We start from the raw sequence: 60,948 nt of genomic DNA on the forward strand, positions 1-60,948 counted from the left end.
AAAGCTAAAGATTTTTTTTTTCAAGGAGGAACATGTAGTTTGAGTCTATGTTAGGAACCTTTAAGAACTTGTAAAGTGCTTTAAGTTTCATTCTTTCTTTTCCTACCATCAGTCACAGGTTTCTGTCCCTTGCCTCTTCACCTCTTCATAGAAGTTGGAAATACTATTACTTGTGCCTCTAAACTGGTAATTTACTTTCCTTTATACGGGATCTGTAAAATGACATTATTAGGAAAAAATATATTTTTTTGGTGTTAGAAGACTCACTGAAGTCAGCTGGGGTCATTGCTTAGAGGCTTAGCTGTAACATGACATAGGGAATGTCTTTTAAGCTGAATATAAAACTTTGTGGTGCTTGCAGCTCACATCAAGAAGAAAACACGTTGAGACTCCATGCCTCCACAAAATAAAAACGATTTCATACAGAATATAGGAAACAAATAAAAGCCTAAAAGAACAAAGGAGAAAATAGAATGTAGTGAAGACAGCTGAGCTACATCTTTCAAACTGCAGTGAAGCCATAAAATGTTTATCTAAAAGCCATAAAACCCAAATCAAACAGAAAAGAAGTAGAACTAGTCCTACATCAGGAATGAGGAAGATAATCTACTAAGATGCTCAAACAAAGGAATATTTTCTTGGCTTTCAGCAATCTGGGTTTTTTAAGTATTGGTCTGTTACTGGGAATAAGGCTACAGAAATAGAAATATTGAATTTGAGGAACAAACTCCAGAGTGCTGCATTCTGTAATCTCTCAACCCTGAAAAAAAGTAACAAGTGAAATTAGTACTTTCATAGTTATGATTTAATAAATCACTCATTCTGGGATTTCTGCTGCATAACCACAGTAAAAGGCACATTCATTTAATGTCAAATTTTTAGATCAAGATTTAAAGGAAAGACAGGCTTCAGTGCATATGGTTAGAGTTAAGCAAGTCCCGAAGCCACAAACTCTAAAATTTGCCTACTCAAGATCCTGACCAGAATTCTATGTCACGAGCCCATCTTTAATTGAAATTGATCTCAACAAGGGTTTGGAAGGCCAGTGTGGCTAATTAAGGAATAGGAAGCAATAAATCAATAAGCACAAAATGCTCACAAACCAAAAACTGCTCAGTAGAGAAAGGAGGAGGTGTGACCACATAGAAGATATAAGCAATCTTAGGAACAGACAAGTAAAAAGAAATCTTTTAAAAAGGGTAAGTTAACAATATTTCAAAGCTTTAAAACATTGGCTATGATTAGTGTGCTCTGGGACAATGGTTTAGAGCCCTGTATTCATTCGAAGTTACAAAACACTTTCTAAAATATTCTGAGGGTTTTTTTATTCCTGTTGGTTAGTTTTTCAATATTTTAGATTTTATGTCAGGTTTCTGGATCTATTAAGCCCTTTTCTGATCACTTTTCAACTAGGTCACACAAGAGGTTAAAGATGAGATGAATAACTAGCTCTTCATCCCACCATACTTCTAAGCATGTGCCGGTGCATGATTTTGATCCTGTAGGAAACCAACTGACTAGGAATGTGCCAAGTGAAGCTGGGAAGCTCTGAACTGCAAGATTTCTAGATGGTTTTTGGGTACAAATATCTACATTCTACATTAAAGTTACACATCAAGGGTATGAAATGCAATTTGTAGTGTTACCTAGTTTGGTTTTAAAATACCAAGCACCAAATTCTCACCATGAGCTGATCAGGGATATATAGCAAAAAAAGTCAGAACTATCAAATATATTGAGATAAGAAAATACTAAGTAACATTAATGTTTTCAGACTTGGAATACATTTCTGCCTCATTGTACAGAGTCTAAATTCCCCAGAAACTCCTACAATCCCTCAGATCATTCATTTCAGTCTAGTTTGGCAGCTCTTAGATATATGAAAAGGACTTTGAAGCAGTTACTATATCAAGTTCTTTTTATCTGATGATAGATGACCATATTATGTGTTTCCAGGTATAATTCAAAGCAGTTCTCTAGCAATAATGATGGATTAGAGGATGTGCTAAACTGTAATGATATGTGTCTTATATTGTGCCAGCATTAAACAGTCAAGGTTCAATGGACCCCCAACTGCTCTTCCTCTCTAGCCATGCTTTCTTGTTAACATATGGGAAAAGCCTGCTACAAAGTGGTCTAGTTTAATCAAAGTCAAGAGTTTTCTCTGAAATTTTCTGTAAGTCAAATTTCCACTTTTTATCTCATGCATATGCCAGTTATGATGGTCTTCCATTCCTTTATTTTCTAGAATAAGAAAATATTTTTAAAACTAAAGGCTAGTATAACAAACACCACAAATGGCAGTTTTTTCATTTCTTCAGAAAACATTATTTAAAAACATTGTGTTTTCATATATTACAGATCACTGTTTAAAGTATGTGGTATATCTTTGCTGTTTCTCATTCTTATGATGTTAACTGCAGTAACTTATTCCATTAAGGATATATGAGACAAGTATTAAAGGAATTAGTTGAAAATATCCATATCATACTTTTCCGAATATTCTCAAGGTTTATCCAGTGTCATCCTTTAGTAGTAACTGTTACTGGCAGATTGTAATATCTTTGGCAACCACACTGTTTCTTCTGTAAGGAAGTACTGACAGCCTTTCTGTAACAAAATACTGACAGGAACTTTCATAGACAGCTACAACTCTATACACACATGTGGACATCTGATAGACCTAAACAGGACATAAATAAAGCATTTACACAAAACCATTCTCAGAGTACCTTTTTATAGTATAACTATAAAGTAGGGAAATTCTTCTCAGAGGAGGCAGTGCATCTTAAAAATATAATAGGATTAAATGACAAAGTCATGGAAAAAACACAAAGTGCTATTGAATACAAATAATCTAGCTCAAGAATCACTAGAAGGTGGGAGATTATCTGTGAGAAGTATCTTTACATGCTGGTTGTATTCTAATACTCTTCCTGGGCATCTGCTGTTAGCACCTGAGGAAGAAAATCATAGTTGAGGAACATTTAGGTTGCCTCAGCACTGTTGTTTTGCTTCCACTGTACTATGCAGACCATAGGTGTGGCATTTAGCCACATGTACGTAATGTCATGTATATATAATGTAAGGTCACTTTATTACAGGCAACCAGTAGTGTGCTAGCTACAGGGATCAGCTGTGGAACTTAACAAAATACATTAGCCTCTGTCAACCAAATTAGGTGATCCATCAGTGTTAGCTGTATCCAAGGAGGGACCAGCTGTAATCCAGTGAGGTCAGAATGCCACCCTAAAACAATTTGCTACTGATAAAATTTTCTTTTACTCACATAATTCATTCTATTGGCTTTCTTGGGGTGTCTGGATGTAAAAGAAAACAGAATTTGATTCTTGCTTTTATTTTTGAGTTGGGTTCCACATCTGTGCTCTTTGAGGTATTAGGCCATAAAACACAACCACAAAGTCCAAGTTGTACACAGCAGGGAATTATTACAACCACAAAACCAGATTTTACCCTAAGGAGGGATGATGTATTACTAATATGGACAAGACTTGCCAAGCTACGGATAAATAAAATAGAAATGTTTGCATAAAAATACATTTTAAATATGAAAAAAAGCCAGGAAAATTAAAATGGAAAGAAAGATAATGATAACTTTTCTCTTTTGGTTTCATTAAACATACATGTATATTAAGGATATTGGGGTTTTGGGTGTTTTGTTGTTGTGGTGGTGGTTTGGTTTCGTTTTGCTGGTTTTTTACATTGTATGGGCCTAATTCCCTGCCACCTGTCTCTCAGGGTTTCCTTTAACTACTGTGCTAATGACACACTTTTGCGAAGTATACTCTGAAACAAATATTGCAGTTGGCACAGAACCAATTACTTCTCCTCCAGTATGAACAGCAGCTGTTTCTCAATATGAAAATTGAAGTGGCTAAATACTGTTGCATTTGCTGATAAGCCAAGTAGATCTCTAAAGAATAAAAATAACCAAAGGTTTGCAGGCATGTAATGTTTCAAATATTTACCCAAGTGTTCATTGTATACCTATTTTATTTTCTGTTCCTTGCATGTTTGTTTGTTTTTTTTTTAAGAAGTATTTTTTCGTTGTAGATCATACTTAACTTTCAGGGAACTGTCAGATCAAAGATCCATTCAAATGCATCATCAGTCATGAAAATGTTTCAATTTGTACAACACATTCAAATTATTAACCATTTTCTTCACCTGCTTATGCTAAAGGTGATCTCATGATTCAGGAGTAGTACAAGTTAACTCTAGGCAACAAAAAAAAAGATGAAAACCTCAGATGTGTATACTCACTTCTCAGTAATTCTGTACTTGGTTTTGCTCAGTTGACATTTCTTTTCTCACAATTAAATTTGTTGTTGAAATATTTGCTAAATAAAACCTAGACAAAATACTGAGAAGAAAAGACTGAAAATTCTTATGTCAATAATAAAAATACCAGTACACTAATTAGGAAGAAAGACCATGCAACACCTTATAATCTATCAAAACAATTTTTAGTCCCATGTTTTAACAACATAAAGTCAAGGGACAAGTTACCATCTAGGAGTGTGCTGTACACATTATTTTGCTTTTTAAAGAATTAACAGATGTAAAATCACCAGTCTATTAAGTTTGTTTGTTAATGATAAGACATACAATTATCTTGTATAGTATTTTGTCTTGTATGTTAATTAAAATTTTCTGAAATAGCAGACTTCACCCACATTTAAAAAACAGAATAGTATTGCAATAAACAAGTATGTCTAATGCTATATTGTCAGCTGTAACTGGCCAAATTCAAAATATGAGTAGTAGTAGAATGAAAACAGAGGAAAAAATATTTGCCTGTAGTAGTTTAGAGTCTTAGTTTAACAATATAAAAGTAAAATTAGGTCTGATTTCAAAGATTAAATTTGCGTTCAATTACATTTAATGTGCAGCTTGTAGCTCTTTAATTCAAAGATCCAAATCTCACAGACTTTCCCAAAAGATAAATCTTTAAAAAATATATATAAAGAGTTGACTGAAGAAATACTAGATTGGTATCTGTGGATTAAACTGAAGAGAATACACCTGTCCTCACAGGATGGAAAACCAGATATTTGTAAAGTGGATTCAGAGGTATATTCTCTTCTGTACTTTAATATGTTATTAAACTTTCCCTAACTGAGAATTGGCTAGAAAGTCTAGAAAGTTCCGGCTATATTTTTGAGAAAGATCTGAGTTATATGTGTCAGGTTCAGGTTGGGGTCCAATGACTACAGTTCACAAAGTTCAAGATACACAGCACACAACTAGCCTTTATTTTTACTGGCCACCTATTCAAGCCTTACACTAGGGTAAAAAACCTTCTTTCTACCTATCTTTAAGCAATTAGGAAAGACACTAAAACTTGAAAACACAGGTTTTTCAAGTTCATTTTCTGGTCAGGGAAGGCTTCCAGACAAACTTGTCTCTAGAGTCTTTTCTGCCTTGCTATCTCTCTCCACTCTGACCCTAGGAGGACAATGATCCTGACTTGGATGTCTCAGCATCTAAATTATTTTGGATAAATGTGATGGCCATGCCATAGCTAAAGCATGCGTCAAGAGAAGACCATCTATTAAGCTGTATTTAGCATCTGTGTTCTATCTTTAGAGACATTATGGGTTAACTAATTCTGCTGCACTTCCAACACCTTTCTGCAGGTATCTCACATTCAGGGTGGAGCCAAAGGAATTGCTGACCTACGTGCCCAGAGAATTTCTTGTTAATCCTTACAAAGTTGGGACTGTGTAAGCAATGAGCCATTCAATTTCCAGTACTAGGAATCCTAGTAATATTAACTTTTAAGACAGACAGAAATCAGGAGAGTTTTGTGATAATGAACTCTTCATAGCCCCCATGTATTCTCCAGGCTTTGTTCTTATTCTTACTCCCCCAATGGCAGATACCTAAGTGGTCTTCAGGGTCAGACAGGTTTCCCAGTGTCTGTCTGCTGAGAGCTTGTGAAGCTGGTTCATAGCTAATAATTTGTGGGCATAGCAACCACAAAATGATGGAATTTTCATGTTTGGGTCGAGTTAGGAAGGGTGCTATATTTCTCCTTCTCCCTCTCTTTCTTTACTTCTTCTCTTAATCACCTTTCTTAATATTTTGGGTAGCTTGGGACTGAATGGGTTGGATTTTGCTAAGTTGTATGGGTTAGCATGTGCTAAGTCATGGCTCTGTGGAATGCTTTATTTTAATTGAATGTTACCCTTTAAACTTTTCATGTTCTCTTATTTTTTAGAGCTTGCCAGTAAAAGTAGCCTCTGAGGAAATAGGTGCAGCTTTTCTTCTATGCGCTGTCTCTCAAGGTGATAGAAGAACCGAGGGCTCTTCTAAAAAATTTGACAGGTGAATTTTTTGGAGCCTTGTATATTTTTAAAGTAAAACTCCTTTTGTGAGCTTATAGCTCAAGACTTTGGGTCTTACATTTTATTACATGATGACTAATCACAGGAAAATATGAGAGACATATAGATATTTCTTGCACTAAAAGGTGAATGGGTCTTTGATCAACAGACAATCATAAACTCATTTTAAACAAAACATGTCTAGTTCAGCCTCCTTCTGTTTTAAATACATGCACCAAGAAAAACATTCTCACAGATTGACATCTATAAAAATTCACAAGAAAACTTCTAAAAAATTTAGTCAAATATGAGAGCCAGGACAGAGATGAACTACACGTTGTGATTGGTTGCAACTGAAGAGACATTATGACTCTTTGGAAGAATGCACACCCATGAGGAGAAAAAGACAGGATGAAAACCAGTCATGCACGTGGTTCAAAGAAAAGCGCTCTGTCAGTGCAAAACTGACTGAGAAGATGACCAGAGAAACTAAAAGCAAGGTCCTTTTCCTCTTGTGCTCAGGGAAAATGGGCTTTTTATGTAGGACAAAGAAAAATTCCATTTTTATCATTCATTTATTCTCAAAAGGAAGACAACTATGGGAGTTCCTATCTACTGGCTAGCTTAAAAAAGTAATGAATAATGGAAATCACAGAACTCTTACTAGACTGTTTAGGAAATAATTCAGTAAAAATATGTGATTGTCAGTCAGTAGAGAAAGCAAATTATTTAGCACATACTAGCAGATGTGCTATTGCTTGAATCTTCATTTTGGAACACAATTCTGCTGCAGATGGCAGAAATACAAGAGTTATTTTTTATCATACTTAAATGACATTAGTTTAATTTTAAAGTTAGATCCTTGAGATCAGGAGATCTTTTTCCTCCAACAGAAGCACCTTAACTATCAATCACTTTAACTACTATTTTCGGATGCTACTTACATATTCACAGAGGATCTGAAAAGTAATTTTTCTGTATGTCAGTACAAATGGAAGATAAAGCCAGTTCCTAGACAGAAAAGTTTAAAAATAAATCTACATTGGAGATATGCTAAAAATTTTGTCAGGTTACATCTATGTTGGCAAAGTAACAATGTCCAGATTCATTTCCCAGTCCCAAGGAGAACTGGCATGATTTGGCTACATCTGTATTGTTAAGCTGACTCCAAGACAGGATGATTCTTTATTCTTAGACTCTACTGGAAATATTCCTTTGTCTGTGCTACCTACTGAACTATTGCCCAGTATTGTTTAGCAGAGGAATTATGTAGTAAAACCATGGGCTCAGGCATTGGCACTGATGACAGTGTGAATAGTTTTTGTCACAGAGAGTTTAGGTGGGATGATCTTTTTTTAGTTTTTTTAACCAATAGTTTGTTGTTCTAAGTCTGTATCCTAATGTATAGAAGAGCTTTTATTTTCAAGTGAAATGGAGTAATGTTGGGTCTGAAATGTGCCTGCCATCAGCACGCTGGAAATGTTTCAGGTTCTTCTCAAATAGAAGAACCTGAAGTTTGTAAGCTTCCCAGGAGTTGATGGTACTTCCTTAAATCTTCATCTGTACTCTATCCAAGTAGCTATAATCCAGGGAGACATATTACTGCCTAACACAGAAGCTCTGTGGGTTGTACATTTTTGCTGTCAGGCTAATATATAATCACTTTGGATTCCTTGCCCTTTTTTTTTTTAACCTTTCTTGCTTCTTTTATAAATAATCACTCATAAAATAAAAAGAAAAATAGAGGGTTCGTTTTCTTAATCACTCCGGATAACATAAGCTTGCCACTTGTACCCATGCAAGTATGCTTATTTTTCAGGCTCTGTAGGCTTGTCTTTAAGGGAAGGTGAGGTGAGAGGGAGTAAATCTAAGTGTGCTAAATGTAGTATCTACCTACTTCTAGTGACTAGATCTATCTGCTTTATGTTGAAGATGTGACTGTTAACACTGATGCCTTTCTAAAAGTGAAGAAATATTGGGGAAAATAAATCTTTTAATGGTTTAAATAAATCTAAAATTGAGCAATTTTTTCTTTGTTGATGCTTTTGTTTGTTTGGTTGGTTGGTTTGGTTTTTTTTTTGCTTTGCCCCTTAAGGCATTTTCCATTAACTTTATCACCTAAAGTTTTATATCCCAGAAAGAAGTACATTACTGGAATCAGCATCTGTGCCGGTGCTTGATAAGGCGAGACCTCCTATGGCTGATTTATTTAGCTCACATCTTTGTAAGAAGTAAACTAGAATCCTTCAACTAATTTGATAAGAGGTCCCTTGTTTCCTGTGAGCAATATAAATAAAAAAAAATGTGGGTTATCCCACAGATTAGAGTACTCCTTCCTTATAACTGAAAATACTGACAAAATAGCATTTTTCAAGTTGCTCCCTAGAAACTTTGTGCTATCTCTTGTGTCGCTGAAGAAAAATTTCTGGAATGCTTGGGTAGGAATCAAACCCAATTGTCTTTAAGTCAAAACATTTAGAAGGTTTCCTGATTTTTAAGAAATATTTTAAGGAAAGGTAATTCTTTGTGCTTAACTAGACTCACCGACACATTCCTGCAATTCTAGTTTCTGGCTTTGAACAAGACTTGAGGCTATGAGCGAGTGGAAGAATTCAGAATGGCCTTAAGCTATCTCTTGCTTTAAGAACATTCCTAGACTACTCTATAAGAAACCCTTGAGTTATAGTGTGTATATATATATATATATATATATATATATATATATATATATACACTGTCTAGTCATGCTCATGTATCCATGGAAATATTCGTGTGATGTTGCACCCCATGCCTTTGTTCAAACACAAATAATTCTTTGTGTTTCAGTCAGAATGACATCAAACTTCCAGAAACCTCCAACTGACAGGAGCTGTACACATTCATACTATACCTGAGGTTATGTTAGTGAATTGAAATTCAGTTTGGACATGGGTGTCCTGACTAAAGAGTAAAATAGTTAAGTAGTATCTATGCAATTGCTGGAGAATTGTGTCTGGAATACTAATACATTAGTATAGACATAGCCTCACTTTCATGATAAATACCACTTGTTTACTCAGATGGAAGCTCCCACGAAGGGCTGTGAGCTGTTGGCAACGGTACTTGGCTGCCTGCCTTGAAGCACAGTGGTTTTCTGTACTAGCACTTATGATGTGTTACATTTAAACATCACCCCTGCGAGCACCTTACCTAGACATAGCTAAGTGACTCCTCCGTGTTCCAAGGAGCCAAACTGAGCTTGGGAGAAAACTTAATAGGTGCTGATTAAGAGCAGCATCTGCTCAAGCCTCTCCAGCAGCCTCTCCTGTGTGTTACCCTCAACAGGTATCCAGTACAGGAAAAGGAGGTTTTGATTAACAGCTGAAATAACATGGCACAGTCATAACTCTGCTGTGATCCACCGCTTCAAGGAAAGAATATACTTTCAAATGTAAGAAATATCAGATGTAAAAAATATATTCAATTGCTCAGGCTTGCTGATGCCTTTTTTTTTAATGGCCCACATTGCCACACTGGTCACAGTCCTGTAGTTCTGAGGTGCAAAGGTTTGGTGTATAAGGTTTGGAATCAGGAGATATAAGTTTGATTTCCAGCAGTGTGAATGATTTTCTTTGGGTCATTAGAAAGGTCTACATGTCTCTATTTTCCTGTTTGCCCTCCCACATTTTTCTTTCGTGTCTGTTCCCACAGTAACTTTTTCAGAGATGACCAGGTTTTTTTTAATTCTGTTTCTTTATGTCTTCTAGGCTACTGTGGTTTTCTTTTAAGTGCTGCATTTTGGACTAAGAACAAGGCAGTTTATTCTAATTTTCAAGGGCTATGATTTATTACCTGCACTGCCTAATTTCTTTTAACGGAAAACTCAGTCCAAACATAATGCCTATAGTACTTGTCATATAAAACATCAAAGGCACTTCTCTTCCTAGTCAAATCCATTCTAAGTAAGTAAACAGTGTGTGTTCCAGAAGGAAATAAATATTGACACAGCGATCTGTGATATGGATGATGGGACCTACAGCTGGAATCCACAGGAGGGGTAACCAACAGCTCCCTGCTTCCTTCTCAGCAATGGCTTTAACAATTATCAACACAAGATCTTAGTGCTGCTGGGTCACCTGGCAGTATTAGCTGCACCCAGACGAGAAATAAGGATATGAATACATGAATGTAGTTCTGATGATCCTGTGATTCTATGTAGTGGGTTATTTATTAAAGTTTTATGCTAGCTCTGAAAAACTGGTGATTCCTGATCTAGTTCAAAAATTCTTCAAACAATTATGAGCACATTTGAACTAGCAGTGTTTGAAGAGTTTGAGCCTTTCACAGCATGTGACTATGACCATTTTTGTCTCGTCCAGTCCTGAAAGCAGATTTGCCATCATATTGAGCCAAACAAAAAGGAAACATATAGAAGGATGGGCTACCTGGGGGACTATAGAGATATTGTCTACGCATGTAGGGGTGGAGTGGAGTTAGCAAAGCCAAAGATTACCTGGAGCTGAAACTGGTAAGGTCCATTAATGATAATAACAGTTTCTTAATGTACAGCAGCAGCAGAAGAAAAATGTAGAAAAATGTGGATTTGCTGCTCAATATGCTCATCCAATGGCAAAGGACACAGAAAAGGCAAAAGTATTCAATGACATTTTTTTTTAGTTTTTTTCTGGCAAGGTCTGCTCTAAGGTCTCTTGCATCTAGTACCAGAGGCTGTGAGAATGACAGTACTTACAGCAGAAGAAGATACAGCTAAGGAATTCTCAAACAAATTCAATTATTTGGGATGGGATGAATCCAGTGATGTAAAAGGAATCAGCTAATTTCATTGACATTGACTGACTAATTTCATTTCTCTGTTATCTTTAAAAAGTCATGACAATCAGGGAAGATTTCTGCTGACTGCAAAAATGAAAAATGTCACATCCATCTTCAAGAAGTGCAACAAGGAGGATCCAGGGACAAATGCATAAGCCAGGAACCTTCCTCTGATGACACCAGTTGACGTGGCATGGCTCGTGTCAGCAGAGACAAACTCTTTTCTTGGAAAATGAGTCGTCTTGAAAAATGTATCTTGGAAATGGTTTCTGCACTAGTGTAGGTTTTGCTTAGTTACTGTATAGATATAACCAGGACCAGCAGAGATGTAGTCAAGGAGACACAAAGCTGAGAGCAAAGTAGTGTTGATGTAGTTAGCCTATGACTCACTAACTCAGGACCAGAGAATGGACCTTGGTATTGTTTAAGTAAAATTACAGATGTATTAACTACTTCACTTATTACTTAAACACATGCATAGGCACTATGGGGGCAAGCACATAGACAAACAGGTTGTAAATACTTTGCTCATCTGAAGTCAACTTCTACTCTAAGCAGCAGAACTTTTCTGAAGCTAGTCAACAACTATTTAGCAGAATAGATGGAGCAGAGGTAAACAACTGAAATGTGATACCATTGCTCTGTGCTACATCCCTATATGTGTACTGTATTTTCCAGAAGCCTATTCAGACAACAGTTCATCCTAAAATGAAAATTGTATTATTTGAGTACTGCAATTTTGAGTATTTTGTTAATCTTTAGATTAACAAAACTAGTTTGATTTATTACTGCTTGTCAGGGTTTGAGATAGCCCCAAAAATCTAAATTCCCTAGTCCTAGCCCCCTGTCACATCTTAATCCAATGTGAGATGGGTTTTCCAGACAAACACACAAGACTCAAAAAAGGGGGAAAGGAAATATATTACAATGACTGTACAAATAAATAAATACTACAATATATAATACACACGCTCTCAACTATCTCTACCATGACATAAGTATTTACAAAGGATCAGATCCCTTCTCCCCTCCAAATAAAAGTCCAGGAGGGAAGAAGGACAGATCCCTTCTAGTCTCTGAGAAGCAGTATCTTCTAAGGGAGCAATCTGTCTTCTTCTCATGCAGCAGCTGATAGCTGGATCTCTGCCAGCACTCACGAGGGGGTTATCCAAGCCCCCTCGGCCCCCGTCGTTTCCAAGCGAGGGGGTCTTCCGTGGGCTATGTTCACCCCAGACAAAGGTCGTTCCACCACGGTCATATCACGAAATGCGGGGGCATCTTCGTGACAGTCTGGTATCTTCAGGGAATTCAAATTCCCCTTTGCAGAGCTCCTGTGCCCTGCCTCAAGATGGCTGCGAGCTTCTTCGTAGCTTGCAGCAAGGGAGGGCTCGAAGGTCAACCTCCCACCCACTGTCCTGGCTGAGCTCTCAGGACAACCAAGCTTCTTAGCTCCTCTCTCTCTCCGGTGCTGCATGTCCAAAACTCCTTTGAGACCTCCGAGAAAGGAGGGAGATGGACTCCTATTAAGGAGAGGAGTCTTGGACATGCAGCACTAGAGAGAGAGAGGAGCTGAGAAGCTCAAAAGCATCCTGGGAAGCTGGACCGGGATGGAGAGGAATGCAGAGGGGGGTGACCTTGGCCTTCCCCCCCCCACCTCGCCACTGCTGCCAAGGTGGCAGCCTGAGACAGAGCACAGGAGTTCTGGTAGAACTCTTGAGGCAAAGGCTTTCAACTGAAAGCTGCCCAAGATGTTCTGACTCAGGGGTGAATCCCCTGAGAAAGGGACTTTCACGAAGATGCCCCTGCATTTCGTGATATGCCTGAGGTGAAGCGAGTTTTGTCCCGGCTGGCAGTCCACAGGTGAGACCTTCACTTGGAGTCGAAGGAGAGCCAAGAGGGGTGAAAGAAGACCCCCTTGTGTCTTGAAGACCCTTCATTTGGAGACGACAGGCCAAGGGGCTTGGAGATCCCCTTGTGTGTATTGAAAAGAAATCCAGCTATCAGCTGCTGCATTGTGAAGAGGACAGATGACTGCTGCCTTAGAGACATTGCTGCTCTGAAGAAGGGATCTGTCCTTCTTCCCTCCTGGACTTTTATTTGGAGGGGAGAAGAGATCTGATCCATTGTAAATACATATGTCATGGTAGAGATAGTTGTGATCGTGTGTATAATGTATTATAATATTTATTTGTACAGTCATTGTAATATATTCCCTTTCCCCCATTCTGAGTCTTGTGTTTTGTCTGGAAAAAAACCACATCTTATACTAGGTTGTGATGGGGGAGGGGGCTTAGACTAGGGAATTAGATTTTGGGGATCTCAAACCATGACACTGCTTAATAAATGTTTGTCTTATGATAAAAATACAAATAGAAGACAGCAGAGATAATGCTATGTTTTTCAAAATTTATATAAATTCTAATACAAAGTGAAACTTCCTCAGCATTCAAGTTTGGTAATGCTGCTTAAATGCAATTTTTTTAAAAATTTTATTTTTAACTGGTTATGAATGACTGTTCAGCAAAACATTATTTGCAGAGCAAATCTGAAATTTAAATTCAAAACTGGTCACTAGGAGAATTTCAGAATATTCATTTAGTGTATTATAATAGAATATGCTGCAGCTTATAGACCAGCAAAGAAGCTGTTTCTTAGGGCATGGGGAATGGCAATATTTGAAGAAAACAAATAATCAGCAAACCATTTATGTAGGAAATGCACATCTTCAACTGCAGGTTGAAAGAATAGGTATTGAAAGTTACAAAATAATACAGTACAACCCAACCCTGCAATGCTGCTTGCAATGTCACTGACAGTAAAAGGAGGCATTTTGCTGCTAGGTAAGGCATATTCCCTTTTAACTGTATTCCTTCTCACAGAGTAGAAAAATATGATCTGACTAACCTGTCTCTAGCACAGTGAGGGAAAAGTTTCTGGATAATGAATGAAATACTTACTAGTTTCCTAGGAGATGGATTGATGTACAGGAGGCAGTGTGAGCATTTCTCTGAGCATTTCTTGCTATCCAGTGGGCTCTCAACCAACAATTCACTTGGTTAATGGATCTGGAAGTAGGAAACTTGTTTCTATGCAAATGTCTTGAATTACTGAAAGGCGATTTAGGACAGTTTCCAGTTTACTTTGCTAGCCTCTCATATCCTCTGTAAAAGGAGAGCTGAGTGAGACCCAAGTATAGACTTTAGGAATGTGTGTGTTACTAGAAGTCTGTGAGGTTATTTTGCCTGCATACACCACACAGGCACAATTTTGGGGGGTTTAATCTGCATATTTGAGTTGAAATTTTTATGTTCTGAGGTGTACATTTATTCAGCTTTTGCACTGATGCTTCAGCAGAAGGTGAAATCTGTTCTCCTAATTATCCCAGAAGTTAAAATGTTATATTCAAGAAGGAATATACGTTACTTAAATTGTTTTGAAGATGATAACGTAACTTGCAAAACACTCAGTTCAGCTCTAATCATCCATCTTTGCTGTTATTTTGTGACAATAGGAGATGTATAGTTTATCTGGGGACAATTGTTAACTTACAGTAAGCTGGATTTGTGGAGAAATTTATCTCATTTTAAGGTTCATCTTATTATGTTATTAATGGATTTCATAGTGTGTTAACTTATGGGCAATAGGATTTCCATGGGAAACTTCATAAATCTCACCTAATTTCTAACACAAGAAATCTAAGCCAAATTTTTAATTCCAATTAGCAGTCACAAGCCTGGATATTCTTGTAGTCTTTGTTGATTATGAGACCCTCTAAAAGCTAGTTGGATTTTTTGCCTTAATTAGCTCCACAGTCCATTTTTACCCTGTTGGAAGAAAAGATGTTGAATCTATTCTTTATTTCCCACTACTAATTTCATTCAGTAATTCCCTCTTGTTTCATAAGTTAGAGCTGAAGCATCTAGTTTGCCTTCCTCTTGCTGTTCATTTTTGACACATTTTTACTGATGCTCTTTTTGATTTGTTTTCTGTGGTAAAATATTCTAATTTTTCAAAGACATTCTCATTGTGTTTATCATTCTCACCCTCTTTTTATGAAGATCTTCAAAACCTGCAGTGTGTTCATTGAGTGATAAATTCACTAGCACTTCCAACAGGGTTATTGATGAAACACCACCACTGATCTGTACGGTATTATTGCATTATTCTCCAAATTGTCCTTTCTCCTTGCACATACATATTAATCAGAGACCTTTGATGAAATTTAACAACAAAGTAACTAATAATTTGGGAACACTTAAAACAGTTTGTTTTTCAATGTAGATTCTCCATCTCATGGTCCAGCTCAATTTTTTCCCTGTCAAGAACAACGGAAAATGAAGGAATAGTTTATAAGTCCTGTAGCAAAATGCATACACCTTTCACAGGTTATAAACCAACTCTGTTTAGGTATTGTAGATGTGAGTATATATGCTGGAGTCAGAATAATTTGTGGTTATTTTTACACAAAATGAATAAGCAAATTTACAGAAAGGAACAGCCAAAAAAAGGAAGGGACAGATTTTTCAAGTTCTGACATTTAGTTTGGACTTAGTGGACATAGTCAGTGCACCAGTGCCAGGATTTATGTAACTCATATAAATGTAGGTGCTCAATTTGCCATCCTTCACCTCCTTCACTTATAGCACCCTAAATTTATGTTTTTAAAGACATTCATAGGAAGGATGTTCTGCGAACTCAATTTGCAGATGAGTACCTAGAAGTTGGGTTTAAGTGATGACTGAGTTTTCTATAAGTGGTTGCAACCAACTGACTATGAAATGTATAAACATACAGAATCCTCATAAAGTTCATTAAATATAATCCTGTTTGTAGTGAAAATGCTAAGAGATCAGCTGTGCTTCACAAAAGTGGCCTTTAGACCTAGAGTTTTGAAATCCAGAAGAAAAAGTCACTAAAGAAACAATTAAGAACATCCAAGGAAGTTCAAGCATTTAAAGGGGCAGGAAACTTGGAAGGAAAAAAGTGAATTCTGCTTTTTCAAATAATACTTTCCCAAGCTCTGTTCATGCTTTGCCATGACATATTTAGATCTTTAGTTGAAGATCTTGGTTAATCATGATCCAGCTGAACTTATATTGAGACAAGGCTGCCTCGTTTGCAAGCTGTTCTATAATATCAAATGAAAAATGTGCAGCCAATATGATTATATTTTAGAAGAGGAAATAATTAACTGTATCACAGACTGAAAGTCTTTTTTATAGCTTGAAATCCTGCAAAAGTGGATTATTTATCTTCCACATTCACTGGAAGAATTGTACAGACTGGGATATCCCCACCTAAGCCTTACTGAAAAAATCTAAGGTTGCAGGTCTGCTGCGGTCTCCAGGTCCATACTCATCACTCAATGCATATTTAAGCACTACCTCACACTTTCAGCTTCACAGAAAAATAAGTGTCCCTTTCCATTCTGGCCCTCAAAATGTAACTGTAATGTGAGAGATTACAATAATTTGTTTACACACGACTCTGAGAGCTTGTGCTTTGCTTATAAACACAAGAAAAAGCAATGAAAGTTCCTGTGTTGGTGGGTTTCTAGTCTGATGGTCCCAATCAGCAGTGATGTCTGCATTGTCATGCATCTGAGCCCATTCAGGGCCCTGCCAACCCCAATGAGGTGCTGCACAATAGGTGGGTAAGTCTACATGTGCTTGGTCACAGGTCTGATCCTTCCACAAGTGCCTTTACCATTAACAAAGATGATCCTTAAATTACTTCTTCCTTTACCCTCCCATAGATAATAGACATCCTGCAAAGTGCACATACATCTTTACTTTAAGTAATAGATACAAAAAGATTTTAATAGTTGACAGAAATATAATTATCTGAGGCTCTAAAGTTGTCAAGTGGCAAAAGAAAGAGAAAAATCTGCCCATAATAATAGGGACTGGTATTCTCAGACATGAGAACTGAAGCTAGATGTGACTCCTAAATGCAAGGTGACTTGCATGGGTTTAATTCACTAAAAGGCTCATTTTATATTCAGGCTAGGTTAATTTCTGCAGTATAATGTTGATCTGTGTATAGACTTTTTAACATTTCCTTTGCTTTTGGGCATTTTTGAGCATTTTATTTTATTATATTTTCTTCTTTTTGCAAGATGAATTATTGGTTTATGATGTTTAACAGAGTAAATATTTGAGCCAGCCACCATCTAATAGGAGAACGGATAATAGATAATGAATTAATAAAGGCTATTGATAATAGCCTTTAATGCACAACCAGTCAAGGTAAGACTTACTGAAACAGGCAACTGACAATAAGAGATGAATACAGAAAGCAATATCCAATTTTTAAGGAGCTGTAGAAGACCACTGAGGGTTCTAGTTCTAGTAATTCTGCATCAGAGACAAATTCTGTTATTTATTTATTACTGGCCCAGCATCATCTTACAGCCTGAACAGTCAAGTTCTTCACTCTGACTTGGTGTTCAGTTTCACACTTCTCTCTAACAATACCCCTAGTAAATGTACATTTTATAGATGCAGTGGCAAACTGCAGAATAAAAACAAATCAGTGAGGTCTATGCTGGTTAAACGGTGCACTTTCACCCATAGACTGAAGGACTTTGGAGCACGAGTCTAATGAGGAGCAGCTGAGGGAGCTGGGGTTGTTTAATCTGGAAAAAAGGAAGTTCAGGGTGGATGCTACTACTCTAAAACTACCTGAAAAGACATTGTAGACAGGTGGGGATCAGGCTCTTCTCCCAGGCAATAGGACAAGAGGAAGCGGTCTCAAGTTGCACTAAGGGAGGTTTAGATTGGATATTAGGGGAAAATTCTTTACTGAAAGGGTGAGAAAGCATTGGAACAAGCTGCTTAGGAAAGCGGTAGAATCACCATTCCTGGAAGTGCTAAAAAAATGTGATGTTTAGGGACATGGTTTAACTGGTGCGCTTGACAGTGCTGGGTTAATGGTTTGACTTGAAGATCTTGGAGGTCTTTTCAAACCTTAACAATTCTATAATTCTATGACAAAATGTGTAAGAAATTCTTTATTTTCTTCAGAAATTGAATGCCATCATATCTTCAATTTCTGATGCAGAATACATGTTTTTCTATCACAAGAAGTCTTATAACAATCAGGAAAATTACTGCAAAGTTCTGCATGTTACAGTGCAAAATAGTGTATAGCCACTTAAAAGCTCTTGATAGCATTTCACTGAATGAGTGAGAAAAATATTCATGCAGCGGTTCATTAAAAACAGAAGGAAAGTAAGCTCTTCTCCATTACCTAAATGAAGCATTTTATTAAGAAAAAAAAACCCCACATGAAAGTATGCATACCTAAACAGAATATGAAATCACATCTTAAGAAACAAAAGAGCAAAGTGTGGACAATGGCATGGAAACAAATTATTTTGATGGTTTGTGAGCTATCCTCATGAATTAATACTTCTCTTTTGTTCTCTGAAAACTTAATATTAAAATGGAAATCTCAAGGTGTCATAAAAGAGAATAGTAGCAACAGTATTATAAAAAATCTTTGAGAAATGTTTCCAGTACCATACACAGGCCTAAAGAGACTGCAGTGTCAGTTTGTGTCTGAGAAATGGCATAAAGAGCAGAGTCAGTAAATTAGGAACAGGGGAAACTTTAAGAAAAAAATCAAACTAACATGAAGGACGTAGTCTATCCAAAGAAAAAGAAATCTATTGATGAAACTTAAAATAAAAATGGGTATGTTTTTAAACCAATTATCTGAAAGCCAATGTGCTGAAAAGCACCCCATTTGAAATGATTCATCTGGTAGTGAAGTTACAGAATGTTGTACTCAAAAAAAGTAGAGAGTATAGGGCAAACCAAACCAAATTCATACAGGTGACAGAAAAGAAAAGAAAGACTGAATTAATAGGACCTCATTTAAAAAGATCACAGATGATTTAGGGCATGAATATAAAATGTAAAAAAGTTTTCTGTTGATGCTAAGTTGAGTAACAAAAACAAAATGGTTGCTGAAATGGAGATAGTTTCAAGAAGGACTTGACTGAAGAAAAGAACATCAGAGAAGTGGAATGGGAAATACTCTAATTTTTACAATTATGAGCAACAAACCAAATAAAATTATCCAGGAACACTTTTAAAGGTAGCAAAGGAGGAATGCTGTAACAAACTGTGGATATCACTGCTTCTAGTTACAGCGGAAGCCAGAGGTTCATGTGGGCTCAGAAAAAAATTGTGCAAAATTGTTGGGGAAAGCACTTATTCATTAGCCAGACACAATGACTTGCCTCTGGAAGCTTCTAACTTGCAGCTAGCTCAAAGATGAGAAGTTGTAATGATGGAAAGTGTCACTGCAAACTTGCCCTACCCTTATGTTCTCCTGTACTCATCTATTCCTGGCCACTGTCAGAGATCTAACACTGATAAGCGGGATTGTTGACCTTATGTCACATGAAGGGTTAGAGAAGAATTCAAGAACCAGTTTGATGAAAGCAATACCACAATACAGTACTTTTATTCTGGCTTTCTCTTTGGGGTTATATTTTCTCTGGTTTCAGAGCTCTTGTCTTGAGTGCAACATTGCATTCAAACTGCTTCATTTAACAGCTTTGATAGACTTGTAACTAATTTGCCTTGGCTTCTACAAGTTCCAGTTCTCACATACATAAGAAGTTTAGAAAAGCTTGCTTTCCCTTTTTCACTAATTGAAGCTTGCTGACTGAAATTATCATTGGGCATGCCTTGTCTTATAAAAAAAGAGTAAACAGACATCCCTCTCTCAGCTTCTGTATACAGTTCAGAGACCTTTTCATGAAAGGTGTCTTGTAATTTGTTCTATCCAGGTTGGATTTGTGCCCTGATCATTAAATGTGTTTGCTTTTAAATATTTGTAGACTTGGTGGAGGAGAGATTGCTGCAGACGGAACACATTCATTTTCATATATCAACAACTTGTTTTCTAAAAAATTAAAAGGAGTTTTAAAACTCCTTTTAGTACTTTGCTGTAAGTAAGCAAATGGCCCAAGAAAAGTGTGGAGGAGCAGTGTACTTTTACATATATATCTATTGTACCACCTTGAAAATTATATCTGTAATATACAGGAATGATGTTAGGTAACTGTTTCCAGTTGCACAACAGTTTTCACTGAGACTCAAATTCTCATATTGCTTTCAGTTCATCTGAATTTGCACAACTATTTAGTCTATTATTTTAATTTGTATTACAGCAGCATAACTCTACTGACATGAATTAAGTTACTTCTAATTCACAGTAGAGTAAATGAGACTGGAATCAGAATTTTTCACTTCAAATATTTTCTGTATTGGTAGTTATTAATAATGAAGATGGCATGGAAAATAACCAACAGCTAATCTTTCTTATTTGATCACTGCTAGAAACAGAGCAAGTGATCTTAGCTTTGTCTCATTTTAATGGTGCTGGTGAGCTAATAAATCAGTAGAGTGTTGCTGATATTATTGCTATATTTGGATAATGGTACCTCAGCAAGATTTTGCATTGTTTAAAACAGGATCCTGCTTAACAGGATCCTGCTTTCTACATGCAAAGAGAAAAATACCTGAGGTTGCCTAAACAAGAGTAATTGTATGCTTCTCATATGCAGTTCAAAAAAATCAGCAGCAGGTTTGAATAATATCTCTCATGTTAAAAGTAGTTTTGAATATTTAACCTACAATTCATTACTGAATTGATGCTAAGACAAGAACAGACCTAAAGGGAATGGTATTGTGTGATGGCCCATCTGAAAATGCATTGTGTGATGGCCCATCATTATGTTACTTTATAAGGTTTGCTGATTAATTCATTCTTTTCACAAAAGAATACAGTATTCATTTTTCTTTTGTGGCCCTTTGCACACTACTGCCTGGTAGGTATTACCCTTATCACCCCAATGAAATTCATGGCTGTATAGATTTCCAAAGCTGGCTTTTTCTTTCAGTCTTCCTCTCTTTTAACTTGTCTCTGCTTGCTCATTTATCAGCTTCACTAGTTGATAACAGCCCATCTGCTTCTCTGGAACTACTTAGTGCTGCTACCAGGGAGCAGTACTTCCACCTTGAAGTATCTTTATAGGAGGAAACATATCAGAGGGGCTTCACAGGCAAAATTGGGAACTTGGCTGACCAGGATGACTCAAGTAAATAAACAGTAAGGCTGGTGGTTTTCTCTTGAACTGCCATGTGGCATATTCCAGAGAGACAAAGGGACAGAGAAAAGCTGTTCAGTGAGAACAGTGAAAGGAAGACAGGAGGAAGGATGTGTTCACATAGTCCATTTCTTCTGCCAGCACAGCAGTCTGTTTCTCTTCAGTGGTTGTGCTCATGTGGTTTGCTTCCCCAAAAAAATCACCTGCTAAAACATTCAGCAAAGGCAGAAAAAAAGCTCCCCAACTCAGCTGACTCTTAACCCAAGTTTGCAAAAAATTTAAAATTAATTCTACTTTGATTAAAGGCTCCTAATTTAATATGCTATTTGACTAGCATGGAACTAGTCCTCAGAATCATATAGACTTTAATTTTAAAGGGCTAGTCTCTAAGAGAAGAAAAAAAATGCCACCTATTTTTGTAATTAATAAAAATATAAGTCTGCAGTAGAATTATTGTTATGGAGGGAGAAATGCATTTGACAAAGCAATAAACTCCGATGCTGAAGTAAGATTGGTATGTTCTCTATGAATGTCAGTTCCTGTGAGCTATCAGATGCAATAAAGCATAAAATTCTGTTTGATCTATATTCACACTGTCTAATATCATATGACAAGTGGCATTGAAAGCCACAGGACGTATCTTCTAGGCCTAGTAATTTAATTTCAGTATTTTTGGATTAGTGATGGAAAGTTATGGATTAGAAGAGATATCAATGTATGTGAACATTTTAGCTAAATAAAGTACCAGACAGTATCCTCCTGAGATAAGAAGGCTGATAGAAGTTGAATTTAAGTTTCTTTTAAGTGCTGTGTAGCTAATATATTCTTTGTTTGTAGAAGTTTGTAAAACCACATTAAGCAGGCTTTGAACGGGAAAAAAAAGTTGACAAAATAAGAACTACGTACTTTGAAACATTTGCTGTATACTTGCATGTGAAAGGAACAGATTTAAACTAGGCTTGATGCAAATAGTATTATTTTTAAAAAGATAAATCAAGACTAAAATTCATCAGGTGAATCCATTCTGCTAACATACTTTCACAAATTAGGAAGCTGGAGGGGACTACTATAAGCATCTAGTCTGACCTCTTGCATACCATGTCATGTGACTTTTCTAAATTAATTCTCATTTGAGCTAGCACTTATCTTTTAGAAAGGCATTTTAACTTGATTTTAAAAGGTACAGCTAAAATGGCTCCATTTAAAAAGCATTTCCTTAGTAGCAGAGGTTTGTATATGGTGAATATTTTCACTAAGTCAAGGTTCACTCATACTTTGAAACTTAATCTGTTTTCACAGGTATACTTATTTATACAATCAAGGATCACATGAAAATTTCTGGCTACAGATTCGTGATGAGCATGTGCGTTTAGTTGATTACACCTGATCTTTGGATCACTTGTCAACTTCTTCAAGGTCATTGAATGATGAGTGTAACAGAACCAAGAACTTGACAGTAGGAATGCACAGGCTCAGGGATGATTCTTCATCTACCATTTCATTCTGAGATTCATTAGCTAGCCCATTTTTAATTTCCATGATGTGTGCTAGATTGATTTTTTTAGTAGCTTGCTCCCTAATCAGAATATGCTATATGAATCAAAGTGAATGTCTTACAGTACTCTAGGAATACCAAATTTATGCATCTTATTAATCTGCATAATCAATTATTTGTGTCTTTATCAATCAAATTTGTAATCTTGTTGAAAAAAAAGAGCCTTAAGACATAATTTTCATAAATTCATGTTGTTTCTGAACATTTATACTCTCTTAATTCAATTCCCTAACATTTGTAGAATTGTAGAATGGTTGGAAGGGACTTTAAAGAACATCTAGTTCCTACACCCCTGCTATAGGCAAGGAACCTGCCATCAGACCAGGTTGCTCAAAGCCCCATTCAGCCTGGCCTTGAAGACTTCCAGGGATGGGGCACCCTCAGTTCTCTGGGTAACCTGTTCCAGTGTGTCATCACCCTAACAGTAAAGACTTCCTTCCTAATATCTAAACTGAACCTACTCTCTTTCAGTTTAAATCCATCCTTCCCCTCCCCCCATCCTATCACTACATACTCTTGTAAGAAGTCCATCTCCATCCTTTCTGGAGGCTTCCTTCAGGTTCTGGAAGGCCACAATTAGGTCACCCATAAGCCATCTCTTTTCCAGGCTGAGCAATCCCAATTCTCTCAGCCTTTCCTCATAGGAGAGGTGCTCCATCCCTCTAATCATCTTGGTGGCCTTCCTCTGGACTTGCTCCAGCAAGTCAATGTCCTTCCTGTGCTGGGGACTCCAGTGCTGGATGCAGCACTCCAGGTGGGGTTACTATTGGTGAAGGAGGAAGAAAAAAGTACTCTATGTCGAAAAAGACATTACCTGTTTCAGACATTATGGCAACTTGGAAGCAAATACTGGAATGACAAACATTTTAGCATATGAAACAAGCTGTAGTATGAGTGGGGTGTCTGTTACTGATTACCAAATGGTCATTCTCTAAGTCTCTTCATCACTAGCAAAGACCATGGCAAGATCTTTAAATAGGTATCTTTTTATGTACCAGGTAGACCTGCATTCCCACATTGTCAGGAGAGTTCAAACCACCTCTCAAAATTCATACCTCAACTAATATAACCTTAAATGTTTTCACTAGTTGCAGATCTTTGTTTCTTTAATCTTTGTTTATGATGTTTTCAACCTCCACCTTTCTAATTTATGTAAGACAGATGCTGATCTTACTTGTATATCCAAGTATATCTCACTCTTTAACATATTTAGACTAAAAGGTTTACTCAAATTCCCTGTGGAATAGGAAAGAAATTTTTTCTTTGTTTTACAGTGAAAAGAAAAAGCAGCAGGTATTCCAGGTGTAGGTATGCTGCATTGAACTTTGAAGGCAATAGAGAAGGCTGCACACTGATAAAGAACAATTGAGGAGCCTAAAGTACTGTCTAGAGCTAAGCACTCTTAGCACGGTGTTAATGGATACCTGCCTCTCTACTATGCTTATGTGTTGGAAGCAGAATTCCATCATATTAGTCCCACCATTCCTATGGAGGTGCAGACTCTGCACTGAAATGCTTAACTGAGTGAGGTGTACCATTTCACAATAGAAATGGTGCTTATATCAGACTCATTAAATTATTCAGATAGCAAGTGAACAGATTACCTGAATAAGAAGGGATTTTATCAGTCACGGAGGGACAAGTCCAAACCTATCCCTTCTCTATCAGGAACTGTACACTGGGCAAAGTATGAAAATAATTCAAGAAGCAATGACCAGAACCCAGAAATCCTATCACACTGTTTAACTAGCACTTCTGGGTTCTCTTGAACTGCTTTCTGCCAGCTCAGCCCACTTCAGAGATCCAAAGCTGGACGTTAGAAACAACCTCAGTGCACTTAGCCTGCATGCTAAAATCAAACCTAAAGTGAGATCTCACAATCTTCAAATCCAATGAAACCCTGCACTTGTTTGTTCAGCACCCTTAGGGATTTTCTCACCAGGGTTAATTCCTGTTTTAGCCCCATACCAAGCCCAGCTTTCAAAGTGGCACAGAGAGAGCCTCATTAGCCACTTTTTTAAAAAGGCTCCTTTAACCCTGTGTTTCCTTTCACGACTGCCTTCCACAGCCTTTAATTTACAAATACCTTGAATATATCTGGAATCTAATGTAGAAAGGTCTAAAGTGAAGTGCTTGTGCAAGAGAGGGTGAGAAACCGAGGAGAAGGAGTCAGAAGAGGATGGAAAACCTGGAAGTAGGATTGAGGGGGAGAGATGTGGGACTGGGGATAGGTTGAGGGGGAGGGTGTGCAGAGATTCGGGCGTGTGGGGGAATGCATGTGCATGGTTTGGGGAACAAAAATCGGCGGCGTCTGAAACGGACGTGACTTTTCCAGCCGGGTCAGGTGAGGCACCTGACGCATGCAAACTACCCTGACCAGCTTTTTACCTGACCGGGCGGGGGTGTAACCCCCTCCGCGGAGGCTGCACTCCCTGGCCGGTGGGGAAAAAGGCTGGTCAGGGAGGGTTGCGGACCGACGCGGATCCCCAGCCTGTTCCCGCATTGGTTCCCGTAAGTTCCCGCGTCATTTTTCTCCCCACACCCCGCTTTTCGCACTGGCAACCACAAGCCTCGATGGACGGGCGGGAGAAAGCTCAGATGCTCTGAGAGGGTCTGGGTTTGTGTTTGTCGTTTTTTTCTCCCTAGCTCCTGGAGTAACCACCAGGGATGTCCGGAATTCAACCCGAGGATGGTTCCCCTCCGTGCAGGAACTGGACGAGCGGGTCGGAACTAAACGAAACGCGGGAGGCTCTTTTAACTCCTTCCTCCGACTACGATGATGAGGAGTTCCTGCGATACCTCTGGAAGGAGTACTTGCACCCCAAGGAATACGAATGGGCGCTGATCGCTGGCTACATCGTCGTCTTCATAGTGGCTCTCGTCGGGAACGTCCTGGGTGAGTCGAGCTCCCTCAAACTTCGCTTTCCCCCTTCCCGAGATGGGTTTTCCACGGACGGTGGCTGGAAACAGGGGTGGGTTTCGCATTCCCCGCTGAAAATGCCAGGGAAAGTTCAGGCTCCGCAGAAGGGGCCCTAAAACCCGCTACCCCCTGGGCTGGCGAGGGGCTGCGGCGGCTACCGCTCGGGGCTGGGGCCGGGCAGGGGGAGCAGGGCCGGCGGAGCGCACCGGGGCGGCCCGGCGGGACAGAGCCGGCGGCTCCCGCCCCTGTCCGCCGGGCCGAGGTGCTGAACCCCGCCGGGCCGAGGTGCTGAACCCCGCCGCCCCGGCCGGCGGCTCCGCCTCTCAGCCCGCCCGGGAGGATGCTGCTCGGGGATCGCAGGGAACATGGAGCGCGTGGTGTTCCTACAGAACAGAGACGGGCTCGGGATGCGGGGCTCGGGATGCGGGGCCCGGGACAGCGCCCGCCTCATGAGGGGAACCGGCGGTTCCCCCTCCGCTGCCGGCGGGCGGAGGACGCGCATCCCGTGCCTCTGCTCCAGCGGGGAAATAGGGCAGGGGCGAGGCGGCCCCTCCCGGGCGCTCCTTGAGGGAGCGAGGCGGGGCGGTGCATCCCTCGGAGCCAGCCTCCTCCCGCTTCCATTCATCCTTGAAGGAGGCGGCGTGGGCGCGGGGGGTGTTCGGTGGCAGTCTCGCAGGGAGCAAGGGTGCTGCTGGAGAGTGGCGGAAAGCCGGGGGCGAGGCAGGGAGGTCGCGAGTGACTGGGGCGGCGGACAGAGGGAGGTTTACGGGAGCGGGCGGGGGCGGTGTGTGGGAGCGGCAAGAGGGGTCTGGCCGTCGGCAGCCCGCTCGCCTCTCCTCTCCTCCGCTCCCCTGAGCCCGCTGCCGGAGTCGTTCTCTGGGCTGTCAAAAAAGGCGCTTGTGCTGGCACAGGGGAGCGTGTCCTCTCTCTCCGCAGCCTGGGAGGGTGGCCGGGGCAGCGGGGCAGGCGCTGCTCGTCACCCGCTCCACGTTCATGAATGGACGCGGTGTGGCTGCCGGGAGCAGGTTCCGCCGGCAGCCCCTGCTGGGCTGCGTTCACGGCCATTGGCATTCCCTGTGTCCATCCGTGATACTGCCATGAACGGAGGGCGCTGAGCCCCGCCCCGCCCCGCCTCATCATACGGGTCTTTCATTCATGTTTTTCAGAAGGGTTTGTGCGTGTCAGGGCTGTCACTGCAAGCTTCCCGAGGCGGGATGCAAATAAGACAGCAGCCAAAGGCAACATTTTGAAAGGCTTTTTTTCTTGCAATGGATTGATGCTGCCTTTTTTTTTTTTTTTTTTTTTTTTTTTTTTTTTGTGGAGCGGTGCGCTTAATTCTTGTAAACATCCGCGTTTGCTCGGTCTATTGCTTGGCAGCCAGCTTGACAGGCACCGTAAAGATAAGAGCCCTGGCAAATATGCTGTATTTCAAACTAGGAGGAAAACTGCCCTTTTCATTTTGAGCAAAGACTGTTTTAGAACTACCTATGCTTACCGGTTTGCTGCCACCCGTTCTGTAAACAAGCTGCCCTCTTGCCTGTAATGGTTCAAGGTCAAATCTTCAGCTGTAGGAGGTTTCACCCTATTTACACTTTTTCCCTTTGATACCACGAGAAGAAAAGCTTTCCTCTCTGTGCAGTGCCAAATAGAGATGATATCGGTGTTGATGTGCAGCTGTTCTTCCCTAGCATTGGTGTACATTACCTTTTTGCTTGGAACAGAAACTGGCATCTGGCAGTCCACCCACCGTTCCTTTTACTGAAATGTCCACTTTTTGTTCTCTGAAATCTCTCTTTCCGAGTTATGGTACATGATAGCAACTCTGATAGTGTTTTTAAAATAAACAGAGCAGTACCTGAACACCTTTCTATCCACTCCTCTAAATCACAGTAAATCATAAATAGATAATTCAGTTTTACAGTTGGACTTAATGATCTTAAAGGTCTTTTCCAACCTAAATGATTTTATGATTCTTCTCAAGCTGTTTGCTCTTTAAACTGCCTTTATGCATGACATAGGCCTTACCCACATAAAACTGCTGGGTTTTTTTATGGGCAAGTTGTTTGTGGGATCTGCAGGTGCAAGTGCTTGTTAGCTGAACAGTTCATCTTTATTCAAGAAAGCTCACACGGTACTGATTGCAGGCTCAGGTGATGCTGAGGAGAGAAATGGATGTGGTCTAATGCTCTTTCCAAAGAGATTTTTGTGAAACTCTTTTACTACCAGTGAAATCTGATGTAGAACAGCACACATGTTGGTGTCTCTGAGAAGCTGATTTCTCTTGCATGTTCAAAATTAATCTGGGATTTAGTCATGGACCTTCTTGAAGAAGAGCAAAAGTGTTTCTAAAGAGAGTTTTAGTGGCTAATAGTCCTTTATAGTATCATCCTTAATGATGCATTGTGTTCCTTTGCTTATGTTTGACCAGTGTTGCAGGACTCATGTGGCATGTGAAGTCAATGCTTTGATTCTGTTTTGTCCATGTCCTATTCAAATAGCACTTAAGCAATCAGGAAAGACCCTCCCCTTCCCTGTGTGGTACCGAAAATTATATTTCTACCTCTTATTTTGGTTTGTGCACTCACATGGGATTAAAAGTGTCCCAAAAATAATATCTGTGCAAGTGGAAGGCACGGCAAATCCCTCAGATATTACTAATAAACTGGATTGAAGCATTCTGACAGTTAATTAACAACCGAGGGTAGAATCATAAGGTTGAACTATGATTGACATCTACTGGGCTCTTGAGTGAGATGCACAGTAGGAATTCTACTTATAGTGGCATATAACAAGGTCTGCATTGCTATTTAGCTTTCAATTTAATTAGAAGAGTTGACACACACTGGCTGAGCTGCTGCACAAACCAGCTAAAGTAAAAACCATTAGCAAGTCTCTGCATTTGAATTCAAGTTTCAGTATTGCATTCAAATGCTTCACAGTAATGATTCTCGTGTGCCTGTGTTGGCTGCTCACCAGGGATTTCAGCATAAGCCACTGAGAAGAAAGAGATTTTAAGATGGTTTTAAGACGTATTTACATGAACCTTCAGAGAATATGAAATCTAGATGATAACATCAGTATGATTGCCTTATTTTCTTCTTCACTGGGTCAGTGTTTATCTTTAGAAGCAGAATAGGTGTTGAGGGTAAGGACTTTCTCTTTTGTAAATAGGACCAGAAAATTTCTTTACAACTGCAGAGCAAATAAAATCTTGCAACTTCTTTGCACAGCTAATGGAAAACATATGACTTCTTAATGGAGAATGTATGTTGACTATAAAGTCCTGTTTCTTCTTTATTTAAAAACATTTTATTAAAAACTCTGCTTGAAAATAGGAAAATAGATCATTAAGGAAGGAATGCTATTTTTATGGTGTACAGAGGTCTCTGGTTACTGATATCATTCCACACTGACCAGTTGCAGCAGTTAATAACTGGAGTAAGACCACAAAGGATTAATAAGTAATGTATGACTACATATATTTAACTCCATTTATACATATGAAAGAAGAATGGGAATGGTCCTCGTTGAAGCTATGAATTTACATGGGTCAGAATTTTTCTAATGAAATAGTTTCTCTTACAGAACATGCATTCATCAAAATAAAAATATACAGCAGAGATCACTTGGTTTGATCACAGACTGAAGGCAGAAAAAGCAATTTTGTGGCATCCCACCAGCTGGGCTGCTGGGCCTCTTGGCAGCCCTCCCCAGAGCTGGCAGAAGCTAAAATCTTTAGCACATACAGCCTGTCAGTGCCCAGCTTGAAAGCACTGCTGGCTTCCAAGGCTAAGAGACCAAGCAGAACATCAGTGAGAAATTTCAGAAACTTTCTGTACTCACACAATTTGATGATACTTGTTTTCTTTCCAACTCAGAATGAAACCACATTTAATTGACAGAGAATTACTCTTTTCTGGATAGCTGTATCATTTATTATCTGTTTTACAGTAACTGCTAGTTGTGCTGAGATCCATAGAGAACCAAACTATGGTTCTTTCTTCAAAGAGTTCATAGTCTGACACATAGAGTGCAACAGCATCCATTTTATTTTTATTCATTGTAGTTTGAGTTTTTTTAGGGCTGGAGAAGAAAAGGTTTGTGTACAGCTCTAACACCAGAGTCCTAGTCAATGCCTATCAATCAGCAACTGTCTCGAATGCTGCTCTGTTATCATTTTAAAGGTATCTAGTGAATACTGAGGTCTAGGTATACAAGCACGTGTTGGTAGCATTGGATGAGTCATGTAATCTCTTAAATAATCTTTATGAATCCTGTTTCATTGTTGTAAAAGAGGCATAGTTTATTTAATCGCATTTGAAATTATTACATTTCATTTTATCAAGATTACTTGGAGAACCTGTCACTGAAAGGACTTTATGTTTCTAGTATCATCATGAGAGTCAACTTTATCTGTTGAATGAATAATAACTAGAGTGCCTTTAGCATTGTTAAAAAGATACCACATAGGAAATAATACAACATGTATACATTTTATCTACCTAAGAGATAGAAACTATGAACTTAATTTGTGTAAGTTCGAGTATCAGCTGAAATACATTGCTGTTTGCATAATATAGGGATTGCTCACCATTTTCAAAAATGAAAAAAAAAAGTGAAGTGTTTAGAATATTTCTTTGGTTTTAAAGCATTGTTTATTTTCTGTGTTGCATGTCAAGTGAAACCTTCTTTGTTTTTTTTGGACATTAGCAGCTGAGTTACTGTCTGTTGCACAAGTGGAATTTGTCAGAGAAGAACTACGATGGACTGTTCCCCAGGGTAAGGAGAACTAGGAGCTGAGGGCAGCAGCAAGACTGACAGGGCACTGTGCTCACCAATACAGTCTCACTGTGCCCAAGAGCCTGGTAGGTCTGGTAATGTTTACCAGGTTTCAGTCACCTCCCAACAATCACCAGACAAATCCATAGTGACGAAGCAGGTCTAAGGTTAAGCCAGAAAGTCAAGTCACAGATAAGGATTACAATCAAATTCAGCAAGGCACAAGTGTACTTGCAACATGGTCTTTGCCTGAGCTAAATGTGAGAGCCTGAGCTTAAATGCAGCTCCAAGGCAAAGAAGTGACCCACACAGCAGTACTCCAAAGGCTGTGTTCCCAGCAGCCAGATGGTGCCCTGTACCAGAGCTGGCCTACAGCATGGGCACTAACCCCTGGGGCTGCAGAGCCTGGGGGTGCACTCAGCCCTGACAGAACTGTACTCTGTCTACTGGTCCTTAGCACAGTAAGACTGCAAGGATTTTAGCCCAGTTTGTGGAATATAATACTGACAATGAAGAATTCACGATAGAGATTCAGAAATTGTATAACATACAAGATATTTGCTGGAGCGTGCCACTAGCATAGTGAATTGTATTTTCTTTGTATATCCTAAAGAAAAGTCACTTTTACATCTACATTAGAAACAGACATGGACATGAAAAGGTTTTTCCTAGTGCAACTCCATTTTGCAGTGACTGACAGATGCTTTTTTAAGCATACTGTTTCGAAATTGCACAGCATTTCAGCTGTGAAGCACACCTTGATTTTAACGATTCACGCACATTTAAATTGAATCAATGAAGTGTGAAATCTTTTTATCATAGCATCATGTACAGTATGACAGCTATATTATGGCTCTTCCATCTGTAACAGGAAGTGTGCATAAGCATTTTGTAGGCTTTTTATTGTTACTATGGATAGAAAAATAGTTCTATCAATTATTATTATGAAACATCTGGTCAATCAGTATAGCCAGCTCTGCAGAGATTACCAGGTTTGCCAATTAATACTGGTAATGATTTGTGTATGTGTGTTTGTGTGTGTGGTGGGACACTGTAAAACCAATCTGTCTGTGTTAATCAATACAGTTAGATTAGGAAAACTCTGTGATGGTACCTTTTTCTTCCACCAGAGCTGACCAAATCTGGCATTTTGGGCAGTCTTTTTTTATAGCATAGCTGATCTTCTTGTAATAACTCCCATTTCCATTAGATTGTTAATTGCCTAAGATTATGTGATGTGACTGAGTTAGAAAATGAATCCTGTGCTAATTAGATGGTTGTGCTATTACTCCCAATTGTGATCTGTTGAAATAAGCTTCCAGCACAGAACTCAGTTCTTGTTTTCTTACACCTATTATTATTAATTATTATTAATAAGGCAGCACCTAAAATGTAGAATTAGGCTGGAGAACATGAGTTGTCCACAGCCCTCAACTCTGAAGATGTCTTAAAAGCTTCAGGACAATAGAACACTTGGTAGCTAGAAAACATCTCAGAAAATACATTGCTTCAAGCAAACTAGCTGCAGTATATCTGTTTTATTTATGTAGGCCCTCATTGTCTTTTGTGGTAGAGAGTTCCCCATTATTACATTTCAGTGAAGGTGATATTCAACAAAATACTTTGAGATTTCATATGTTCTGTGTTATTCAACTATATTTTGTACAGTTTTGGTATTTTACCGGTGTGATGGAACCTACGTAATGGTTTATGTGTGATACATAGGGAGAATGACCTAACCACCTACTCCTTCTGTCATGTTTCTAAGAATTTGTTGACACACCTGGTGTTTCCTGTTGATAAGGAGCTATCACCTCACTGGTAGGCTGTGTAATTCCTTTGCCCAGAGTATTGTCTGTCTTTTCAGCTATCGCATCACATATTCAAGGACAGTTCTTATCTGCGGGGCATTGTTACCAGATGTAGGATTTTTTAAAAATATTCCCTTTATAATAAATATTGTATTAAAAAGCGTCTTTTCTTTGTGTCATTCTTTCTATTACTTGTCAACATAAACCAGGTTTCATGTTGGTCTCCTTTTTTCAGATAAGATTAGTTATGTAAAAATGAAGTAATGTTTGAATTTAGACCTTAATAGTGGGTAAGAGATGGACAGTCTAGGAAGTAGTAGATATCATCTCCCTATTCAAAGAAGAGATCGCTTTGTGTTAGATCTTTTGTTCTCATTGCTAGTTTCAAAAACTGCTAATTAAATATCCACTGCAATATAGTTAATGTGCTTCTCTCCCCTTAACCAAGATCATCAATGAAGTTATTTGAAGACTCATGGGAAGCCTTCCTCACACAAATAAAATAACCTTAGTCTTAGCCACCTAATTTTTAGACTCTTAAGTCAAAGTAGGAGAATCCTTATTCAGGAATTGGTCATAATGAAGGTAGTTTTAAGGACAGCCTTTCTTCTTCCAGCAGTATGCATTGATTCAGCATTTCCACAGGGGCTCTAGCTCTCTAGAATTCCAGTTGGCAGACTATCAACAGCCTTCCTTTAAAGATGACTGTGTTGCTCAACACCCCACCACTCAGATCTTGATTTGCAGCAGGTAGTATCACTAAAAAAGAACAAAAGGGAGAATTCCATATGCAGAACCAATTAATTGTCAGGGAAAAAACAATTTCTTGGGGGGACAGGAGGTAGAGAATAAATAATGTGTAACTCAAATTTATTTATCACACTTTTTACCACTGTTTGACTGAAAAAATACTGTGAAGGAGTAAAGCTTTTTAGAAGCTTTCTGCCTCATGCATTTGGAGATGTTGAGGACCAGTGCTTACAATCACAATATCAGTTCCAAATAGCTGCTGGATGACCATGTTGTGATACTTTAGTCAAACAATTGTGATACTGAATTATAAAGTAAAATAAAATCATTGAGGTTTAGTATGAAAAATTATTCTTCTTTGTTTATATCCATCTGGGATTAATTACTTATCAAAAGTAAAATAAGAAGTAGTGTCATTCCTTTATATATATATGGAAATGTCAGTTGTTGCTGGTTATGGAAATTACATTTCTGTTTTGCCCAGAAAGTCACACTGAAAGATGACCCAATGAATAAGAGGTTGACAAGACTTCTGGAGTGTAAGGAAAATGATTTAGGGTTGACATGTAGAAAACAAATTGACAGCTGACCCAGCAGTCCACCAGCAGAAGAACTGCAGCAGAAGAACTGCAGCACAGTGTTTAATATGCTCAAGATAGCATAAATCTTCCAGGAGGCAAGCAGCTGCACTTTATTCCAGATGGAGCCTTTGTATTGTTTTCATATTCAGCTTGATACACAATGAGCTGTACTAATTGATTAAATGGCATTACAGCTTCTAATTAAAATGCCTCAGGACACTAAACCAACAGGGACTAGACTAAATTTATATTTGAAAATACCAATCTCACCATATTGTCATACAGTAATACAATGAGGAGAAGCTTTCTTGATGGATTTCTAATAGTATTTGTCTTTAATTTTAACTTTGATTTTAACTTTTTATGCTTCGTCCTTGCTGAGACTTTCCTGCGAGGCTTTTGGGGGAGCGGGATGAGTCCCGAAACAAGCTTCGTTTTGGCAGAACTGTCCTCGCTTGGGGAATGCCTCCACAAGTTTTTCCAAACACTGTCAGCCTGGCGACTCCGTCTGGTTTCCGAGCCTTCACCGACACTGTGTGGCAGAGGAAGGAACAGCAAGGGCTTTGCTTAAAGCTGCTGGAGTCTAGCGAAAGTAAAGCGCCAGAGGTGAGATGACAAAGGGAGAGTCCAACAGCCGCTAGAAAAACAGCTGCTCCTTGTGAAATCTGGCCTGCATGTTTGCACGTGCAGGAATAACTCTGAGTGGTTTTGTAAAATAAAACCAAAAATGCAGAAAATAACAAAGTACGGTAGGCAGGTAATTAGGTTCCATAGGAGCACTGGCAGTCAGGAAAAGCATGCACAGCAAGAGTCTGTTTCTGAATTACTTCTAAAATTTCTGTCCTGCCTTCTTTTTTTTTTTTAAAAATTCTAATCCTCTTTTCTCCAGTGCCTGTGTTAACACCACTTTCCCTATTTTCTTTCTCAGTCCCATTTATAGCCAGGAACATCAAAGGCTGTATAAAAGCTTTACATATAATGTTAAATTGAAGTTTTATTCAATTATTTTTACTATTTCATAGATTTTTTTTAACAGAGGTCTAAAGAGCTCAATTTGGGCCACTACACTGTGCCTCAGCTATACAGGCATCCTGTTAATGCTGTAGTGTCTCCTGGGTTTTTTAGGAAGGCTGTTGCTGGCCTCATCTCCTATTTTATGATTTTGAAGTACTTTTTGGTAAAATATACTCCGAATTGATAATTTTTGCTGCCTTTCTCATCCTTGCTCCTCTTCTCCAGGCTGATTGAAAAGCTACAGCTCTTCGCTATTTCCTTCTGAGTAGGCAGATGGCATTTCTACTCCACAGAGCTTCCTTTCTCTAGCAGGTTTCTTGAGGGTTTATGTGTGAGCTGAGTGCCTCCACTTCTCTACAGAACTGCCTGAGATGACAATGCATAATTAAAGGAGCGCGAGAAGAGAGTACATAAAATTTTTTTGTTCTGATACTTAACAAGCTATCCTGTACTCAGTGGCATAGTCAAAGTATTTTGTATGCCTATAAAACAACAGTTTTTGAACATAGGCTAGAGAATCTTTCTTGATGAGCTGCTAGAGCACTGGTATATCAATAAAGCTATTGTCCAAGACTACTGAATAACCTTGTACTGTAATAAAGTCAGAAAGACATGGGATCTGGAGGGAATATATTGAAGCAACTTTATGTCATTTAGGACCTGTTTATATCTTTATATCATTCTTTCCTATTCAAATGAATCATAGCAAATCCTTTTAGCTGTTTAACCTTGCTCTGAAATAAAATATCACCCATGCTTGCAGTTGAAAAAAATACTGCAACCAGCAGAGGGCGACGAGGGGGGCAGAAAGCTGACTCGGTTTGAAAATACTTCCTCTTCAGGGACTTTTTTTCACAATTTTTTAAATACATTCGTGGAATGAGTTTCTGGGATATTTAATTAATATGGTAGTATGTAAACATACTAATTAAGATGCTCTTGTGCTATGTGCCATAAAAAGAATGGAAAATTGTTTTGTGCTGCAAAGAAGAGAAGAGGTCAAAAGGGGAAACACACAAGTATAAACAAAGAAATGTAAAGTAACAAATTATCTTGCATTTCTATGCTTGTAAACTATTGAGTTTTTCCACCTTTTGGGTCTTTTGCCCCTGTGGATTAGAATTCAAAGGAATTCAGGGCTACTTTTTGTAAATTGGCTTTCCTGCATACTGCTGGACCCTGAGTAGAAAGGGGCATAGGCTTTTATATTGCTCTGAGGAATAGTAATTACTGAAGTTCATCTAAATTCCATCCATATTAAGCTGGCGTGATCTGGAAGGTTTAGTAAAGAACTGGGAATCAGGAGTCTAAGTTTCTTATTTTCATCAGTGTCTGATTTACTGTATGACCTTTAACAAATTCTGTTCTGCATTTTACTTTCTTTGTGCTAAAGATGAAAATAATAATATTTCTTAGCTCTCTGGGGTATCACGGGCTTTCAGTTGCTCATACTGATAGAAAACTTTGAACCCAACACGCAAAATGCTATGAATTGATTTCTGATACCGTTGGCTGCCAGTGAGATTGACTTCACATTTGTCAACTTAATGGATTTGTTTCACCAGAAATAATGTTTATGTTCAGGTGCTTTCCCCAGATGGGCCAGCACAGGAGTGAGAATAGGCCTGGTCAGAGAGCATACATATCTGCTTAAGCCTTTAAGGACTGACATCCATGGCCGAAAACAATGCACATGTCTGAATTAGGTAGAACGTAGGACTGTTGAAACCATAGCATGAGAAAAAAGTAGCCAAACTCCGACTTTTAAACAATATTTTATTGAAATTTTGCCTACTGATAAAAGAAATAATAAGTACAGCAAAACATTGCCATTTAATATCAGCTTTTGCCTAAGTACAAGACAGGACCATGCTTTCAATGTGAATTGCACTCAAGACAAAGAACCAACCATAAGTAAAAGTCTAAATCTTCAAATTTTTAGAGTTAAGTATTAAAATTATTGAAAGTGAAATAGTGTTTGTAATTTTTTCCCCAGCATTGTATTTTCTACTGCAAACAACATTCCAGAGGGGCAGCAATGTATTACTTCCCTGTTAGATGCTTCCTCTGCACTGTCAGACTACAAGTTATAGCTGTAGTAACTGGGTGACAAACAATGGTAAAGCTCTGAATAGTTATGTTGTGATTATCATACAATGCTATAGAAATAATTACCTTGCTGGGTAACTTAAATCATGCAAGTGGGAAGAAAATACAAATAAAATGATGTTTCCTTTAAATTTCTGCTTTATAAGCCTTGCCTTTCAGATATCTGAAGCCACAGATAAGAGAACCTGAAATTCTGTATTCAGGAAGAAAAAAATAGAAGAAATGTATACTGTGGGAGATTTCCTCCAAAACCAGTACCAGAACAGTGAAGAGCTTTGTAGAGGGGTTTTAATTTGCATTTATGAGAGCGTGATACATATATAGCAAAAATTAAATTATATGAGCTATAGAATCTGGAACTATTTCTGCAACACACTACAAGATATGAAGAATATATGTTGAGTCATGAAAGAGATTTTAGACGAATCTTGGAAACCTATATCCTAAAAAGGTATATGATAAAATCACCTTGTTTTGGAGAAACTGAAGGCCACCTAGTCTCTCCCTTTCTTTTTGTCCTAAATTACCTTTAAATGTCTAAACACAGCCCTCATGAAGAAGTAGTGTAGTCTCAGCTCCTGGTAAAGCTCTGGTAAGATCTTGAATGAGTATTCTACCAATTTTGGTCACTGTACTCTCACCAGAAAGAGGTGATTCAGTCAGAAGAGTGTCCAGAGAGCAGCAACAACGATGGTTGCAGATGTTCAAGAAATGACTGGGAGTAAAAGCTAAAGAGCTCTGAAGGTGTAACAACAATCTTTACATACATGAAACATTGCTGCTGGGAAAAACTCTTCTTTCTGCTTGTGTGTAGAAAAAGAAGCACTATAAATAGCAGCAAAATAAAAGGAGATTAAACATGAGGGGTTTTCTCTTAATAAGGAAGATAATTAAACAGTGCAACACATTTAAGAGATGTGTGATATCTTCAAATATAATAGATGTAAAATGTAGACTTGCCAGCAATGGCTCAGTTGTAGTCTTGCTGTAGTTATGTTGCTCTGAAGATTCAAACAAGACAAAATTTGTGGAATGAACTAATATATTTTATTAGATTAACTGATACAGCTGGAAGATAGACAGAAGATTTCAGGCATGTCATCCTTCTTAGGATCTAAAGAAACATCTGATCTCAAGAGCTTATGTGCCTTGAAGTCTGTGCATTTTTTTCCAGCTGTTTTAGCTAGTTTAATAAGATAATGGCTTAACTCTAGCTGATTCCATTTTAGATTTGGGCAATCTCTTGAGGACATTTTAACTCAACTTTTAAACATTCTGTGATCTGTTTCATATATCTAAATTAAGTATAGTGCTACATCCTAACAGATTAAGGAGACTTTGAATCTTCTTCTGGATTTGCATGATGGATGAATTATTGTTTGCAGGGAAGACCCTTTGATGTACAGTGAGTTGTACTGTTTTCTTAGAAGAAGTATTGTGGTGTTTCTGGAAAATTTTGTGCATTAGTTTTTAAAGAGCTTTTGGTGACTGAATCTAAAACATTCAAAGGCTTTGAGTCTCTCAGGGTTTGTCTTCCAAAATTTTAAAAAACCTTACTTTTAGGCTACTTTCTCAGACTGAATTTTGGCATTTTTAATTTAGTAGCTTATGAATTCAGTGTAATGTTGTTAAAGGACTGATATGCCTCACTTCTAAAAGCCTTTCAATTTGAAAAAGAGAGACATAAAACATACTAAACAAGCTTTAAAGGCACATTTTATAAAGTGTCTGCTATATGCCGCTTTTGATCATCATCAAAAATGTACCATATTTAATACTGCAAAAATTACTTTTATTTACTTACTCCAGATTACAGACAATTGTTACAGATTCTCTGTAGATGCAATAGATATATTAAAGCCAGAAAAATATTTTATAAAACTATTTTTGTTTTGGTACAGTTTACAAGATTATGTGTTCTAGTAATCTGAATTAAGCTATCCTAGGAAAACAGATAAACTTTTTCAAATCTAGATTTGTATTGCCATAGAGTAGAGCCAACAGATTAAAAAAGACATGAAGAAAGTTGTATGGTTAGTAAAGATAAACCAACAGAAAAATAAATTGCTTTTTGTATTGGATTATTTCCCATGCTGTTGTCTGTGGAAGCTACTCTTTGGGTACCAAGAATCTCTCTACATTTACCTTCTTATTTACACTCTAAAAGAAAACACGTGGTTCTTGCACTGAACTACATATTCAAATACTCTGTGTTAAACAAAACACACAAACAGTTTTCCTCTTAAAATACTCCCTAACTTGTCTTTCCAAATTCAGTTTGCATTGCAGTGTGGAAGAACCATCACATGCGGACAGTTACCAACTATTTCATAGTGAATCTTTCTCTGGCTGACATTCTGGTCACAATTACTTGTCTTCCAGCAACTTTAGTTGTGGACATCACAGAAACGTGGTTCTTTGGGCAGACCCTCTGCAAAGTGATTCCCTACTTACAGGTATTATTCTTCTATGTTTGTGTGCACATTACCCATGTTATGAAAATGAGAAAGAACAATAGTATCTTCCTGATAGTGATAATCCAATGAAAGTCTACCTCTGACATTGAAGTAGATATCTCAGAATACATGCTGAGGTCTAAAAGACTGTCCCACTTTTGAATACGTTTGTACTTAACAAATACCACGTTTGGACTATCTGATTGTTAGACTTGGGCAATACACTTTCTGGAACCTTTGTCTGATGCTCTTTTTGTAATCTTTTTTAATGATTCAGAAGGCATATAAGGCAATAAAGTCATTAATATTCTCTGTGTGTAGATCTAAACAGCTACACAAGTGTCCAGAACAGACAATCCAACTTCTAAAGGCAGTCTGAGCTTTTTTTCATGTGTTTAATGATTTTGTATTCTTAGAAATAGTCAGAGTACCCAGGTTCACTGGGAGCTGGTCGGATTGTCTGCCTTCAGCAATGAATGCCACCACTCATTTACCAGTGGACTTAATTAGTTTTGAGATCATTTGCATCAAGATGATTGACAAATACCTTTTCTAAGAATAGGTGGTTGGACGAACGGACTGGGCAAACTAGAATGACAAGTGCTTGGCCTTGTAGTCATTATAATTAAAAAAAATTAAGCAGAACTTGGAATGTATGCATGTGATCATCCTACGCCTCCAGCACCATCCACATTTTCAGCAGATACCTCTGTGGCTGAAGAGCCACATTGTCAAGGGCAACAGTTCTCCAGCAGCTACATCCTCTGCTCGATACAACCAAAATCGCAAATTTTTTTTTCCAAAGCCTCCATTCTTGTAAAACAAAATCTGAAGATTGAGTGACATGATCACCAAGCACATGGAATGAAAGAATAAAACTGAAGTGACAGGTTGTTTCCTATATGGAACAGGAAGTAAAATGTCTTAGACTGCCTTAAGCTGATTGTTGTTGGGTTTTTTTTCATGAGACCCTAAAATTCCACTGTCCCTGTGAAAAATAAAAGGTGAAATGATGGAATATATATGATGAACTAATTCATTGTCTAGTGTTTTAAAAGTGGTTTTTCAGATAAAGTTTTGTAAATTCCCAGTTGATTAAGTTTGCTATTTCAAAATTTGACTTTGCTAGACCTACTCAGTTTAGGTAGTGCTCTAATGTTTGAATTGTCTTGTTGATTCTAGTAGAACTATAGTAGAGGAGGATATCTGATGTAATTCTGTTAGTAGTGATTTCAAAAGGAGTCTTTTTCTGGGAATAATTTCTATTCAATGGTTGCAGATAAAGAACTATGTTGAAAATAGAAATAATTTTTAAAACTCTGGGGAAAAATACAATAAATAGTTTTTAAAGCTCTGAAAAAATCCTACATTTACATAATATTTCTTTTCTTTAGACAGTTTCAGTCTCTGTGTCTGTACTAACACTCAGCTGCATTGCTTTGGATCGATGGTATGCAATTTGTCACCCTTTGATGTTTAAAAGCACAGCCAAGCGAGCAAGGAACAGCATTATAATTATCTGGATTGTGTCCTGCATCATAATGATTCCTCAGGCTATTGTTATGGAGTGCAGCAGTGTGTTCCCAGGATTAGCCAATAAAACCACCTTGTTCACAGTGTGTGATGAGCACTGGGGAGGTGAGTGTGTCATTGACTGTACAAACTGAATTTGTACCGCTATTAGGTAATAAAAATGTCAGGACAGGTTGATATGCAGTCAAATCATATAAACATATCACAAAACGTTCTTAATTATATAAGCTTTCCTAGAACTAGCATTTTTAAAATACCATAAAATTTTTGTGAATTTCTTTTGTATTTCTGAGATTTAAAGTGCATTTGAAATCAAGTTTAAATGAATGAGGCTGACTTATGTCTTGACAATGTTAATGCTTCCCAGAGGATAGAAATGTTCCCACCCTTAAATGTTTATGCTTATATAATTCTGTGACTGATGGACATCCCAGGTTCACAAAGACTTCAGTGTTTAGCCTTAAGAAATAACTACGTAAGAACAGAATTTCTGTTTACCTGATATATTGCTTTTGCTAATTGGTGGTATTAACTAGTCTTTATAGATATCTCCCAGGAGTTCAATGCAAATTGGATGTCATTTCAGAATTAAGAAATGTCATCGGTATGGGGGTACTGAGTTAACTTACAGTTTGAAATTTTTTATGGACAAGATCACTTAACTTGGTGAATGTAATCAGTTACAAATGAGTCTATCCAAGACTCACTTGCCCTGATTTGTAATTCTGCCCTTCCAGGTTAACTTTGAATCTACCATGTTCTATATCTGAATGCAGCTGTAAAAGGCTGTAAGTGTTGTCAGGGAGTAACTGCTTCTGCTTTGTTTCCGTTCGCAGCAAGTGGTGTGAGCCACCCACCCAAAGGGTTAAGGCTCAACTCTGGTGGGCCCTGGCACACCTCCAATGCTAACAGAGTGTATGAGTTACATGCTGTGACTCTGACACTGGATATAATGACCATCAGTAATACCATTATTCACACGCGGGAAAATAAAGCCAAGTTTGCCAAAACATATAACTAAAAGGTGCCTGCTTAATAGCCTTGAGTCAGACTAAACCACAATCAGATTCTCTCCCAGAGCTGTCCATGTAGAAGATTCCAGTCCTGTGAACAATCACAATAAAATACAAGTAGATCACCTGTACTTAATTATCATGATAAATTAGCTTAAGCAGCTTGAACTGCTGAGGGCTCTTCCATGTGCTCTTTTGGAAGTTCCTCCCCTGCTAACGGCTTTCACAGGGCCACCAGAGGATTAATGAGAAGACACTGGCTATCACATTCCCTGTTCTTCATCTCCATCCTAGTTGGTCCTCTGGGAGCAGGCAAGGGGGCAGGGATGGCCATTAGCTCACTGGCAGTCTTTGCTGACAAAGATGTGCTGGAAGTTTGTAGGCTAGAGGAAGCCTCTGTTAAGCTGTGAGTATTGTAACTGGTGTTTGATTAGAGAGGACAAATCTGCTCTTTACTTCTGGTGTTCTTTTTTTTCATCTGCGAACAATTTTGTATTCCTGTCTGCTGCTGGATGCCACAGTATTTGTGTGACTATTTTCTTTCACAACATTCACTCCAAGTACAATTTCTGTCCACTTGTTTTGGCTGCAGAACTAATTATCCATGCCTTCATCACTTCAAGGTTAGTTCTGCAGCAAAGATTCTTTTAATCAACCTAGGAAATATGTGGTTCACTAATTAGGAAGTCAGGAGAGCATTTCATCAGGGAATGTGATCTCAAAATTTCCAGATCTGTATTGGCCACTTTTTGAATCCCGACAGGAAAGTGTTGCTTTTTGAACTACAGAGTCTGTAGTAGCCTTAGAACTGTTTCAAAGAGTGCCTCTAGTTTAGTGCTTGAGGAAGTAGTTGCAGCCCACAGATACGCCTGAGCTAAAGCAGCAATTATAAAAACAACCACCACCAAAACCAACAAAACAAACAACAACAACCAAACCAAACCAAAATCCTGAAAACAAAAAAAATATGTCATGTGTTTGCAAGACTCTGCTTCTATGGAGTGTATTTGTCCAAAGCAGTTTATTCCTTTACTTGGATATTTGAAGAGACAGAAAGGGGTATGACAAAGGCAAATACTTTTGTGCGCGGCTTCAGAAATGAAGTGCAAACACTCCATTATTTTTTTTTTTATTTTTATTTCTATTGAGCATAAAAAAAAATCTTACATTAAAAATGCATTGAAGTTTTCTGAAATGGGAAGCTAAAAGATAATAATCCTATTTTTATTCTACTGTCTTTTTAATGAATTATTCTTCTAATGGCAATGCTATCATTACTAGTTATTCTGCTGGCGTATTTCAGATATCCATTAAAAATAATCCTCTCCACATTCTAAAAATAGCTTTTCACAGTAACTTGAAAAAAGAATCTTTATATGCATTAAGTTACAAGTAGATTGCTCAAATCATGGAGTTACTTAGTAAATACAGTGTTAACCATATTTGATCGATGAGAATAAAATATAACATATATATACACATCCCTTTCAGACTACAGAGAAGAGAGTGTAATTATAAAGATGCTTTCCATTCTACTGAAAATGTCTAAGGACTCTGAGTTCAGCCAAAGCATAGAATATGCAGATTTTCTACTGAAAAACAAGGTTTGAAATCACAAAGGCCCCCAAACAGAATAATAAAAGAATATGGTAATAGGGCAGCAGTTTGAAAAGACTGAAAAACTTCCTTAAAACCAGAAGAAAAAATAAAGAGCTAATGTTTTCAAAGAAAATAGTTGTGTTTTTGTTGGATTTTGATTTGCCTTTTTTTTGACTGTGGGAATATTGAGGGTCAAAGAAAGCTAAGAAGGAGGAGGTTGAAGGAGAAAGAAATTCATGTTGCTACAAATAACCTATATTTGTAAAGAGAAAGTGGACTTACAGGTACCTCAACTAACCAAGAGACCCTGAGAAAATCCAATAGGAGAGTCAATTTAGAAGAAAGGGATTATATTTGTATGTTTACTGTTTTGTTTAGAATTGCATATAATTTATGCTGTTTAAAATTAGGCTACATCTGATAAAATATTTGCATAGCATCATGTATACAGTATGTCCCAAGGATGTTAAACTGTGATTTTTCAAGTTTGGGACAACAAAAAGGGGGTGCCTAATGACACATTCCAAAGTGTTTTGGAAGTATATTGTAATTCTGGGAACTCAAGGCCACTGAAACATGAGGTGCTATGGAGGACTAAAGCAAAGCCATGTCCAGGAAAATGTCAGAGATGCTAAATCAGGATACAGCACTGTACCCTACCCAGACTTAGGATCAGCTGCTGAAGACCACAGAAGTCTGATGAGTGTCTGGAAGGAAGGTCTGATCAGCACTGTGACACTTGGGCTCCTTAACGGTGAAGAAATAGTCGCCTCCCTAACTAATAAGATTTCAAGCATGCTGTTGGAGAGCTGCCAGTGACTGCAAATGGTGCAATAGTTCAGTCTAAAACAGGGCTCAATTTCTTTTTAATTGCTTCTGGCATTCCTGAATGTAAAATTCATTGCCAATTCTAGGCTGAGGGTTTTTCATTTTGAGTACTGTCTAATAACAATATTTTATTTGGGAATGCAGAAGGATCCAACATGTGACCTATGCAGGCGCACTTAAGGAGCCAGGGTTGGCCACATTTCTATAATAGTCTGTAATTGCTATGTTCTGAATTTGATGATAAAGTGCCAAAATAAAAGAAATGTATATTAAAATGAGCTCACCATGTGTTAAAGTCAGCTAAATACATTCTCTTAAGAGCTGTTCAAGAAAACAGTGTTAGCCAAAGTGCATTAGCCAAGCCCTTTGCAAATGATAAAAAGAATATGGAGATAATCCTTTCCCAAAACTGAGTTGAATGAAAACAAAGGGAAGACTTTGTGTTCCATTTCCTCTTAGACTACTCATACAATAATAAAAAACACATTGTCTTAATACCGGAAGACAAATAGCTTGAAATTGCATTAATACAGGAAGCTTTATACATCCTGTTTGTTGAAGTGTTCAGAATTTAATGAAAAAGTTGTGGAATATTTTAATGCAGACAGAAGTCAGATTATTTCTAATACTAAGATTATGCTTGATGTTATTGTGAATTGATAACTCAAGCATAAATATATTAGATTCCAAAATGTAATTTTAGTATTAGCCAACCATAAGTACTCTGACATAGGAACATAATTTGGAAAGGACTGCATTGTGTGGTCAAATTTTCTCTACTACGGGCACCTAACATCCCTACTTATTAAGCTTTATTCTAAAAGTATACTCTTTTAGCTGCATTGCTTCTCCATGGGTAACTCCAAAACCTCATAGGTATCTTCCTGAGAGTAGGGAACCTGGGAACTGTACTGATGCTCAACAAACTTGATAGTCTTGTTTTTTCTAATTCCTAAAGAAGCTGTCAAGGGTACCAATTTCATCATGCACCTATGGCTTAAGGGCATATTTCATTTGCTAGACAAGCAAAACCTTTCATTTGCTAGACAAGCAAAACAGAAAAAAGTCTGGTTTTTTCTCAGTTTGTTCATATATACATACATATATATATATATACACACAAGTACAGTAAAATTCTGAAAAAAATCCAGAAGCTGTAGTTTCAATCTAGCTCCTTGCTTCATTGAATGACAATTTGGGACTGGTAGTCAGTGCCAAAGGGAAGCTTTAGAAAAGTTTAAAATTTGTTTGATAACCCCTGGGGCAGACAGAAGAAAGCTTGTTTTAACATATTGATTCTTTATCAGGTGGAGTAATCATACTGTATGAATGAAGCTGACTAGGAATGCTGACCTCAACCCTGTCCAACTCCCATGACCACCTGTTTGCTTTATGCTCCCTTCTCTCTTTTCAGTAAAATAACAGCCAGAGACATGAGAATTGTTATTTTATTCTTAAAGAGATAGTTACTCCAGCTAAGAACAATCTCCCCCCGTCCTGAAACCTATTAAGTGACCATGGAAGGCAAAGACACTTTTCTCCTCTTCTGCTTAGCAGTAAGAGGTTCAGTAGTCCCAGTCAGGCAGCTGATATATCACCAGGACCATAGACTGATATCCAGAGATTGATGTTCTCATTCAAGGAGCCTTTGATAAATGAATGGTATCCAAAGCCAGCCCTTCCTCCTTCTTGTTGCTGTGATTGTCAAACAGCTTTAAAGCTTTTCTTTGGCTTGAGAAGCTAAACAGAGTCATGCTTCTTAGGGAAAAGTTCTGTAAAGGGCTTTGCCCTGGATGGAGGAGGGACAGGTTTCCTTTGATGTTTAGCAGCTGGCACTTTCCAGGTGGCTAAACTTCAAAGGCAAGTGTTAGGATCTTCCTCCAACCTGGTCCTCAGTTCTTTGTAGATAGCTAGGCTCATTTAATGTTTCACTTTACTTGGGTTGCTAAATTAGAAGTCGTAAACTCCAGATGGCCTTTTAAATACGTACCATCCTTCTACCTAAGGGGCCTGGCTGCCTGCAGAGCATTGATGAGGCAGGTGGCACCTCCTTCTGAGCAGAAAGAATGTATTTCCAATTCTGACCTCCCATGATCCCAGTAAGTCACATTACTCCAGTTTCTCCTTAGTCCCTCCACTTGTGTAGCATGCATGTCAGTATTTTCATGTCTACCAGGACTGCTGTGAGGCTGCATTTTCTGGAATGCAAAACCAAGTTTGAGATCATCGATCAATAAATAATCTCAGGTTATCACCAATTATAAAAAACCTGTCCCAAATGGTCTGGCTCCCCCAGGGACATTGATAAGAGCTATTAGCTGCAACTGTTGGTTAAGAGTTGGTAAGCTGGTTTGCTACAAGATCCTGGAGCAAGTAAGGAGTCAAATACTGATTATCTGAATTTTTTGAACCCTGAGCCGTCAAAACTATCAAATGTCAGTGGCAACATCTCTATCACCTTTGCTAGGAATGAACATGGGCTTGATATTGCTATAGCAAATTTCCATCTCCCTGATACTGAAGTTTTTCTGTCCGGTGAACCAACTGGCACTTTCAGGTCCAATGATGAATGTGAGATGACTTGAGTGTGCATTTGAGAGTGAACCTGGAGTTAACATGATGATGTTCTCTTCCCTGCTATGAGAGTTATGGACCAAGTCTTGGTATATCCTTGTCTGATCAAACTCTCAGAGATTCTCCTGGCATCGCTTTTTTGATAGGGTCCACAGTCTCAATCACTTTTAAGGGCAGAAAATAAGTTTGGCTCACCAAAGTTTTGATCTCAAGCAACTCTTTTTTTTTCCTTTTTTTTTTTTTTTTTTAAATTAAAACTGCAATTCATATGGAGTTTCAGTTGCAGATCTTATCACCCTGAAACATGCAGAAAATCTGGAAATTAACATAAACGTTCCTTCTTTACTCTAGTCAAGATGCAATGCTTAGGATTACCATACAATTTAACTGCTCATGGGGTGCACAGTTTCTCTTCTTCTATGTATTGTCACTCTCCATAATGTTCATTTCTTTTCTGAGGCCATCCATATATATTAAGTTGTAATTCATGTTAACATTTGGTAATAGTAATTAATATTAACATTTGGTAATAGCAAACGACATTTGACATTACAAAAGAGAAAGCAAGTTTTCACATTCTGCACATTCTGCTATAAGCTAATGATCAAGCTTAAGATCCAACATTCTAAAAACTCAATATATTCACAACAGTTTTAAGATGTTTGTCTCTAAGCAAATAACATTCATAAGTTGTCTTTTTAAAAGAAATACATTGGAAATTAAAACACAATGGTAGCAAATTCATTATTGTTAAAGCTGAGTCAAAACAACCCTGGAGATTTCCTAGGTTTAAAGCACTTGAATGTATTAATTCTATTTTTTAAATGTAATCATGATAATTAATCACTGAGTCTTAATCATATACATTCTGCCACCAAAAAGAGATTTAACTCTTCTCCCATCACTCTCGTGTGTGCTGTAGTCTGTATTCAGTCTTACAGGTGAGAGACTGTGCAGTTTATTCAGGGATATATAGTAGCCTTTGCAGAATTGAAACTGTAGACAATTATACAACCTGTTAAATATGTCAACGGTGAAGCAGGTTGGATATTTAGTTAGCTATTTTTAGATAACCAATTTTTTTATCTTTCACTGTTTTAATAAAAAGCAAAACTTTTGAAAACTTCATACCTAAAGTAATAACGTGGTAAGAAATCAATAATGTGATACAGGAGATCCTTGAGATAAAAGCGTGATTCTTATAGAATGTATCTAGAAGTGATTAAAAAAGTGATCTTGACCATAATATTATTGGATACATCTTCCATTATATCCTATTATGCTGAAAAATACATGCATATGTATATAAATAATTTGTCTTAAGGGGATTTTGAAATGTATGTATATTTAAATGCACCTTTCCTATTTGAATTCTCTTTCCAGCTGAGGTTTACCCCAAAATGTATCACACGTGCTTTTTTCTGGTGACATACATGGCACCATTGTGTCTTATGGTGTTGGCCTATTTGCAGATATTTCGAAAGCTGTGGTGTCGCCAGGTAAGTCACTCAGCACTGGCTCTCTTTGCTTGCTGTCGCGACTATGCAGATTCCCGTGTACAACCTTTTTTTGTATAAACTCCATGTTTCCACTTAGGGCTGGTTTACAGCCACCTTGGATAGGCATTGAGGGGCACTGAAAAGGGAAGGCAGTCAGGCTGAATGTAAAGCCTTCTTACTCATATCTGTGAAGGGCTTAGAAGGAGAGACAGCAAAAGGCAAAAGAAAGATTGATTACAGACAGAAGAAAGAGCTCTGAAATGCTTACTGAAATACCTTAGGTGACCTTATTTATACTGCTTAAATCTCCTGGAACAGCCAAAAGTTAAGACTGACCTTCTCATTTTGTTATTTTTATTTTATTTTTCCTAATCAGTTTGATAGCAGGGCCAATCTGAACTGGGAGATTGGAATTGCCTGATGTGAAGATGGCTGTTATCAGTAACATTTGATATGAATTGCTGACAAATAATTGATATGATTTCTAATGCAAACATTAGGGACCTGGGAGTTTGGATTGACAGGAAGCTGAACATGAGCCAGCAGTGTGCCCAGGTGGCCAAGAAGGCCAATGGCATCCTGACCTGTATCAGGAACAGTGTGGCAGCAGGTCCAGGGCAGTGATTCTTCCCCTGTACTCAGCGCTGGTGAGGCCACACCTGGAGTACTGTGTCCAGTTCTGGGCCCCTCAGTTCAGGAAGGATATTGAGGTGCTGGAGCAGGTCCAGAGAAGAGCAACGAGGCTGGTGAAGGCACTCGAGCACAAGTCCTGTGAGGAGAGGCTGAGGAAGCTGGGGTTGTTTAGCCTGGAGAAGAGGAGGCTCAGGGGAGACCTCATCACTCTCTACAACTCCCTGAAAGGAGGTTGTAGCCAGGTGGGGGTTGGTCTCTTCTCCCAGGTAACTATCAGCAAGACAAGAGGGCATGGTCTTAAGCTGTGCCAGGGGAGGTTTAGGTTAGATATGAGGAAGAAATTCTTTACAGAAAGGGTAATCAGGCATTGGGCTGCCCAGGGAAGTAATGGATTCTCCATTCCTGGAGGTTTTTAAGATAAGACTGGATAAGACTTAGTGCCATGGTCTAGCAACCTCGGCAGTAGTGGATCAAGGGCTGGACTTGATGTTCTTGGAGGTCCCTTCCAACCCAGCTGATTCTATGATTCTATGATCTGGTTTTTTAAAACTTCAAATTAAAAATACAGGAAAGAAAACGGGAATACTAATCAAAAAGCCAAAACAACCTCAGCTCCCTCAGCTTCTTCTTATAGGACTTGTGCTTGAGAATCTTTTCTCTCTCACCAGTATGTCTGATACCATCCAAATCTAAGGCTGTCCTGGGCAGGCCATAATATCTACCACATAAGTAACATTTTTCATGCAGTTGAAATTGATCCATCAGAGAAATCACAAGTAGACTTTAGATTTCTAAATAAACATACAATAAAAGTAAAAATCAAATGTTATACTGACAGAATATATGTCTTGCAAATAAATAAAGAACAGGGAATACCAAATCCACTTCAAGGCATTTTGCTATCATCTATACATCATAAGAGCAATTATTCTCACTTCTAATCAGATTAGGTTAAACTATAATTGCTGTTTATTGTGCTCTTTAAATTATTATTTTTGTTTTTAATTTCTTACATTAATGAGATTAAATAATAAGATAGCTTGAAGGTAAAATTTAACCTTTACAATTTGAGGGGACCTTTCACCAGAACAAAGGATTTCCCTGTGTGGTTTTGTAATTAAGTTCAGTTTGACATAGCTCTAATATGCTCTGCCTTGCTGAATCTGTCCTCTATCACTCAATGACTTTATCACCGTATTCCTTCTTAACCTTCTCTTCTATACTTTCTTTACAATCTACCTCCTCTCTCAAGCTTTTAACTAAGTAAACTAATGCAAAGCACTTGTTCTTAACCTGCATGTAGCTTGAAAATGCTGGTTCAGATTCAGAGCAGAAGTTGAATGACTGAAAACCAATCTCTTTTGTTGGGTTGCCCCATTCCCCCCCAGTTGTGTTAGCTGGTCTATTTCTTCTTCACAATGTTTCTTCTCCCTGTGCATCTTGCATGCTGTCAAGGCTAGGATGATCCTTTATTTTTCAGTGGCAAAAAGATAAATACTGCTATAGACTTAGTGCTATCAATGGTGCCAAATTACAGATGTCTCTTTGCCTGGCATAGATGATAGGACTATGTATAAGAGGCTGCACTAAGTGAAATTAAAGCCACGGCACATCTATTATTAACTGTGACTTGGCTGCAGGCATCAGGCATTTTTCTAAGTGCAGCAGGTGTGCTGTAATCAGTCATGTAGTACAAATGAATGTAGTGTTCTAAACGTATTCTTTGATAATAGTTTCAATTAAGAAATCATGCTGTTTAGCAGAACTTCAGTTAAATGTAATGATCCTATTGCAAGGTACTATAAGCCTTACAGATGTATGTGATAGAAAAACCACAACAAACGGTAGATGTTTTCTATGTCTTAAACTTTTTCTAAAGATTCTTTTTTAAAATGTAGTGTGTCATGCGTGAAAATTTTCAGATGAAAAAAGTTAAGATATTTACTAATTATTGTTACCAATACTTTACATAATAGCTCTTAAAATTTCTGATTGTGTATTTCAAGCAGATCTTTGAACATAAGCTTTACAATCATTGAATTAATGATTCACCTTTGCAAAGACAAGAACAATTATGCAACAACTACTGGGGATTTTGACTAATTTATTTTAATTGTTAGCAAGGAAGTAGTGACTTAGAAGGCTATATTCTCTTGTGGATTTTAAGTAGGTTAAAAGTAACTTCGGAACAAATAAATAAAACTGAATGGACTTACAATGACAGTGTTGATACACAATTTGCTTTAAGTTCCAAGTCTGCTTCAATTTACTGATGTCCAAATGCATTGACACTAAAGCCTACTTGTATTAATGACTAGGAACTCTACTCATTTCCATTTTTGTAGTTGAAATACACCCTTCCAATCTTTGCAAGATGATATTATATTTGAGAGATTTCCTTTCATTATAAACCCCTTGATAATTATTTGAGGAGATAGAGAAAAAGTGCACAAGAAAATAGCTGTCATTTAGTACCTGTTTGGATACAGCTAATAGGCTTTTAGTAAAACATTAAAATTACACAAATTCTCCACAATTATCTCTATAACTGATTCATTACAAAAAAAAGGGAAATATATACATTATGCTCCCATGTGTATACTTGTACATACCTAATCATAGAAATATTTACCTTGGAAAATACCCTCAAGATCATTGAGTCCAACCATAAACCTAAACTGCCAAGTCTATCACTAAACCACATCCCTAAGTGCCACATCTACATGTCTTTTAAATACCTCCAGAGACGGTGACTTCACCCCTTCCCTGGGCAGCCTGTTCCAACGCTTGACAACCCTTTCCGTGAAGACATTTTTCACAAATTGGATAATATCCAATCTAAGCCTCCCCTGACACAACTCAAGTCAATTTCTTCTCATTCTATCTTGTAATACATGCATGTTATGTTTACATAAATACATATTTGTAAATCTTTCCATATACACACATGCACACCCACTTCTGAAGTGTAATGCTCCTTAAATGGTACTGCTATGCATCTGTGGGTATATAGTTTTTTGGGGGTGGGGCTTTGTTCTGATAATATTCTTGCTGTATTATTGTCTATTGGTGTAACAGCAGCAAAGCCAAGGTGTATGCCAGGTAAAGACTGAGGAAGCATGGGTTCTTTCAGAAAGGTTCTCAATACAAACTCCTGAAAAGTTAGCAATTTAATATATAGTACAGGGAGACTGCACATTGTATACAGTCTTAACTTTGATCATCTCTTGCTAATAAAGACTGCTTAAATAACAGAAAAGACCCTTCTACCTGCTCATACAGGTACAAACCAAGTACAGGGTCATGTCTAACTTTTCTGTAGAAATAGACACAATTTGGAGCCAAGATAATATTTATCTTCTTCTAAATTGTATCTATCTACAATGAAAGCTGATCACTGATTTCTTCAAGTGAATCTTTGACATAATCAGAAGGGAGAGATTTGGCTGCATTTCTTTGCTTTCACCTCCAGTTCTTGATAGAATATAGTTACTCAGTATGATTGAAAAGGGACAAAAAAAGCTTCTGATTCAAAGTTAGAAGAACGGGATATCAAAGTATCCCTGAAAAGTCAGAATCAGAATCTTAGACAGCGTTTTATCTCAGCAGAGCATGGCAAAGACACACTGCAGTACTACACCCCACAGCTAAGTAGGGTAAATCCCTTGCATTAGGACAGACATGCAGTTGTGAAGCTGAAAACTGCTGATTTCAGCTGAATGAGTGGAACCCACAGCAGAAGTGCAAGGGGCTCTGTTGGAGTCTTTAAGTCCATAGATACCTCAGTTAAAAAAAAAAAAAAAATTATAACCTATCTCCCAATCTGCTGCATTGATTTCTTGCTAATTAAAAGCTAATTTTACCAAAAAGTTCCAATAGCTGTAAATCAGGTTTGATGGTGCACATAAATGCTAAATTAAGGGCTTGTCTGTGCAAGGACGATATTCACACACAAAAAAACCCCAAAAATCAACAAAAAAAACTACAACCAACCAAAAATACCCCCAAACCAAAACCACCAAAACCCCAACATAATAGCTTTCTACAACAACTTCGAATGTGCATACTTTTTAGTTTACTTTTTTTTCCTGAAATAAATATCATAAATTTCATTCTTTTCTGGTCAGTTTGTGTGGATAAGCCCATTTTTTAAAAAATATTACAGTGTGAATTTTGCGGATACTTTTAAACATGAAACATTATTAAACATGTAATGTCACTAGTCACCCCACACAAAATTGCACTATGCATAAATAAAACTATTATCTACTTATTATATATTATATTATATAACTATTATTATTATTTCTAGCCAAAAGGTTTTCACACTGTATAGCATTGAACACATTATAAATGTAATGGTAATAGAATTCTCTGAGAAAGTCCTTGCTATCTCTAGTCTTTTTCAGTTGGCTGCAGGCAGGAAGTAATTTTGAAGAACTGAAGTAATATTGTTTTATTTGGCTTGTCTTATGTGGGGGTACAGAAAACAAAAACCAAGATTTTTTTTTTTAATAGAATGGTGCTACATCTACCCATTTCAAAATGGCTTTGACTAACTTAATTCTTTCTATGTCTTGGCATTTTTCCGTGATTTCCCTCTGTTCATTACTGTATATGCATATATACTGTATATTCAGTTTTGAAGAAGTTTGCAGGGAGATCCACACTTCAGCTGTGATTTCTTTGGCTACTTCATTGTCATCCAGGTTGTATGTGTGGAAGTTTTATGGCACTTATAGGTGTGCAGGCTTTAAATCCTTGTTTACCAATGCTGAACAGCTGTTTAGTATATTCTAGCAGCATATTAATGGGATAAACTATTCTGCTATGCAACAAAACACTTAATGTAGAACTTTATAGCAACATAATTGCAGCAATGGGGTTGGTAAATGTGATGGTCTGAAGACACAAGCAAGGCAAGGTATGTGGGAAGGAAAGAAAATTTTAGTACATCAGTTTATATTTGTATAAATCACAATTTTTATGCAGTTCTAGTGTGTCTGAAATTAAGTTTGTTTCCTGCAGCTACATCAATTAATTTAATTAAAAACTCCTATTTATCCCTATGAGCTTACCTTGTGTATGTGAACATGTCTATTTTTCTTGTTATATCTACATATCAATTTTACAAATGTTTTTCAAAATGTTCCTTTTTTTTTTCCTTTCTTAGATCCCAGGAACTTCTTCTGTTGTTCAGAAAAAATGGAAGCCTCTGCAGCCCTCAGCACAGCCCCGAGGGCTGGGACAATCAACAAAGTCAAAGATTAGTGCTGTGGCAGCTGAAATAAAACAGATTCATGCAAGAAGGAAAACAGCACGTATGCTAATGGTTGTCCTCCTGGTTTTTGCGCTTTGTTATCTACCAATTAGCATCCTCAATGTCTTGAAAAGGTAAAGTTTATCCCAAAATGTAAACACTTGGTGCAGCTTTCTATCTAAAAACAATCCTCTATTATGAGATTCCTTTTATTCTGGCAAATACTTTTAAAGGATAAGCTTACTTACTGCTCAATAAAGAAATGGAAAATAAGTACACAATTGCAAGAAAATATATGTAACCTATCCATAGTACTTAAACTAAAGGCTGGATTGTGGAACCCTTATTAGCAAGCTCTTCCTCATGAAAATGATCTAGCCTATCTCCTCATTAAACCTTGTTATTTACATGGGATTACAGCTTGGTTGCTGTAAATACATCCACGGAAGTGCAGTTACCTAAAGCAGCAGCTGAAGGTTAGCAGCAGAGTGTAGCGTTGTGGCTTGGCTCCAAGGACTGTGAAATTCTGGGTTCAAATGTAAGGCCCTCATGCACAATTTTTAGACCTTAGGCCAGCCCTTTCAGTTAGCCTGAAATTGTTTTTCTGTGATAGTGCAAATAGATCATCAGAGATAAAATTAGGTTAGAAGTTGTAAAATTTTTTTATATTATTTCTAATTCAATATAGCCTTATGAAGCTGTATTTTCCTTTTTTGTCCTTTTTTCTCATGTTCATTTGGTATATAATGGTGTACACTCTTGTTTTTCGTACAGTGCCTGATAGGCAGGCTTTGGTAAAATTATATCTCGTGAGCCCTCTGGAATACCAATAAATAACTGCATATAGCAGAAGACTTGAATATCCTAAAAAAATAACCAGCCTGTTATTTGTGCTTTTTTTATTGTAATATTATTGGAACATTTTAGAATTTAAGGAATATTTTCAATGCTTAAATACATCCCACTCAATTCTGGCCTTTTCCTGTAGCCTAATTTAAGTACTTTTCACTCTCAAGTCTTGGTAGGAAATGTGAAGAGAAAGAAGTATTTCCAGAACGCTGTTCAGGAACCTACGACCTGAAATAGAGGAACTACACAGCCTGCCTCAATAAACAACAGCAGAGTAGGACCAGAGTTAGATTTTCACTGAAATGGCAAAAGGGAGGTGTGAGGAATCTGGAAAATACTGATTTCTCTGGAGACAGAAGCTGCTACTGTAGCCTCAGGGTTGGGGCCAGTTACATGCCCTTTCAGTCCCTATTTATTGGAGAGTAGGCCTAGAGCCAGGAACTTCAGTGACATGACTAGATCAAAAGCAACTTTTCCCATCTTTTCTTGGCTTATCTGACACCAGATGACTTTGGTTACTCGGCAGAAAAGTTGTGTATCTGCACCATAGCAAAGTAAAGTCCTGATGGTCTCTGCTGTGCTAAACCACCAAGACAGGAGGCTGAGGGTTGGGGAGAGGAGTTTATTCTCTCAAGAGATAGAATACTGTTGAATCAGCTTTTCTGTGATATCACGAATAGGTCATCAGAGACAAAATTAGGCTAGAAGTTGTAAAATATTTCTGTATGATTTCTAGTTTTGCAATCTTTCAGGTTTGCTTTTCTCTTTCTGTAGGGTTTTGGGGATGTTTAATCATGCTGACGACAGAGAAACTGTGTATGCCTGGTTCACATTCTCACACTGGCTTGTATATGCAAACAGTGCAGCCAATCCTATTATTTATAACTTCCTCAGTGGTAAGTTACGTTACCTAGAATTCAAGTTTAACGTATAGTTTGAATGTAATGAGCCATAGCAAATAAGATTAATGACTGTGTAACATCAGCTCAGGCCCTCCGGTGGGAGCTAGACCTCTTCCTGGAAAAAGTTGCCTGAAGTATCCCATTACCTTCAGGCTATCTACCTATAACTAACCTGGACAGTGCCAGGGCCTGAGTCCAAGTGCTGGAATATGACTGTCCACGACATTAATTTGGTAGAGAAGTTCCTGGCGTAACTTTGATCTGAAACAATTACTGCTCCGCTAAACACTCCCTGGATACTGTCTGGGAGGTAGCACAACCCGGGGGCTGTCCCCAGCCAGCATGTTGTGTGTAGGTATTGGGGTTTGGAGGCTGTGAGTCTTTAATAGTACTTGCATGACCAGACTGTGCCAACTAGGTTCAAGGCCAAAGAACCAGCCAGGATGCTGTTTACTTACTAGTACAGTTTTGTCTTGGTTCATATTTGTATCATTTGGCTATGGAGAGTAAAATCAGGGCCTAAACTGTACTGCAGCTAAAGCTGCAAAGGACCTAAAGCTGTATTGCAGCTAAATAGAGGGAGGCAAAACTATGTTGATTCTCACTACACATTTGCCCACTGTAGTTTTTTTGTGGTGTGTAGTGAGAGGATGATCTGAACAATTTCCTCTGAGCCCCAAAAGCAGACTAATGGGCTGTCGAACACTTTGAATCTTCTTTTCAAATATATTAACGGTGAAACACAAATTAGCCATGCCCTCTCATTTCACATGTCAAGTAATGATTCAATCATTTAAGCCTATGATTGCTCAATTAATTTTTTGTTATATATTTAATTAACCAACAGACTACCTATGTCATGACTCCATTAATCATTCTAGTTTGTCCATTCTGTCTAGCCAAGAATAATTCAGTCTTCACACCACACCTCACATATCTTCTTAGAAAGGTTATCTTTCTTCTGTCTTTCTTCAAGATGATGAAATTGTGATTTCCTACTTCTCCATGAGAAAAGCGTCTGGGTGATTTGCGCTAATTTTGCTTTAGATAGCTCCTTTTTTTTTCTAATCTATGAAGTTGGATGAAATGTGGTTTATAGTACAGTTTTTTTCATGAGTCCTTCTTATGATTGACAGGGAAATTCAGAGAAGAATTTAAAGCAGCATTTTCCTGTTGCATCTTTGGCAGCCACCATGACGAACGGTTCACCAGAGGTCATGCCAGTACAGAGAGTCGGAAGTCCTTGACCACCCAGATCAGCAATTTTGATAATGTTTCAAAACTTGCAGAACACGTTGTATTGACCAACATAAATACAATCCCATCAAATGGTACTGCACCTATTACCTGCTCTTACTGTACTTGTCCCTATGTCTTTTGATCCTGTGGAAGTAAAATCTAATTGTCCATACAACAATATTTGGATATGAGCACACAGAGAGAAAAAGGGGTTTACAATTAAGGACTGACTATAAGAAAAGTAAATTATAAGAAATGTTTTATAGAATATACTACAACTTCGGTTATATATTGATGAAACAAAATTTCATCACATTAATTTCAAAAGCTGTGGTCCAGTTGAGGAGGGGATAAAGTAATCATATTCTATATAAATATTTCCTTTGGATCCCTACTTCCTTTAGACTCCTAATTAAATAAAGAACAATTACCTGAAAGTATGAAAATCATCTTCCCTGTCATTGGAATTTGTTTATAAACAGCTATATTCTATTCTGAGCTAATTATCTGAAGTTGTGGTATATTTCATGACAAAGATTTTAACCAAAATTGTGTGTACAGGTTGAAATACCTGCATGTCCTTTACTTTCAAATTATCTGCTTAGCATGCATTCTGGTGTGAGTTAGGCTGATCAAATAAGAAATTCACATTGATTTCTTTTCCAACATTTTATGTTCTTTTTTCTGTTGGGTAGGTTATTGCATGTGTTCGGGAACAGCTGGGAAGCCACTTTTCACTTACTACAGAAGGAATGTTTATTTTTTCCCTGAATTCAATAGTATTGCCTATATGTATGGCACAAGCAAAGTTACAACCAGGAAACCCAGATGAAAGTGTACCTGTAGATTATGTTTTATCCTTTGTCTCTTATTTATTATAACTATCTTCTCTGCCTGTCCTGTGCTCATGGCAGGGGAGTTAGACTAGGTGGTCTTTAAAGGTCTTTTCCAACCCAAACTATCAATGATTCCATGACTGACTTGTACACAGGAAGCCGTAGTGCTCTGCTGGTCACAGTGGCAGCTGGATAAGGAACCACAGGGCAACTTATCAAACAGTACATATTAAATAAGTAGTAGTAGAACATTAAAATGTTTAAAAGTAAAAAAAAAAAAATAATCCAGGTTTATGTATTAGAAATGCCCTTAGTCTTCAGTCAAGAAGCTTTCACTTAAAATTTGCAAATGCAATTTTGAACAATTTCTGGAAGACCATTCTGTTAATAGACCATCACCTGCATTGTGTCCAGAGAGTGACAATCAGAGGATGAGTCAGTCAGCTACCTAATACAAACAGTAAAATGATCTTAGAATCTTTATTTTTTCTACAGATATCCCAGCTGTGCTCAACCCATCAAAATCAATGGAACTGCATCTCCACATACCAGGAATGAACATGACTTCAAACATAGATGAAGCCATGACAGTTTCTGCAGAAGACACTCTCAACACAGAGAATGTAGAGTGGGATAAATTCATCCCTAGCATAACGAAACTTACCTCGATGGAGTTACAGCAAGGATGACTTTGGCTCAATACACTACAAACAACAGAGAGTGGCACATGCTTTTACATGTGATACAGACTACAATAACTGGACAAAGGGATTCCTTCAAAATAACTGCCTATTCTATTTTTTCTCAGTCTTACAGAAACCTACTTACCTCAGTATGAGCTAAAGAACATGTCTTTACAAGTCTTTTTAAAGATTGTATTGTATCATACTTTGTAAATACTGTAGATATTTATTTTTATATATTTTAGATGCTGTGGAACGTTCTAAAATGTATCATATAAAGAAATCTAAATATTTGAAAAAAGTCTCAAACATCATTTATTTATATCCTCTTTCTATAAATGATTTCTATAAATTCTATGTTCATTATGGAACTTTCACTTCAGATTGATTTTGCAAGAGTCCACGTTACTTTTCCAAGCACAGACATGCTTCTGAAGTGTGAACCCAAAGTGCTGAAAGTCACAGATGTTTTCATAAATTTACACTAAAAGCCTTTCTTTTTTTCTTCAGACTTGAGTGCCTAAAAAGTAACTATCTAAATAAAACTTATGTGATGCTCAATGGTGCTATAGGCTCAAAATTCCTGCTCAGGCCAATAGGAATAAGAAGTGTCAGCACCCCTGAAGGACAGCACATTTTAACTTTTGTAGCTCATTTTAGTCCATAATATCTGCAAGTGTTGTTCCAGAATATCTCTGAAGATCTTTAGAAAACATTGGTTATCTTTCTTGTTTTCTTGATTTCTCTCTCAACTGCCATTTGATACTAAAATTAAAAACATACAATCAATTAACAAATCTATATGCCAAGAAAATGTTGACTTTTTCAACAATTGAAATAAAATATTTATCTCTGGAAATTATAGAGGTGATATGTCTTTGGACTGATAGATAAAGCGCTCACTCATACATTTTCCAATTATGGGATAATCTCCCTGGCCTGGGGCTTCCTACTATGTATTGCAATTTTTCTTTTAAAGGATGGTGCATCACTGGAGACTTAGTCTACTAGATGAATGTGGTCTATGGGTTAGAAAAAGGCTAATCTGTCAGAATTGCCCTGTGGTACTACTCTTGCATTTCAGTTCAGATTTTTCAAAAGAAAGGGTAATATGGGAGGGAGGAATTGCTTTTCCCTAAAAACCATTTGACATAGAAAAAAGTCTTATGTATTCAAATGTTTCTACAAAGCCAATTATTCACAGACTAGATGTTATTTGAATAACTTATGTAAATATTTTTTCTAGGTTTTGCTTTGAGCTAATGTCATGCAATGTACTATCTATCATGGCAGCTATAGTTTTATGAAGTGCTTAATCACTTTATGTTTTAGCCTCCCCCAACAGCTGTTTTACTTGACATTGTTGCAATTGCTCCATGTTTACATTGGTGTTGAAAGAAAAAAAAATTGCATTTGTTTATATATTAAAGTTTTCTATTAAAAGAGAAAAGGAGAATACTCTTTTCCAATTAAAAAAAAAATGAGAAATATCTAAATGGAAAGAATGTTTAAATATCAAATAAAATAATAGGAATTTCTATATTTCTCTGTATAAGCTTAATATTTGAGTATAGCTATTATGTCAATGTTATTTCAAGAAATTATTTTACTTTGTCTCTTCTAAGAAAAGAAAACCCAAATAATTGTGGAAAGCACAGCAGGATTTGATTTTTTAGCTATTGCAGTTCCTTTACCATTAGAAGGCTATTTTTGCTCTTCAACCACAGATAATATAGAATTCTTAAAATGGGAAACAAGATATACTTTTTTCTATATAATTTGAAATGATTGAACAAACAGCTGTTGAATTAAAACATTACAGAAATAGGAAAATGGAATTTGAAAAGTCCTCTAAGTTTTTCTTCTGTTTTCATATAAGCAAGTAAAAATTAAAAAAAAATAAATAAAACTAGTAATCTAGATGCAAAATAATTATCAGCAATCATTTATTTGAGACATAAAATGTCAATTAAGCCCAAATTTTGGAAGGCTACACTTTAAGTTCAGAAAATGTATTTTTAGCTTTACCTTGAAGAGAGAAAGAATGCAGAAAGTACCTGGTTATCCAAGAAAACTTGGACAGCATAGAAGGGGAGTAGGTATACTTTTCAAACATAAAAGGTCACAGGTCACGCACAAAAGACGAGCAAAATTCTTATGCCTTGTCAGGTGTGTTGCTCAGATCCCTGTGAGATTAACAGGGAGGGAAAGGGTACAGGATTTCTCACCTGGGCCAG

The 60,948-nt window shown here is 37.7% G+C and overlaps 1 protein-coding gene across 1 annotated transcript; it reads left to right on the forward strand.

The window, feature by feature from the left end:
- The first annotated feature begins 25,057 nt into the window (after positions 1-25,057).
- On the forward strand, positions 25,058-59,486 carry HCRTR2 (hypocretin receptor 2). Its single transcript, XM_051777869.1, has 9 exons — positions 25,058-25,354; positions 25,490-25,739; positions 39,085-39,263; positions 40,658-40,901; positions 48,194-48,309; positions 54,116-54,336; positions 55,826-55,947; positions 57,090-57,284; positions 58,524-59,486. Exons 2-9 carry the CDS (start codon positions 25,511-25,513, stop codon positions 58,715-58,717), a joined length of 1,500 nt encoding a protein of 499 aa, XP_051633829.1. The 5' UTR covers positions 25,058-25,354; positions 25,490-25,510; the 3' UTR covers positions 58,718-59,486.
- The last annotated feature ends 1,462 nt before the right edge of the window (positions 59,487-60,948 follow it).

Source organism: Manacus candei, unplaced genomic scaffold (genome assembly GCF_025592945.1).
Source record: "Manacus candei isolate 608988 ecotype Guabito, Panama unplaced genomic scaffold, ASM2559294v1 h1tg000011l, whole genome shotgun sequence".
Lineage (NCBI taxonomy): Eukaryota > Metazoa > Chordata > Aves > Passeriformes > Pipridae > Manacus > Manacus candei.

What these genes read in the sequence shown, in the direction of transcription:
- HCRTR2 (XM_051777869.1), top strand. Translation starts at nt 25,511, where the DNA reads ATGTCCGGAATTCAACCCGAGGATGGTTCCCCTCCGTGCAGGAACTGG. An exon ending in ATCCTCAATGTCTTGAAAAG is followed by an intron (nt 54,337 to 55,825) that starts GTAAAGTTTATC and finishes CTCTTTCTGTAG; the next exon opens with GGTTTTGGGGATGTTTAATC. An exon ending in AAATACAATCCCATCAAATG is followed by an intron (nt 57,285 to 58,523) that starts GTACTGCACCTA and finishes TTTTTTCTACAG; the next exon opens with ATATCCCAGCTGTGCTCAAC.